At 43.4% G+C, this 72089-nt stretch overlaps 1 protein-coding gene across 1 annotated transcript; it reads right to left on the bottom strand.

Moving 5' to 3' along the window:
- Nucleotides 1-27214: 27214 nt before the first annotated feature.
- On the bottom strand, nt 27215-56402 carry gmnc (geminin coiled-coil domain containing). The gene is made up of 5 exons (XM_060834406.1): nt 56373-56402; nt 33086-33257; nt 31598-31683; nt 28843-28959; nt 27215-27895 (listed from the first exon to the last, which is right to left on the bottom strand). Exons 1-5 carry the CDS (start codon nt 56400-56402, stop codon nt 27215-27217), a joined length of 1086 nt encoding a protein of 361 aa, XP_060690389.1.
- Nucleotides 56403-72089: the final 15687 nt, after the last annotated feature.

Raw genomic sequence — 72089 nt, 5'->3', positions numbered from 1 at the left:
AGAGAGAGCACTCACTAGGTGTATCTGAAGTTGAACAAGAAAGAAAAATGCAGCTCCGACAACATGAAAGAAGCTTGACAACATATTCACAACAAAGCATCCCTCCTGACTGGCTCCCCATCCACATTCACTGCTTCCACAGTAGCTGCAGTGTGGACCATCTAACACATTCACTGCAGCAACTTACCAAGGCTCCTCTGATATTACATTTGTAACTCAGAACATCTGCCACCTAATAGGACAAGAACAGGAGATACAAGGGAACACTGGTACCTGTAAGGTCCCCTCTACGCCACACACCATCCTGACTTAGAAATATATCGCCATTCCTTCAGTATCACCAGGTCAAGATCCTGGAACTCCCCTTCCAGCACTGTGCGTGTACATATATTACAAGGACTGCATCAATTTAAGAAGGCAGCTTATCATCACAATCCCATAAGTAATTAGAGGTGGTCAACGAATACTGATCCCCGTCCATGGAAAGCCACATCTCACAAATAACTAAAATAAGGTTTGGCAGCTTCTTTGGAGAGAAAAACAGAGTGAACAGTTTTGAGTCCAGAATGCCTCTTTCTCAGTTAATCTTATCTGAAGAAACATTAACTCCATTCTTCTCTCTCCATAAACACTACCTGACCTCTTGATATTTTCCAGCAGTTTGTTTTTATTCCAGCATTCACACTTTTCTTTGCACTTGTTAAAATAATTCTCTTGTATGGCTGTTTGTAGGATGGCTCACGCTTCAGTGAGCAATCCAATCCAGTACCAAAGGGTTGCAGTATTGTCACAGGTGCTGTGTTTTGAATGAGGTACTAAACCAAAGGCCTACCTGTTCTTTTAGATGGTCATCAACAATGCCATGATCTGTTGAAGGACTGTAAGGGTTGTTGCCAGGTTCTACTGTGTACCTACTTTGCAATGACTACACTTCAGAAAGCACTTGATTGAAGCAGTTTGGAAAATCCACTGGGTATTATAGGTGCTACATCAATGCAAATTTTCTTGTCTCTTGCCCAGATTTGTACATAATTTACAAATGAATGAATATTTTATATAGGCTAATCTGTCAAAATGGGTGCAAGTTAAAATACGAGACGTAATCAATGGAGTGTGGGGATCAAACACAGTGGATTCTTGCTCGTCTTAACGGATGAAAGGCTAAGTTGTTTCAGTAGATCTGACCCTGCGTCATCAAAAGATAGGCTGTGAATTTTGAACGAGCCAGCCCTGAGCATAACGGGAACAAATCCAAGCCTGAACTGACCAAATTGATAAAACGCGGCAATAACAGGAGACAGTAGACGAGTGAATTTTAGTGTACCTACTCTGCCATAAAACAGCCACATTCCAGCACAGAGACTGTATCAGCAGCCAGCAGGTGCTGAGTTACTGATAAACCCATTCATTAGGAGAACGAAGTTAATCAGCAATAGAGCGGGATTATGGCTTTATTCAGATGTAACTTATTGGGAGCAGTCTGGTGATGACTGCACTTTTATGGCAGAAATGTTCATCCACTGCCGACACACTATTTCCTGTGTAATAACAGAGTACGCTGGCGTTTGTTCGTCAGTTTCATTGTACTTGTACAGTTTGAGTTCCTGATTATGCATAGCATGTTAAATCATGGAGACAGTGCAGATTCACCAAGGATGTGGTTAACTCTAGTTGTAAGAAACTTGAAGATGTTACACGCTGCTTCCATTGAAGTTTGGAATGTCAAAGAGGAGGTCTAAGCATTCTTTAGATAGTAAACAAACTATTTCTTAGGGTGAGGAGGGCATGATGAGGGGCCATCAATGTAAAATTGGCATGACAGAATGGAAAGGAGGGAGTTTAGGAGGACAAATCTCAAGCAGACAACTGTTACTTCAAGTCTAGTACAAGAAAGTGGGACTAGTACAGGTTGTAGTGTATTTTTGGTCCTATAGACTAGAAGGGCCAAAGTGCCTCTTCTGTCCTGTATGATTCTATGATCCTATGAATTGTTGGAACACAGGCCACTGACATTTATTTTTGAAAGGTTTACGGAACTAATGTGTGATATTCTAGTCCAATGAGCTTAACCTCAGAGGCAGGAAACATACGAGAACCTATCTATAATAACAGGTAACGAAACATCATGTCAGAGCGTCTAATTTAAAAACTGGATCTTATATAATAAAAAGTAGCATGGATTATTTTTCAAACGACCAACTTCAATAAATTATTGAATTATTTGAAGGATTCCCATAGGTTTGAATTTTCAAAAGAGAAGGAGATGAATATCTGCAGGGGGAGATTTGTGAAAACACAGGTTACTAAGACTGTTACCCAATAATTAGAAAAGCCCGATACAACTAAACAATAAAAACACTTGTCATTGTCTCATAGGATTATAGGAAATAGGAGCAGGAGTAGGCCATTCAGCCCCTCGAGCACACAGATCCATTTAAGTAGATCAAGGTCAATCATCTGTTTCAACACCATTTAACTTCACTATCCCCATAACCTGGGGAGACATTGGTAAAGTAGTAATGTTACTGGCTAATAACCCAGTGATGAGGCTAATGCTTGGCAAACATGGATTCAATTTCCACTACAGTAACTGGTATATTCCATTGAGGATTCTGGAGTTGAAAGCTGGTCTCAATTAATAGTGACCCTAGTGGCTAAATGGCCTAACACACCACTTAGTTTAAGGGCAATTAGGAAAGGTAACAAATGATCTCTCTACCAATGATACCCACACACCATAAAAAACACTTATTGACATATTTTGTATCTAGAAATTTATTTATCTCTGTCTCAAACATACTCAATGACTCAGCCTCCATATATCTTGGGCAGGGAATCTCACTAAAGAAAATCCTGTTTATTTCAGTTCTAAATGTCCTAATTTTTATTCTGAAACAGTGACCCTGATAATAGACCCCAAGGCCTGGAAAAACATCCTTCCCGTAGTTAGCCTCTTGAGTCTGTTAGAATGACGTGTGTTTCAATATAATTCCCTCTAATTCTTCTAAACTCAAGAGAATATAGGCCCAGTTTTCACAAAGGATTGTCCCAGCATCCCAAGAATCAGTCACCTGAGCCTTTGTTGCATTCTCTCTATGGTAACTTTATCCTTCTTAGGAAAGGAGACTTAAACTGTACACAATACCTTAGGTGTAGTGTCACCAAGGCTCGACTACAGCAAGATCTCTTTACTCTTGTATTCAAAACCACTTGCAATGAATTTGCATACTAGCTTTAAATGACTTATGAATAAGGACAGCCAGGTTCCTTTGGACACCTGCACTTCTCATTCTCTCACCAAATTAAGAGATATGTTGGATGTCTGTTTTTCCTACCAAAGTGGATAACCTAATATTTTTCAACATGATATTCCATCTATCATACTTGCCCACTGACATAGCCTACCTATACTTTCTCTACATCCTCCTCACAACTCACATTTCCACCTGGCTTTTGTGCCATTAAACAAACTTGGAAAAATTGCATTTGGTCCCCATTTCCAAATCAATGTGATAGATTGTGAACTGTTGAGGACCGAGCACTGGTTCAAGTCTGATCAGTGTCTCATCTGATTGTATCAGACGAGTCAGAATAGCATTGGACACTGATGGCCCTTTACATAAAATATTGGCAGTAATTAGGAAACTTCTCCACCAAGAAGGGAGCATGTTCTCTCCCATTGAATAAAATGCGTCTGGCCTTCAATATTAAGCATTCTCTTAAAAAGAGCATTAATGCCACCACTTGGCAGCAACATCCAGGTGAACTTATTGACAATGTCCAAGAATCAGGAGTCTGCCCATGACACTCATTGTGTGTGACAACGCAACGTCAGGATATAGATTCCTATGTCATTCTGGATGTGCAATCAATGAAGCTCAAGATCATTCTGGCAATTTAAAAGAGCAATAACTTGTTTCATTCATCCATGTCAGTGGCAAAGTGAACACTCACTCCAACTGTGGGGGCATTTGCTTGACTTCAATCACTCATCTTATCAAACCAATGGAATGAAATGAAGCAGGTGAATTGGAAATTCTCACAAAAATGCATCCAATATAAAAAAGAATGGAAATTTCTGCATTTATAATTGTTTGGTCGCATTGTGTGGGGAACACTGTTTGGTAGAAAGGTCAATAACCAGAGGACTCAGATGGAAGATTTGAACGCATGAACCAAAAGCAGGAGAAGCCTATCAACATCTTAAGCCTGCTCCACCAGCAAAAAATCAATGGCTGACCATATTCTAACATCAACTCCACACTCACTCATACCCAATATCTTTCATCCAATCCAGCAACAACCACCCCATCCCCACCCCACCCCACTCAATAAGGATCAACCCTCTATCTTAAAAATATTCAAGGACTTGGTTATTCCACCATGTTTTCAGGAAGACAGAGTTCCAAAAACTCACAGACCTCAGAGGCAAACACATTGCCTCATCCATTTTAAGCAACCCCTGATGTTTTAACAGTGACCTAGTTTCCAATTCTCCCACAGAGGAACCATCCTCTCTGCACCTATTCTGTCAAAACCCTTCAGGATTTATATGTTGCAATTTGGTCACCTCATACACTTCTAAATGGAAGGGGATACAATCCTAGCCAGTTCGACCTGTCATCATAAGTCAACCCATTCATTCCAGGTATTAGACGAGTAAGCGTTCTCTGAACTGGTTTCGTGCAGTCACATTTCTCCTTAAATAAGGTGACCAATCTTGTACACAGTGCTCCAGATATTGCCCCACAGGCACCATGTATTACTACAGCACCACCCCCTCATTTTTGTATTTAATATCCCTCCTGATAAATGATGACATTGTGTTAGCTTTCGTAATTACGTGCTGCTTTCCTCCTTATTAACCATGTGATTCATGCTCAATAACACTCTGATCCGTCTGTATCTCAGAGCTCTGCTATCGTTCACCATTTAGGTCATTATCTTCTTTTTATTCCTCCTGTCAAAATGCACAATTTAAAATTTTCCCACATTATACTCCACTTGCAACATCTTTGCCCATTCACTTAACTATCTCTTGTGGCCTCTTTATACCTTTCAAGCTAACAAAGGTAGATGGGAAAGTCATCAACCAATTTGACAACCACACCTTTCATCCAAATCATTTATATAAATTGTAAATAGTCAGGGTCCCAGCATCGAACCCAATGGCACACCATTTGTTACACCTTGCCAATCTGAAAAAGACTATTTATGTTTACTTTCTGCTCAGAGGTATTCGGTCAATCTTCTAACATGATCCCCTACATCAGGGGCTTTTGTCCAGCACATTGATATGGCATTTTATCAAATACCTTCTTGAGAGTGAGGTACTAGTTCACTTCATCCACATCTTGGGTTAACTCTTTGAAGAACTGCTATAGATTTGTCAAACATGACTTCCCTTTCACAAAACATATTGCTTGTGCCTGATACATTGAATTTATCCAAGTGCCCTGCTATAACTTCTTTAATAATAGCTTCCAATAACTCTTTAACAGATGCTAAATCAACTGACCTGACATTTCCTGCAAGACCAAAAGAGACCTCTTTGACCTGCAAGTCTTTGACAAAGAGACCCACTTCTGAGTTCCATGAAGAGTGGATGATGGGGAGATCCAGGTAACACTGATGTTGGCAGTGAGCAGATGATATTAAGATGCTTGGCTTTGCAGGTCAGCTGAAAGGGCTTGTCCAGTTTCTATCAACTGTAGTTTCACTTGTTTTTGAGAGGGATTTCCTTCCTTTTACCTGCAGAGGGCCAGGCATTTTTATCAACCATGACCCTCACAGCATATACCTTCGCTCACTAATACACACAGGCAAGTGTTGAAACTGGCTTTCAGTCCCTGGTCTTACATATTCTTGAAAGGAATAAACACAATCGTGTTTCTTTCCCAGACCATTCTCTTTTCTGCCACCATGTTCAAAGTCTGAGATATGTCGCAGGAGATTATAATTCATTGTACTTCTCCCAATAAATTCTTCACTTTGAGCTTCCTTGTATCCCATTGAGTGTAACATGTCAGGGTCTTTCTTAGTCTGGATTAGTGGTGCTGGAAGAGCACAGCAGTTCAGGCAGCATCCAATTTGATTTCGCTGCTCCTCGGATGCTGCCTGAACTGCTGTGCTCTTCCAGCACCACTAATCCCGAATCTGGTTTCCAGCGTCTGCAATCATTGTTTTTACCCAGGGTCTTTCTTAGGCTGAGGATAAACCACAAAAGCCACCCAGACTGAATTACATTGCTCAGAATTTATGTTCACAGTATTGCTATCTGCCTGTTATTAAGAACAACACACAGTAATTAAAAGTTGAATATGTCTGCCGGTGATCTGTCAGTGACAGCACCCATAAGGGACCATGATGATTGGCCCTCCCCTTTCCCCAGCAAGGATGGTGCGAGTGACAATACAGATAGCTGAACTGCAGTTAGATTGAAGAGGAGGAGAAGGTACCTTGATGTCTATAGAATCTAATGTCTTTAGAATTTATGATTTCTGTCTAAGAGTAATGAGTAAGGACCAGTCATAGTGACTATGGAAACCAAAATGGGTTTCAGAATGCTGCTAAACTGGGCATGACCAATAGGGTGAAAGACTGAAAACAAAGAACTTCTACATAAAGTTTGGACCTCGGGTTAGGACATGCTGTCCCTGCAAAAGATTATCTGATGGGCAAGATATTAATACAACTGTAATAATAACAATAACCGATCTTTTCAAGTGTGGGCATTCTGGTGGAGTGATTGATCTTGACAGAATACTGAGTGGGATTGGGACACAGGCTTACATTTACACAGCTTCTTAACATTTCTTTCAGATGCATAAAAGCACATCACATGTGGTGAATCACTTTGGGTTATAGCGACCTTGTTTTGTAGGCAAGTGCAGTAGTAATTACATGCAAAGAAAGATCCCACAATGAATATAGCATTCATTTGAGGGAGAAATTTCATTTATCACTGTTGCATACTCCTGTTTCCAGCCAATATTGTAATCGATTGTATTTTGTATTCAACTTATTATCACTAAGTTGTCTGAGTTTCATAGTCCCAGGAGGCAGCCATTCCACACACTGAACACATTCTTGCCTTCAATGAGATCATTTACAGCCTGGTCTTCAACCATTTTTGTTACATGGTTCGTTAACCCTCAATGATGTCTTTAAAAATATCATCAATCTACTTTGTCAAATTCATTTGCACGTCTCCACTACCTTTGTGTGAGGCAATTTGATTAGATTTTATTTATTATTGTCACATGTACCTAAGGTCAATGAAAAGTCTTGTTTTGTGTGCAGTTCAGGCAGATCATAACATGCAACAACCATAAGGTGATTGAACATCGTGAGGAACACAAGGTTATGGCTGCAAAGAAGGTGCACAAAAATATCAACCTTAAATTTAAAATTGGAAAGGTCCATTCATGAGGAATGATTTGGAGATGCCGGTGTTGGACTGGGGTGTACAAAGTTAAACACCGGGATATAGTCCAACAGAGTTATATGGAAGCACTAGCTTTCGGAGTGCTGCTTCTTCTTCAGGTGGTTGTGCAGTACAATGTGTCTTACAATCTTGTACTCCATAACCACCCGATGAAGGAGCGGCACTCTGAAAGCTAGTGCTTCCAATTAAATCTGTTGGACTATAGGAGAAAGTGAGGACTGCCGATGCTGGAGATGAGAGCTGAAAATGTGTTGCTGGAAAAGCTCAGCAGGTCAGGCAGCATCCAAGGAGCAGGAGAGTCGATGTTTCGGGCATGAGCCCTTCTTCCTCAAGAAGGACTCATGCCCGAAACATCGACTCTCCTGCCTGTTGGACTATAACCTGGTGTTGTGTGATATGTAACTTAATAGTGAGGAAGAAGCTGTTCTTGAACCTGTTGGTACATGTGTTTAAGCTTTTGTATCTTCTGTCTGACAGAAGAGGTTGGAAGAGATTATAACTGAGGTGGGAGGGGTCTTCCATGATGTTGGCTGCCTTCCCGTGGCATTGAGAAGTGTAGGTGGAGCAAATGGACAGACGGCTGGCTTTTGTGATAGACTGGGCAGTGTTCACAACTCTTTGTAGTTTCTTCTGGTCCTGGTTACTGTACTAAGCTGTGGTGTATCTGGATAGGTTGCTTTCTATGGTGCATCTATAAAAGTTGGTGGGAGTTCTTATGAACATGCCAAATTTTCTGTTGCTGTCACCCCAGAAGTGCCTAGTTCTAGTTTTCAAGTTATGTCCCCTTATCAAGACTTACTCATTGAGTGGAGATAATATTTCTCGATCATCTCCTTTGATCCCAAATATTACACAGTATAGAAAGTGTAGCATAATAGTAAAGAGAACAAATCTGCACAGATTACCCCAAGTGTGATCCCACCAAAGTTTTAACAATTGAAGCAGGATTTCCTTATTTTTATGGTCTAAATCTCTACGATAAAGGCCAACTTGAAAATGCTCTAATTTCCCTCCTGTCCACATACCAATCCTCCACCCATGCTAATATATAATTCCAACTTCAGGAGCCTTTGTTTTATGTAGTAAATTACCGTGTGACTTCTTATCAATACCTGGATACTGGATCCTCATATTCTATTCAACATATCTGAATCTGTTGATCTCAAAATGTCAGGCTCAGATGACATTACCAAACCACCAGCTTAGTTCAGGCTGATGATCGTGCAATTCTGTCTGTGTTCAACCTGGAAGAAGAAATGCAAATCCAGAGTGGAACCTGGTTTGGAAGGTTACAGAAGAGGCCTCAGAGACAAACTGCAAGGCTTGCTGACCTTTCACCTCATGGAGTTTCTCCTTGACATTGACCCTCATCATCTGCACCAGGAGCAGATTTTTTTTTAGAGTTGGGACAATTCCACCTATCTCTCTCTTTCTCTTTTACCTCAAAACACTTTCGATGTGCAGATATTGGACAGGCCTTGTGGCGGACACTGTGGTGCATGTCTATTCCTGACAAAATATAATGAGCACTGATGAAAGTCTGGCAGATTGTTAAGCAGGTATGTTTGCATAATATGGACATAGATTTGGTGAAAGGGCAGGAAGCAGTGAGTGGGGGGCAAGGGGCTTTTTTACAGGTTGGCAACCCATGACCAGTGAGGTTCTGGGAGATCAGTACTGGGCCCACAACTGTTTATAATATGTATTAATATTGTGGAGGAAGGACGTGAATGTAGTGTAATTGAATTTGCAGACAGTATTAAAATAGAAGGAAAGGCAGGTTGGAAGTAGGATACAGACAGGTTACAGGAAGATATTTACAAGCTGACTAAGTGGGCAAAAAGTTGGCAAATGGAGTATAATGTTGACAGATATGAAAAGGGACCTAAGAGGCAACGTTTTTATGCAGAGGGTAGTGCTTGTATGGAATGAGCTGCCAGAGGAAGTGGTGGAGGCTGGTATAATTACAACATTTAAAAGGCATCTGAATGGCTATATAAATAGGAAGGGTTTAGAGGCATATGGGCCAAATGCTGGCAAATGGGACTAGATTAATTTGGGATATCTGGTCGGCATGGACGAGTTGGATTGGAGGGTCATTCTCAAAAAACTTAAATGCAGTTACCAGATAAGATTTTCCTTTTGTAAAACGATGTTGTCCAATCAAATCTATTTTCCAAAGTTATTGCTAAAAGGTCCTTTAAGGGAGGGGGTAACTTTGTTGTAATGTGATTGAACATGTCGTCCAGAGTCTCGGCCTAATAATTTGGGGGCATGAGTCCTGGCAGAACTTCAATTCAATTCATAACAAATAATATCTGGAATTAATTGCTAGTCTCAGTAATGATGAGCATAAAGTTATCCAATCAGTAATGTCCTTTAGGAAAGGAAATCTGCTGTCCACAGCTAGCCTGGCCTCCAAATGACACCAGAACCATAGCAATCTGGTTGATTCTGAATGGCCGTCAGTAATGGCCCTAGTAAAACCCTCTACTCAGAATGGGAAACAAATGCTGGCCTTGCTAGCAATGCCTGTATTCCAAGAAATAAATTAGAAAAACATCACGTAGTCCAAAGGGGCTGCACTGACGGTCATATTTCAAACAACCCTCCACTCGCCAAGATTTTCGTTGAACTGGAGAGTGAAGATATTTATGGATGATATTTTGGTGGAGGGTCTTCTACTGTCCATCATGATTTGAAAGGTAGCATCTCCAACAGTGCAGCCCTTGTTTAGACTAAACACTGGCAACATCTGCCTGAATTGGTGCTCAACACACAATCTTCTGATTCAGTGACAAACGTGTGCTATCTGCTGAGACACAGTAGACACTGTTTTATAACAAGAAACTTTCCAAAATGATGGAAGGAGTAATCGATACTGTTATCAAGTGGCACTTGTTCAGGATCAGCCTGTTCACTGTGCTCCATTTGAGGTCCATCAGGCCCACTCACCTCCTAGCCTTCGAGAAAAGAGCTGAATCCAGAGCTAAGGGTGATGGTCTTGACATCAAGGCAGAACATGAGTGTCAAGGGGTCAGAGGAAAACTAGAATACCAGAAATTTGGAGCTGGTTGAAGTCTTACTCAGTGCAAAGAATGAAGGTAGTGGGAAGTCAATCATCTCAGGCCCAGGACATCATTGCAGAAGCTCCTCAGTTTAGTGTCCTAAGCGCAACCATCTTCAGCTGCTTCAATAACCTTCCCGTTATCAAACAGTCAGAACTGGGCTAGGAATGATTGCACAATGTTGTGATTCTGTAAACTTCAAAATTTTATTAACTGTTCTGGAATTGAAAGAATTTGCTATAATTCTTTCTAGACTAAATTGATGATAATTGTTTTGATCTCAGTGGTTAGATTGCTCTGTCCAGCTCAATGCAATTACACCTTCCTTGATACGGATGGCTAGACGAATGAATGCTGGTGAGTAGATATTGCCAGTGTTTCTTATGCCCATAAGGTTACCAAAGTTAGCTACCCATTAAGCTTGTGAGAAGATCTGTAGCTTGGGTGCTCGTTGTTGTGGTTCTATTCACCGAGCTGGGAATTTGTGTTGCAGACGTTTCGTCCCCTGTCTAGGTGACATCCTCAGTGCTTGGGAGCCTCCTGTGAAGCACTTCTGTGATCTTTCCTCCGGCATTTATAGTGGTTTGTCTCTGCCGCTTCCGGTTGTCAGTTCCAGCTGTCCGTTGCAGTGGTCGGTATATTGGGTCCAGGTCGATGTGCTTATTGATTGAATCTGTGGATGAGTGCCATGCCTCTAGGAATACCCCGGCTGTTCTCTGTTTGGCTTGTCCGATAATAGTAGTGTTGTCCCAATTGAACTCATGTTGCTTGTCATCTGCATGTGTGGCTACTAAGGATAGCTGGTCGTGTCGTTTCGTGGCTAGTTGGTGTTCATGGATGTGAATCGTTAGCTGTCTTCCTGTTTGTCCTATGTAGTGTTTTGTGCAGTCCTTGCATGGGATTTGTACACTACATTGGTTTTGCTCATGCTGGGTATCGGGTCCTTCATTCTGGCGAGTTGTTGTCTGAGAGTGGCTGTTGGTTTGTGTGCTGTTATGAGTTCTAGTGGTCGCAGTAGTCTGGCTGTCAGTTCGGAAATGCTCTTGATGTATGGTAGTGTGGCCAGTCCTTTGGGTTGTGGCATGTCCTTGTTTCGTTGTCTTTCCCTTAGGCATCAGTTGATGAAATTGTGGGGGTATCCGTTTTTGGCAAACATATTCTTTAGATGTTCTTCTTCCTCTTTTTGCAGTTCTGGTGTATTGCAGTGTGTTGTGGCCCTTTTGAACAGTGTCTTGATGCAACTTCTTTTGTGTGTGTTTCACAGTACAGGACTTGGTCTGTGTGTGTGGCTTTCCTGTATACCTTTGTGGTGAATTCTCCGTTCGGTGTTCTTTGTACCATCACGTCCAGGAATGGGAGCTGGTTGTCCTTTTCTTCCTCTCTAGTGAATCGGATTCCTGTGAGTGTGGCGTTGATGATCCGGTGTGTGTTTTCTATTTCTGTGTTTTTAATAATTACAAAGGTGTCATCCACATATCTGACCCAGAGTGGTGAATCATCAACGCCACAGTCACAGGAATCCAATTCACTAGAGAGGAAGAAAAGGACTCCTATTCCTAGATATGATGGTACAGAGAACACCAAACGGGGAATTCACCACTAAAGTATACAGGAAAGCCACACACACAGACCAAGTCCTAAACTACAAAAGCAAACACCCCTACACACACAAAAGAAGTTGCATCAAGACACTGTTCAAAAGGGCCACAACACACTGCAGTACATCAGAACTGCAAAAAGAGGAAGAAGAACACCTATACAATGTATTCGCCAAAAACGGATACCCCGGAAGACAGCTAACGATCCACATCCATGAACACCAACTAGCCACGAAACGACATGACCAGCTATCCTTAGTAGCCACACACGCAGATGACAAGCAACATGAGTTCAACTGGGTCAACACTACTATTATCGGACAAGCCAAAGAGAGAACAGCCAGAGTATTAAACCACCAAGGGAAGAAAGAATGATAAAATGTGAAGAGATAATGAGAGGTAATGGTTAGAGAGTTCATTCCCGCTGTCTTGCATCAGATTCCTTCCCAACATCAGTTTCCAGTTCTGTGACAATCAGCTCTGTAACCCTGTCATTTAGAATTAAGTAACACTTATTCAGCAATAATCCACTGTGCCCTTCACCCCCCAAGATGCTTCCCCCACTCCTAAATACACAGGTAGGCAACACGGACTATGCACTTAGACAACTATGCCTAAATGCTGGAAATGAGTGGATTTTAACAATCATACTCACATTTCATTAATATTTTTTATTTTCAAATGTTTACGGAATGTTTTTCGACATAATGAGTGGTTACAATCCAGAATCGACTGTCTATACAAGAGTTGGAAGCAGATTTTATATAATAACTATCAGATTGTCTTTCGATAAATACTAAAAAGGAAAGGATCTGTAAGGATATGGGAAAAGAGAGATAGAGCATTAATTCAGATGTTTACAGCAAAGCAGGAGGTCATTAAGCCCATCGAGTCCATGTTAGTCAACAACAACCTGACTCCACTAATCCCATTACCCAGTTCTCGACCCACAGCCCTGGAGACTGTGGAAAAGCAAATGAAGACCTAAACACTGCTTTAAAGGTTACAAGAGTTTCTGACTCAAACTCCCTTTCAGACAGTCAGTTCCAAACACTTACCACACTCTGAGTGAAAACATCTCTCCTCAAATTTCTTTTAGCCTTCTCCTGCTTACCTTAAAACAATGCAGCCTGGTTACTGGCTTCACTGCTAATGGAAAAAGTATATTCTTACCCACCCTATCTATGCCCCTCATTATGTTATTGACCTTTACCAGGTCTCCTCTCCGTCTTTGTTGCTCCAAAGAAAACAATACCATTCTATCCAATCTTCTCCATAGGTCAGATGCTCCAACCAGGCAACGTCATTTAAACATCCTCAGCAGCTTTTTTTTTATGCATTTGCAGCCTCTGTATAGTGACCAGAACTGCATAGTTCCCCAACTGCAGCCTAGCCAGTGTTTTAACCAGTTCCTGCATGTTTTCTACGCTCTTAAGATCTATGGCTCAGCTCTTAAAGACAAGTATCCCTTTTAACCTTTTAACGAACTAACCCATCTGCCCTGCTGTCTTAAAGAATCTGTCGATATGCACACCGTGGCTGATCTTTAGTACTTTCCAAGATCCTAACATTCATTGTGTCATTGCTTGCCTTGTTAGCCCTCTCCATCACTTTACACTTTTCTGGGTTAAATTCCATTTTTCTCCTGCTCTGCCCATATGACCTCTCTGTTGATATCCTCCTGTCATCAACAACTATTCTCCTCACTATTTACCAATGCACAATTTTTTTGTCATTGGGAACTTCCTAATAATGCCCCCTACACTGAAATCTAAATCACTGATGTGGACCATGATCACAAGGACCCCATTAGAAACAGGCTTGCAGTCACAGAAACATTCCTTTATCTTTACCCTACACTTCCTGCTGCTCAGTCAATTTTGGATCTAACATGCCACTTTGCATTGGATCCTATGGGCTCTTATATTTGATCTGTCTGCTATAAGGAACCTTACTAAAAGCCGTTATAACTTCCACGTAGACCTCATCAAATGCATTAGCCGAATCGACAAAATGAGGCCACATGGACAGCTCTCTCAATGAGCCGGCACAGGCATGATGGGCTGAATGACCTCCTTCTGTCCTGTACGATTCTATAAACATCTGCAGATATCAATGTGAACAAACTTTGTAAAGCATGATACATAAAATGTCAGCAAAAATACGTAAACATTTATTCAACATGAATTAAAGCGAATTGGATGTAATTTATTTGGGACAAATTTATTTGTAACTGTTATAATGAATGTAGCAAAAATCCAGAAAATTGTAAATATATGCTGAGCATCATGCTCTATAAAAATTAAATGCTAGAACAGTAGATTCAAAATGATAAAAATATGGAAAAGTATATCAAATGGCACAAAACATACGTACAGATAAAATAAGAAGAATCGGTGCTGGGTTCATTGTCTTCCGTCATTTATATAAATGATTTGGATGTGAACATAGGAGGTTTAGTGAGTAAGTTTACAGATGACACCAAAAGTGGAGGTGTAGTGGACAGCGAAGAGGGTTACCTCAGAGCTCAACAGGATCTTGATCAGATGAGCCAATGAGTGCAGAAGTAGCAGATGGAGTTTAATTTAGATAAATGTGAGATGCTGCATTTCAGAAAGGCAAATCAGGGCAGGACTTATACACTTAATGGTAAGGTCCTGGGGAGTGTTGCTGAACAAAGAGACCTTGACGTGCAGGTTCATAGTTCATTGAAAGTGGAGTCGCAGATAGTTAGGATAATGAAGAAGGCATTTAGTATGTTTTACTTATTGGTCAGAGTATTGAGTGCAGGAGCCGAGAGGTCATGTTGTGGCTGTACAGGACATTGGTTAGGCCACTTTTGGAATATTGCGTGCAATTGTGGTCTCCCTGCTAGCGGGAGGATGTTGTGAAACACGAAAAGATTTACAAGAATTATGCCAGGATTGGAGGGTTTGAGGCTGGCAAATGGGACTGGATCAGTTTAGGATATCTGGTTGGCATAGAAGGGTCTGTTTCTGTGCTGTACCTCTCTATGACTCTATGACTCTGTAAAATAAAACAATTACGTGAAAATCATTCTTTATCCAAGCCAAATGACATTTCGGTATTTCATTTAAAGTAGCCTCTTTTTAAAAAACTTTTCCCTTGTTCTGATTTGTTTGCACTCATTATGAAAGGAAGCAGCCATGCAGCAACAAAATAGCCATTTGAAAAGATCAACTTAACATAAAAATATACCAACGGCACAGACATCTGACATTAAAGACTGGAGCAGAGAAAATTAGCTAAAACAGAAACAAACAGGAATATGTCTAAATGGTGGAATTTCCAAATTTGGAGGGAAAGAAATCTTAATCTCTGAACCCTCTGTATCACTCTTGTAATAGAAAGGGGTCAATAATTGCCTTGGATAAAAACATTTAGACAGCAGAGATCTATTGACAATGTGGTCCTGAAGGGTATTGCTGAGCAAAGTGACCTTGAGATAGTTCCTTGAAAATGGAGTCCCAGGCAGCCAGACAGGATAACGAAGAAGGTGTTTGTTAGGCTTTCCGTAACTGCTCAGTGCATTGAGTATTGGAGTTGGGAGTTCATGCCGTGGTTGTACAGGACATTGATTAGGCCCTTTTGGAATATTGTTTGCAATTCTGGTCTCCCAATCATTGGAGGGATTTTGTGAAACTTGAAAGTGTTCGGAAAAGATTTGCAAGGATATTGCCAGGGTTGGAGGGCTTGAGCTATAGGGAGAGGCTGAATAGGCTGGGGCTATTTTCCCTGGAATGTCAGAGGCTGAGGTGTGACCATATAGAAGCTTTTAAAAAATCATGAGATATGGATAGGCTAAATAGACAAGGTCTTTCCCCTGGTGTGAGGTAAACCAAAAGTAGAAGACATAGGCTTAGGGTGAGAGGAGGAAGATTTTAAATGGACCTATGAGACAACTTTTTCACACAGAGGGTGGTGTGTGTATGGAAGAAGTAGAGGCTGGTACAATTTCAATATTTAAAAGGCATTTGAATGGGTGTATGACTAGGAAGGGTTGAGGGGGTTATGAGCCAAGTGCAGGCAAGTGGAACTCGATTAGTTTGGGGTATCTAGTCTACATGGACATGTTGGACCAAAGTGTCTGTTTCCATGCTGGACATCTCTATCTCTCTATGACATGCAAACTAGTTCAGCTTGACTGTCAACCAATCTCCGCATTGTTCCCTGTTTAGTTGTCACTCCATGCTCAGAAATGACAGCTCAGTCAGTAGAACTGTGTGCCTGGTATTTCATTTGGAGCTGTGTATCCTGAAGTTTTGATGTTGGGATTGGTGCATTAAATATCCTCCCACGCATGGGAAAATCAGTAGCCAGTATAAATTTTGTGAGTTCCTTTTACGCAATGGATCTGGAATCTCCACAATCTGCCTTTGTGAAATGAGGATAAAATGCGCACTACCATCATGTGAGAATGGAGTGCAATGGTATCCCATTCTGAAATCTGATATACAGCTTATTCCATCAATGACCATGCCCTCCCTTCACCTCCTCATCTTTCTTGTCAGAAATAGCCATTGCCTGACACTTGTGTTACTTACCATTTGTCAGCTCAAACCTAAATAACATCCAGGTCTTGCTGCATTTGGAAGTGAACTGCTTCCATATCTGATTGGTTGCAAATGAACCTGAACATTGTGCAATCTTCAGCAAACATCCCTAGTTTTGATCTTATGATGGAGGGAAGGTCATTGATGAAGCAGCTGAAGATGGTTGTTGGGTCAAGGACATTTTCCTAAGGAACTCCTGCTGAGATATTGTGGTGTTGAGGTGACTGACCTCCAACAACCACAGCCATCATGGGGGTGGCAAGGTGGCTCAGTGGTTAGCACTGCTGTCTCACAATGCCAGGGACCCGAGTTTGATTCCTGCCTTGGGCAACTGTCTGTGTGGAGTTTGCACGTTCTCCCCGTGTCTGCGTGGGTTTCCTCCGGGTGCTCCGGTTTCCTCCCACAGTCCAAAGATGTGCAGGTCAGGTGAATTGGCTGTGCTAAATTGCCCATAGTCCAGGAATGTGTAGGTTAGGTGCATTAGTCAGGAGAAATGTAGAGTAATAGGGTAGGGAATGAGTCTGGGCGGGTTACTCTTCAGAGGGTCAGTGTGGACTTGTTGGGCTGAATGGCCTGTTTCCATACTGTAGGGATTTTATGACTAAGAAGTGAATTTAGTTTGCCTTCCTGAGTGCAATAACCCTCAATCTCTTTATTGAACAAATATCTAACCTTCTGAGGAAGGGTCTCTGGACCTGAAATGTTAACACAGATTTCTCTCCACAGATGTTGCTAGAGCTTTCCAGCAATTACTTTTTCTGACCCTCAATCTCAGTTTTGGCATTTTCAATTGATCCCATAGCCTCAATGAGAATCGGAGGGAGAATGTCTTCCAAGAGCAGGAGCTTGCTGACACAAGCTCTGGACAGCCTCGCTGTAATTTTAAAGTTATGTTCCTTTGTTCAGGACTCCCCTCACCAAACAATTTCACTCTGTATCTGCTGAATAAATCCATTAATCATCTAAAATGCCTTGATCAGATCAACCCCTAATCTTCTAAATATAAGATTGATCAATGCAAATTGTTCTCCTAATGTAGTCCTTTCAGGTCCGTTGTTGTCCCACACCTCTTCTAAGACCAAGCTTGAGCTTTAGTGGCAAGAACTTAAAGTAAAAAGTGAGGTCTGCAGATGCTGGAGATCAGAGCTGAAAATGTTTTGCTGGTTAAAGCGCAGCAGGTCAGGCAGCATCCAAGGAACAGGAAATTTGACGTTTCGGGCAAAAGCCCTTCATCAGGAATCCTGATGAAGGGCTTTTGTCCGAAACATCGAAACTCCTGTTCCTTAGATGCTGCCTGACCTGCTGCGCTTTAACCAGCAACACATTTTCAGCTCTGGCAAGAACTTAACCCTGTCACTCTTACTGTGGGCTGGTAATTCCTAATTCTTTCTATTCCAATCCCCTTTGGATAAAGACCAGTATTCCATTAGCATTTTTGATTTTTTTTTCGCACCTGTCCCCTAATTTTTAGTGAATTCGTTTACTCCAAAATCTCTCTGCTCATCCACTGCACCAGGCTGGTTTCCAGTTACTCCAATCTCATTCGTTTTAACTATTCCCTTTCTCAGTTTTGGGCCTCCTTGTTGTGCCTTGGTAACCAGAACTAAAGGTAGCTTTTCAATGTGATTTAATGTGTGTTTGTAGTAGAAATAAAATAAAAGAGTTTGCCAATATTTGTCAGGAAAACAATATCCCCTTTGATATGAAATATCAATATTAAGTGTAGCAACTGGAGGGAGGCAGGGGTCACTGGAATCAAAACACCACTTGCAGAAGAATTAGTGTTCCTTTCAACCCTTTAAACACTGTCCTTATCTTTCTTTAAAAAGTCAAATTACACAAATTAATAGCAAGGAACAAAAAGTAAACACTTCAGACTGAACTTCATTATATGTTACTGTGACAACCAACGAGTGATTACAAGGTGTGCCTTATTTACTTTGAAGCCCAGCTTCTGAATCTAGGTTTTTATGGTTGGGTAAGACCTGGACCAGACTTACAGCAATTCATCAGTGATATCTATCTTTCGAGGCAGGGTCAATGTTCAGATTTCTGCCCCCATACCTGACAACAGAGGCTTTGACCTTTCTTCTTAGTTTTCTGTGTATTCTGCTTTAGTGGTCACAGAATCTGTCTGGCGCTGTATGTGCAATGGGTTAAGCTGTCCAATGCCAAGAATTAGCCCAAAGCACAGAAATTCCCAAAATCTCATGCATATCTTGACACTGACTGTGCTTTCTTAGACAATTGAGATTTGACTGTTGTATGATTGGGCATCTTAAGTGGAAGAATAAAGAAGGAACTTAGGAACATCTTTTGTTTTAATTGTTATCGCTAAGCAGCAGTAGATGGAGGTCACAAGCCCCTTCCACATCTCCATTTTAGTTTGAACTACAATAGACAGTTTACAACATAACCATCCTTTAACATCTTACATTCCTAACAAAATGGTGAAGGTGGCTGTTGTAATGAATAAACTAAGTTTAATATTTGAGCAGTCAGTGACAGAGAGTAAATCAATGAAGCATTGCTCTTCAGACAATGAGGAGGAGCATGAGGAAATATTTCCATGCACAGAGGCTTCTTAGAAATGAAAATCCATTGCGCGAAGAGCAGCTGAGGGGTCATTGCACGTTTTACACAAAATTTGGATCAACATTTGATCAAAGGCAAACTGTGCCACATGAAGAGCACAAGGCAGTGGCATTAGTTTGCATCACTCTTGCAAGACTTTGGCAGAATGCAGTGCTTTAATGTTCTGTAGTTCTCCAATATAAATGGGGCTATTGTGAGTGAGCAGCAACTTCCTGTGAATTACAGAGCAAGCAAAGTAATTCTCTCTAACTTTTTTTTAACCTAATCAGGAACTGTTCAATTGGATGGTGCAGAGAAAGTTTTACTCAATGTCTCACCATGGGATGTACCTGTGCTGTTAGATTCTAATGGTGACAATCCAGACAGCTAGACAATGTACTTAGCTCCATGCTATACCTGTTCTGGGAGTGTTTGATGGGGACAATATCAAGGGAGCTTTGCTCTGCATCTAACCCCATGCTGTATCTTTCCTGGGAATGTTTGATGGATAAAGTGGAGAGGGATAGTTAATCTGAATCTCACTAACACTTTAACTCCCTCAGATATGCAACAGCATAGAAGCAACCTTACTCTGTATCTAACCCAGTGTACTATTGGATCTGAAAGTCTTCAACGGGGTCAGTATTAATCTGTCTCTAGCCAATAGTATTCCTGCCCTGGGAATGATTCAATGGAACAGTGTAGAGGGAACAGCACTCTGTATTTATACCTAGACAGTATCGTTCTGAGAGTACTTTATGGGAACAATGTAAAGAGAGCTTTACCCTGTATTAAAACCTATGCCTTCCTCTTCTGGGAGTACTTGATGGGGACAGTGTGGAGGGAGCTATTATCTATATCAAACCTTGTGCTATCCTCTCCTGAGAGTGTTCAATGGGAATGGCATAGAGGTAACTTTACTTCCAGTTTAAATGAGCAATTTAACACCAAACTGTACCTTTCCTAAAAGCGTTTAATGTGGACAGTGTAGAGGGTAGTTTATTTCAGTTTGAAAGAGTAGATGAAGCTTGGTTCTCTGCCTAATCTTTGCTTTCCTGTCCTGGGAATGTTCAGCCCACCCATTTCCATTCCTCTTCCTCCCTCATCACAGCCCTGGTCCTTCAGGCAAGGATTGAAGAGTGGCTGGCAATTTTTGAATTAAAAACCATCAATTAAAGATGCACATAATTTGCAGAGATGTGTACCAATGTTGCATTGTGTCATGTTACTGTCAGTAAGACCACATAAACTATTGTTGCATAATTGAACCTTTCAGCAGGTTAGATTAAACTTTAATCTAACAATGTCAAGAATTGTTATGGCCCTGAAACCTGTTTATGTGCTCAAGATGAAACTCGCAGTAGGATGTCTCCAAAATCTCACCTTTGGGGTATCCAACTGTGCCCCCAAATATCCACAACTTTTTTATGGGAGAGAGTTCCAGACACAACAGTGACAGCATTTCAAAATGCAAGACATGCCAACACTGGCAAGTGGCAAGTAACATTCACGCCACATAAGTGTCAGGCAAAAACCATCTCCAACAAGAACAAAAGTAGCCATTTCCCCTTCAAATTCCATGGCATTACCTTCACTGACCTCCCCCACTGTCAAGATCCTGGGGATGTTGGGAAACCCTCCCTCTATACTTATCCAGAATGGAATTGGATAACCCATATAAATACAGTGGCAATGAAAGCAGGTTAGGCGCTAGGAACCATGCAGTGTATAAGTCATTGCCTGACACCCCAAAGCATCTCCAGCATCTACAAGGCACACGTAGGAGGTGACGGGACACTCCCCACTTGTCTGGATGAGTGCAGCTCCAACAACACTCACGAAGCTCGACACCATCCAGGACAAAGCAGCAGCACACATCCACAAACACCCAATCCCTTCACCAAAGAAGCACAGTGACAGCAGTGTATCCCATCTGTGGGACACACTCAGAAATTTACTCAGGCTTCTTAGACAGCACCTTCCATGCCCATGACCTCTGCCATCTAGAATAACAAGGGCAGCAAATACATGAGAACACCACTACTCCAAACCAATCACCATCCTGACTTGTAAATATATAATTGTTGCCTCACTGTCACTGGGCCAAAATACAGAAGTGCCCTTCCAAACAGCATTGTTGGTGCAGCTCCCTCTTCTCACTCCACTGGTTCGGGGTGGCTTCCCAACAACCTCTCAAGGGCAATTAGAGACAAGCAATAAATGCCAGTCCATGCAGCAACACCCACATTCTGTGACTGATTTTTTTTTAGAAAGGCACTTCGTTTGTGTAAAGACTTCTGGGAAATATTGAGTCTAAGCTACAATGTCATAATCAGTTAACTAGTGATTGGGAAGCTCTACCACTTGTGGATCGTGGAAGAAATGCTGGAGAACGGTATTGAGAAACAATTCAACCCCGTTCTAATCAAAGGCAAAGGACGTTTGAAGGGCTGAATGGACTCCTCCTGATCCCTTTCCTTGTCTTTCCTGCTTTAACTCTATTTTGAAAAGTAGATGCAAAAACCCAAAGGCAAAACAAAATTAGTTGTTTTAATTGTCTTACGTTTCAGACAGAACAGAACAAAGTTGTACAAAAAATATTTACAATTGATTAGAGTTTAGAGCTTCACAAACATTGGCACAGACAGTAAAAACAAACAGCTGAGTTAATTCTTACAATTATATACAGTTGTTAATTACTTGGTTAGAAGACAGGGTGAAATCTCCTACATTTGCAGCCTTCTCCAATGAGATTCCCAGTTTATATTTAAAGACTAACATGGGTTGTGGCAGTGCTTCTGAGGTTTATTGGGGAACTGATGGAACTAAAATGCTCCAATCTGAGCTCTATCCCTCATGACAGTCGTTAGCTGTCTGTGGAGGTAAATTCAAGACTTGTGTGTTTCTTGTATTGAAGAACGCATGTCAAAAGCAAATATACAGAATGCAAGAGAACCACAATGGATGAAAGGTGAGGTGAATCAGAAAGTCATGATCAGCTGGCAATATGTCTTGACACCACTCAACTATTTATTTGGAGAAACCTGCCTTGCTCTTGCTTTCTCTTCACTATCCACTGAAGCATGCTGGAGGCATGGATTGGTCTCGACAGTGACATCGTTTAGAGAACCATATTCGGCCAAAGTCGATTGCACAGGTTCAAGCACAAAGAATAGAAACCTGGTGGACGCTCTGCAGCATGGTCTGTGCCCACTGAACTGTATTGGGACCAAAGGGGCAGCAGCTTCAGGACAGGTCGATCAAAAATAAACGAGAGAAGACAGAGTGAGAAAAATCAAAGTGGACTGGTAAGATGTGACAGAGAAAAAGATAGATATAAACCTCCTTCTCTTTGGTCCTGAATCCTTACCAGAGGACAAACCTGGGCAGTGCAGATATTGGGCATTTGTCAATGTCTCACTTAGTTGACCATTTGTCATGTATGGGCATACACAGTGTTGATAAACTGTTAGACCATACAAATCATCGCAGCTGACTATCTCCCTGTCGCTCCAAACATAGACATTCTTCCAGCAGACACCACTATAACTAAAGGCGATTCCTGATTGAACTCTCCCTCCATAACAGGTTGAGAGATAACCATCAGTCTTTCCCAGCCCAGGCCTGACTGTCTTCAGTTATGAGAGGCCAGGATTACCCTGATATTGGGATTCAGTGACTTACAGATTTGGGGAGCTGACAGCTTCTCTTCAGTCACTGATGGGAATGAAACATAAACCCATTTTTGGGTCAGCCAGGGCTCAGTGGATAGCATCTCTGTCTCTGAGTCAGTAAATTGTGGTTTCAAATCCCACCCTCTGGAATTTGGACACAAAAGCTGGACTGATACTTATATTCCAACACTGAGGGAATTTGGCATTGTCAGAGAGAACATTTTAGACTTCTTGCCACCAGTTGCATCTAAGAAAGGTGCAAGAGATCCCATTGCACTATTGTTGAAGAGTGTTTTCATAGTACCCTGGCTAATATTTATCCCTGAAACAAAGCCACTGAAAACTCCTATTCTGGTCATTCTCTTTGAGAAACTTGCTACACGCAAATTCACTACAACATTAAAACAGTGACTACATTTCAAAAGAACTCCATTGGTTTGTGAAGCACTTTGGGATATCCTGAAATTGCGAAAGGTGCTATATAAATGCAAGTGTTTCTCTAGCTGACCAGCATTGAGTAAATGTTTTGAGTCTAACTTTACCTTGCCAGTCTGACTATTAGAGAACAATAACTTTCCTCAAAGGCCAGTCACTTTGAAAGATTACTTTAGACCACGGTAGTGTTCAATAATGAAGAGGCCGCTGGTGGTTGCCTTTGGAACTGTCTCAGAGCATGAACCTGAATGGAACTAATTCAGCACTGCCATCTCCTGCTTCAAATGCCAGACAAGCAAGGGCTGGCAAAATACATTTAACATTAGTAAAGTTAATTAGCTAGAAGTCTCACTTATGGGGACATTTCCCCACAACACAAAACTAAGTGTACCAGGGCACATTATTTTATCAACTCTTTATCTTCCCTCTTCTATTCCTGAAGGTTTTGAACAGATTGCTGGGTACTGTTCCACTTTGACTCCTCACTGGGGTCCTGTTCAGTTCCTCAGGTAGTAGCTGTTTGTCATGGGTGGGCTAGGAGAGCATGCATCAGCTGTATATGTTGGCAGTAGAGGGCATCAGAGCAGCACATGTCTCTCGTCTCATATAATAACAGTGCAACCAGTTCTCAACATTGCTGTGGCAAGAATGACAATGACTCCCGAAATCGCTGCAGTGCTCCAATTGTCATTTGTACTGGCATTGGACATGTATCATACAAGAGAATTTTACTTTTAAACCAGGTGTGGCTTTTGCCTATTGCTGTATCTGTTGGATTTTCGAACCTATTATTCCTTGAGAGTAACAAGCCTGTTTCAAACAACCTAATTTATGGGTATGTGCCCAAACAATTCCTTCTAAATCCAAGTGCCTTGTGCATCCACCTGTAACACAGAATAAATTTTATACATTTCTACTGTCAACAAAAATGATTTGCAAGTGACAATCACATCAAATTGTACAGCATGAAAGATGGCCTAAGGCCCATCAGATATGAGTTGTCTCTCTGAAACAGCTATCCAGTTAGTCATACTCTCCTGCTCTTGCCGCACAGTTCTACATCATTTTTCCCTCTGTTGGGTTTAAACAGTCAAGCTGATCCTGAACACGATTTTAAAATGGATGGACAGAAGATCAACTCATCCCTGTGCCTCTAAAAGCTTTTAGGAGCACAAAGTGCAAGTTTGAGAAATTCACTCTTGATATTTGTCATATTTTTGTTTTATGCTGTGCATAAATTCGCTGCTCTGCTCCTTACAACTATCACTTGTCCTCAAGATGTTTCTCAATGGCTGTGAGAGAACTTGGTCCATGAAAGCCCACTAACATGACTTTTTTTTTCTTTTCCTGAAAGGACCTGATCATATCATGAGAGGTTTTCTCTTGACTGCAACTAGACTGTCGACAGTACTGATGAAACTGACAATTTCTGTCTTTCATGAGCAGATCTTCCAGCATAAAGAGCACAGGAATAAATACAGACTGAAATGACTGTGAAAAACCAATAACACAAAGCAGCAGCTGATTTTACACAGTGGCCAATTTTCTTTCCAATGTGTGTAAAATCAGTTATTAATTTATATTGACTATTTTTAATACAGACGAAGATCATTTCAAACCTCTCGATGTTCAAATGTTTAGCCATCGCAGTTTCGACCCTGAACAATCATTAATTTATATGGAGCACAGATTCTCAGGAAACTGTTAAACTGTTTTGTTTAGGACCAATAATTTGTTTCAAATGTTAATTATGCACAATTAGCTAATCAGTAGCACTCAAATAACAGGGACATAGGACAGATGGATGCAATATTGAGCTTCAGTATAATGGGAATTCCTGTTTTAAAACAAAAGCTACAAAATAAACAAACATATTACTGGGGTTCATTTCTTGAAGAACAGAATTCAAGGGATGTGACATTATATTAAATTTGTATAAAACCTTGGTCAAACCACGTTTGGAATACTGAGTGTAGTTATGGTCTCAAAGTTCCATAAAAATGTATAAAGGCCTTACAGAAAGTGCAAAAAATGTTTAAAAGGATGATAACAGAATTGAGAGTTTGGAATGACTGGGAAAGAATCAATAAGCTGGAGTTTCTCTTTCTCCAGAAAAGATAAGGCTGAGGAATTACTTATTAGAGTATTTTTTTTTTCTTTTAAATCTATGAAGCAATTTGAGAGGGCAGACATAGTAAAAATCTTTCTATTAGTGGCACGGACCACAACTAGGGGTTATCAGAGTATTCTCGATGAACTAATCAAGTCAACTGTACAGGAGCAACCCCTACCCAGAGGGAACTCATGATCACAGGGAGTGACTGAGGCAAATGTTATAGATATGTTTGAGCCAAAGCTGGATAAACACATGAAGGACAAAGGAACAGAAGGATATATGAACACATGAGCATATAAATTAGGAGCAGTAAGAGGCCACTTGCCTTCTTGAAGCTGTTCCACAATTCAATAAAATCATGGCTGATCTGATTGCATCACATTCACACCTTTCACTTTGTTGCATAACAAAGATCTATCTACCTCAGCTTTAAAAGTATTCAAGGACTCTAGTTTCACTGACTTGTGAGTTCAAAAGACTCATGACACTGAGAAAAAAAAACTCTTCATCTCTCTTTTAAATGGACATCTACTTCTTTTGAGACAGTGACCACTTGTTCTCGATGTGCTGATGGGATGAAATGGTGTCAGATTGGATGAGGCTAATGTAGAGTATGAACCTGTTGGACTAAATGGCCTGAATGAGTGCCCCAAATTCTATGTAATACAACACAAAATACATTGTCACCAGTCACACAACTTCCAGAATAGCAACTATCTGTGTTAGGGTCCAAAACAGCTTTAAAAATAAAAGGTCTCAATCAAAATTGTCACTATTAATTTTTGGAAAGATTACCATTGTTGAAAACTGTTGCACTTGTTTCAGAATATAGATCTAAATTTTAACAATCACTGATGACTGTGATCAGAGTAACTTCAAGCAATTTTCATCCCTTAGTTTTCAATACTTTCTCGTTAAGATTTTTCTGCCTTATTGATCACTGGACTCTGCTGAGAAAAGTAACATAGGTTAGACAGTAATGGTTTATCACACAGAGGCAGCTCAGACTGCACTTTGTCGGTGTTTGTACCAACGGAGGCAAACATTTGAGACCTGCGTTCTGTTTTGCATGAACAGATAAAGTGGAACACAAACAACTGAGGCAAGCTTGACCATAACATCGTCCAACAAATAATTCCAACCCACACAATCTTTGAGGTATTGGTTCCCTTGAAGGAAATGCATCAGTTACTTGAATGGCCTTGAACTATGGTCACATCTGCCCTTTCAGATCAAGGGTCAAGGGTCATCATTTGAGAGAACTCCCAACTTCTCCTCTTCAATCTCCTGGCTAACAGTTAATGGACAACCTTCTGAAAAATATTATCTAAGACAGGACAGTTCAACTGGTCACTGATCCACACTGACGTGTCTGGAATCTCCCTCATCCATTTGCTCTCATCGGACTCCAGTGGCAACTCACAGTGTGAAGACGAGCTGACAATGTTATAAAACGCTAAGTGCTTCCTTTATCATCATCTCAAATGAATCACAAAATGTTCTCAGAAGAAGGAAAAAAAGATCGTGTCTCTAATCTCACTCAGAACAATGGAAAGTATGCACTATCCTACTTGTAAGGTTGATAGTCATGTTCTCAGATTTATAAAAAAGACAAATTCAAGACTGGTTGGTAATTTGTGCAAAGCTGTTGATATTCTTCATGACTATTTCAAGTGCAGGGAACTTGTGTGTTTTGTAAACAGTGTGTAGCAGTGGCAGCTGAATTGGTCAATCTGCCTGGCTGGGAACCCAGGTAAACCTCCAACCTCCCTCCCCATCACGTTGTACAAAGGCCTGGCCTTGGCCGAAGGTGTGCGTCTTCACGTTGCGGTGGGGATTGAGCGAGGTGGAGAAGGCCACATCTGTTTTATTCGGGGCTGCCTTGCTCGCATGAAAGGCCGGTTCAGTCGGCTGGTAAAGTGCGTGGATCGGGCGAGGTGGTGCTGAATAATGGGGGCGGGGAGAGAGCTCGTTTGTGCAGCAAGTCTCCAGTGGGCAGGGACTGGCAAGGAAGTTCCCTGGGGCTGCAGGATCCTGGCTGTAGTCTGCTGGCATTGCATAGTCAGTGTTGTACTCGGTCACCTTCAGTTGATCGCTGCTGTAATCAACCAACGTCTCAGAAATAATGGCACTGTAGTTAGCTGAAGAACTGTCATCAATAGTGTTGGCATCTTTTAATCCTAAAGTCTTGAGCACCCAGGTTTCGACATAGGGATTATGATGATCATCTTGGGCGTTATAGCAGCTACTTTTATTTTTACAAATTGGGTTTCCTCGTCCTCTCTTTGGGAGGCTCTCTGCTGCTGGTTTCTCTGCAAAGTAATCTCCAGCCTCGTCCTGCTTCTGAAACAGGCGCTTCTTACATTTGGAAATCCCACCATTCTTTTGTCCATTTTGAATCAATAATTTCTGTTAAAATGAAAACAAGGTGAGTTTTTGTTTGCTGCTTTGGAAATCTTATATTAATGCAGAGAAAGAGGACTTTTAGAATGTTCAAGTCTAGTGGTGTTTTGCCAGCAAAGAAGAACTTTTGATTGTTATAATTTGGGAAATGGGGAACATAACTTATATCCAACAAGGTTCCACAGACAGCAATAGGGAAATGACCAGATAATCGGTGAAAGGAAGGTTGATTCTAGCAAGAATATTGGTTAGGGAACCATGCTCTTCTGTAAAATTCCTCTTGTGTTTTTTTTACATCTAGTCAACAGGACAGATGGGGCTTTTATTTAACAACCCATCCACAAGGCAGCACCATGGACAGCTCAGCACATACTGCCAAATTAACAGTTTCAATGTCCTCAAGTGGTACTTGAACCCACAACCCTCTGGCCTCAAGTCAAGAGTGCTGAATAGTGAGACACAGCTGACACCAAAGTACATTCATTGCCAATAATAATAGTCAGGTATGTTTGGTACAGTCATAACCCAATCCCTAATGGATCTGAACCCACAACATTAAACTACTCCAAATAGGCTTATTAGATTCGTCAATCAGATGACTAAGATGCCAAGATCGGTAAGGCTATACTTCCACATCAACAGAATAGTGCCAATTTCCTTATGTTACAATAACTACATTATATATAGACTAATGTTGAGAGCTTTATCTGTATCTAACCCTGTGATGTAACTGCCCTGGGGAGTGTTTGATGGGATAGTGTAGAGAAGATTTTACATTCAATCTGTGCTGTTGGTAATCTGGGAATACCTTCACAAACACTAAGTCCCAGTGCTGATAAGTTATAGTTGAACAAAAATAAATCACCAAAAATTAACATCTTCTTATATTTAGGGATATCTGATATAGTACTCATAGGTCCTACCGGCATGGATGCATTTTGACAACTACATACCCTGGCCTTGTCCTCCAAGGATTTAACGTAAGTGGAGTTCAGGTATTCTCTCAGCTTGCTGTTTTCCTCATGGAGCCTAGCAAGTTCTTCCTCCTTTTGTTCAAGTGTGTCCTGGAGCTGTGGAAATAATTATTGGAGATTTTGTATTGCAAACAACTTGGCTGTTGCAAAGTGCTTAAAATGTGCCCTAGCTCCCTCTTGAAAGTGGGTCATTTAAGATAAATGATAGCAATTTGGCCAAGGACCTTACCTTTGGGAACTCTGTCTGCAATTTCTTGGAGGTGTGATAATTGTTCTTCGATATCCTCAATCATCATCGTGTACACTAGATATGATTTCAGTTGCTATAGACTTTCCACTGTAAAGACTAGTTTTCCCTAATGGCAGACACATGCTAATAAGGAGAATAAGATGGGTTGTTCTCAGAACAATAAGGTTAAGATTTATTTAAGGTACTGAAAATTTTGAGGGGCTAATATGATTAAATGGAGATATTGTTTTCACTGCCCAGAGAGTCGGTTATGAGAGAACACAGCTGTCTTTACAAAGGAAGTTTGAAGTTTGGAAATGTCTTGCATAAACAGCAATTGACGGGTTGCTCAACTGTTCTTATAAAACCGACACTGAGAGATTTCCATAAAAGCAAAATACTGCAGAAGGTGAACATCTGAAAGAAAAGCAAAGTGCTAGAGAAACTCAGCAGCTTTAGCAGCACTTGTGTAGAGTGAAACTTGCTTTGAGTCCGATATGACTTTTCTTCAGATAGAACAGAACTGATTTGATTTTGCTATCCAAATATATTAGATTAGATTACTTACAGTGTGGAAATAGGCCCTTCAGCCCAACAAGTCCACACCGACCCGCCAAAGCGTATGCCACCCAGACCCATACTCCTACATTTACCCCTTCACCTAACACTACGGGCAATTTAGCATGGCCAATTCACCTAACCCGCACATTTTTGGACTGTGGGAGGAAACCAGAGCACCTGGAGGAAACCTACGCAGACACGGAGAGAATGTGCTAACTCCACACAGGGAGTTTTATTAAGGGATATGAGGCATAGAACCCGTTATTCATTCATGGGATGTGGGTGTCCCTGGCTGCGCCAACATTTATTACCCAGATGAGTTCCATTTTTTAAAATCCAAATTTCATCATCTGCCAGTTTTGGTATTTGAACCCATCACTATAGAACATGAACCAGAGTTTCTGAATGAGTTGGTCCAGTGACGTTAACACTTTGATGGGTGTATAGATTTGGTGATCATATTGATGTCAAGACAAATAGGTTTGAGGTATTGAGTAACAGAATAGGTTTGAGGTATTGAATGGCTTCCCCCATTACTAAGTTCCAAAGACAATTGACAAAGGAAATCAGAGATAGAAGAGATTTTCTTTTCTCTGTGAGAGGCACCAAATGGATTGAGATTAAATGGGTTGATCCACCACTGAGCCTGCACAGTTGCTCTAGGGTGCATAGCCTCCAGCTGTGATGTATTAGTGTATGCAACCTGCATAAAAATGTTAAAGGGATTGGTTTGCTCGCTGAGCTGGAAGGCTCATTTTCAGACATTTCATCATCGTAATATCTTCAGTGAGTAAAAAGTGAGGTCTGCAGATGCTGGAGATCAGAGCTGAAAATGTGTTGCTGGTTAAAGCGCAGCAGGTCAGGCAGCATCCAAGGAACAGGAAATTCGACGTTTCGGGCACAAGCCCTTCATCAGGATCACCATTCCTGATGAAGGGCTTGTGCCCAAAACGTCGAATTTCCTGTTCCTTGGATGCTGCCTGACCTGCTGCGCTTTAACCAGCAACACATTTTCAGCAATATCTTCAGTGAGCCTCCGAATGAAGCACTGCTTACTGAAGCTGTTACCTAGTATGGTAACAAAACGTCTGAAAATGAAGCTTCCAGGTCAGCGAGCAAACCTCAACCTGAGCTACAAATCTTCTCAAAACTCGCTAATGTTAAAGGGAATATGAAAACTCAAATTTAAAGCTCTGAGGAATGGAGGGATGCTGTGTTTATGAAGTATCCAATTGGTTAGTTGGATCAGTCCAATCATGCCAACCCTTACCCTGATACACAGAACCAGTCAGAAGTTGGAGGCCATTTAGCCCATCATGTGTGTTCTAATTCTTTGCAAATAAACTCACTCAGTCCAAGTCCTTCACCCTTTCCCTGTAGTCTTGGGATGGCATTTTCTTTCAGATAATCATTCAATTCTCTTTTGAAAGACACAGTAGGCTAAGTTATTTAAAATTTTAGAGGAGAAAGTGAGGACTGCAGATGCTGGAGATCAGAGCTGAAATTGTGTTGCTGGAAAAGCGCAGCAGGTCAGGCAGCATCCAAGGAACAGGAGAATAGACGTTTCGGGCATAAGCCCTTCTCAGGAAGAAGGGCTTATGCCCGAAACGTCGATTCTCCTGTTCCTTGGATGCTGCCTGACCTGCTGCGCTTTTCCAGCAACACATTTTCAGTATTTAAAATTTTAGCAAAGATTGTAGAAATGTGTATCTATTTCTTGGCTTAGTAAATGGGGCTGAGATGCAGATCAGCCATTATCTAATTGAATGGTGGAACAAGCTGGGGAGTGAAGAATGGCCTCCTCCTGATTCTATGTTCTTGGCCCAGCATAACACAAGGAAATTAAGTTATTGATTCTCATTGCCCAATAGTTATTAGATTTTTAAGCATCGGTCAAGAAGATTAGTGGAATCTTTAAGGATTACAATCAAAGCAACAAATTACCTGTTTATTTTTATGAAGCTGAGATGATAGGTGGCCTGTCCACATGAAGTCATCTTGGACACTCGAGTCATATTCCAGGAAGTAGTCTATTGAGAAGTTGAAGCAAGTCATTGAGTCATGCCAATCATGGAGCTACACAGATTCTCCCACATTACTAGTACCAGTCTTTCCAGACTCCCCACGTCGCTGGGCGCCCAGGTGCACAGATTCCCCCCCATGTTGCTGGGCATCCGGGTGTGCACAGACCCACCCTGCCCCCAACCCACCCCCACGTCGCTGGGCGCCCAGGTGCACAGATTCCCCCCCATGTTGCTGGGCACCCGGGTGTGCACAGACCCACCCTGCCCCCACCCCCACCCATGACGCTGGGTGCCCTGGTGCTCAGACTCCCCCACGTTGCTGGGTGCAGACTCACAAATGTCACTGTCGCCCATGTGCATAGAACCCCCCCAACCCCTCTTGACGCTGGGTGCCCAGGTGCACAGACTCCCCCATGTCACTGTCGCCCACATGCCCAGACTCCCCCATGATGCTGGGCACCCAGGTAAACAGACTCTCCCACATCACTAGGTGCCCGGGTGCACAGACTCCCCCATGTCGCTGGGTGGTGAATCTGTGGACCTCATTGTCACAGAAGGCTGTGGAGTCCAAGTCATTGAGTGTCTTTGAGAGATCAATGGGTTTGGATTATTAAGGGGATCAACGGATGCCAGGGAAGGCTTAGGTTGAGAAACACATCAACCATGATGGAATGGTGGAGCAGTCTGGATAAGCCGAACGAGCTAGTTCTGCGTCTTGTGGTCTTATGGGCTAAACCGTCTTTGCCATTTCATTGGGTAGCCGTGTATGCAAACTCTCCCTCATTGCTATGAGCTAATCTGTACAAAGGAGGATGTCCACTTTCCATTTTAATGATTTTTTTTCCCGTTGGTTGTAACAAATTGGCTGTTTCAGCGCTATTTGATTTGTAAATGGAATACAAAGTGAGGGACGTGGATTGGAATGTGGAAGCCATTGACCCCAGTTTCCCCCAGCCACAGCTCCAGCCTCTCCATGCCACCCCCGCCTCCCCCTTTTGCTGATTTACTGGGGTACCCGTTTTTCGGGAGCTCAGGAGCGGGGCAATGAGTCCAGGCCAACTCGGGGTTGTACACGTGCCTCACGCCGCTTCCTGGTTTAATGTTTAGCTGGGCTCATCTCTGGAGGCGGGTTTCAGGGGAAGCGAGCCAAAGGTCGAGGTAACAGTGTGGGTGTGTAAAACAAACCATCCAGCAACAATAAGAGCCGAGCTGCAGCGGCGGGAGCTCAGCAAAAACGGCAGGGACGGCATGGCTGTTGGACTTTATTTACTCAGTTGCCAGAAACGCTCCGTTACTGCACCAGGAGCAAGAGGTGGGGGGTGGGGTCAGCTCGGGGTGTCCAGGCCAGGCTACACCCCACCCCAAGACTGGAGCTGCTCTCCTAGCCAAAGCCTACTACGTCTCTTACCTTGTGGCTGGGTTTCTCTCTGGCTGCTTCTGCTGTTGTCCAGGATACCGCCCGGCCACTGAGAGTACCAGGTTTCCATGGAAATGTCAACACTGGCTGACGTCGCCAGTGAAGAAGAGTACTCATAGTGCTGGTCTACAAAGCACTGGTCCTGGCAGGAGAGAATAGTGTTCTGGAGGTGGAGGAGAGATGGAAGGGGGAGAGGGAGATGGAGGGTGTGAGAGAGACAGAGTGTGTGTGCGAGAGAGAGAGAGAGACAGTGGGGAAAGCGACAGGGTGGATGAGAGAGAGGATGACAGACAGAAAGAGACAGTGGGGAGAAGGAGAGAGACGGTGTGAGAGTGTGGAGAGGCAGGGAGGGTGAGAGAGAGACAGAGTGTGTGTGCGAGAGAGAGAGAGACAGTGGGGAAAGCGACAGGGTGGATGAGAGAGAGAGGATGACAGACAGAAAGAGACAGTGGGGAGGAGAGCGACGGTGTGAGAGAGTGTGGAGAGGCAGGGAGGGTGAGAGAGAGAGTAGGGAGAGGGGGAGCGATAGGAAGGGCGTGCGAAAGATACACAGGGAGTGAGGGGAGACAGGTAGGGTGTGAGAGAGATGTTGGGGATGGCGGAGAGACAGGGAGAGAGTGGAAGGGTGTGAGAGAGAAAACGAGGGAGAGAAAGGTGGGACAGGGAGAGAAGAGAGACAGGTGTGTCGAGGAGGGGAACAGAGAGACGAGAAAAAGGGGAGAAAGAAAGTTCAGAGAGCGAAGGATAAGCGGAGGAGGGAGCGGGAAATGGGCAGGGATTAAGGGGGTAACGGTGGGCAGAGAGGGGAGCAGGGGGACCAAAGAGAGGGATCAGAGAAGGGTGGGGGTCGGGGTGAGGGGGTAGGGCGTCAAAGGGTGAGGGGAGCAGAGAGGGAAGGTAAAAAGGGGAGAGGTGTCAGAGATATGGGAGGAGACAGAGGGAGGAGAGTTCGAGAAAGACAGAAAAAAGTGGACAAAGGACAAAGAGAAGGGGTACAGGGAGGGAGGGTGTAGGGGCGAAAGAAAAGGCGAGAAAGGGGGAAAGAAGAGGAAGAGTGGGGAGGAATGGAGAGAAAGAGCAGAACGTGAGAGACAAAAGGCAAAAGGTAGAGAGGCGAGGGGGAGGGGCAGGGGAGGAGAGAGAAAGGGGAGCAGAGAAAGAGAGGGGGAGAGGGAGTGGAGGGAGTAAAGAGAAAGAAATGGTCACACACACACAATTGGGAAAATAATAAGCGAGCGACAATGAGATCTGCAGTGATTTTTCGCGGGTTGGAAGGCCGCCATTCTCAGTATTGGCATGTCTCTGCCGAACTCTCTCATTTGTCGGAATCTGCCTATTTGTTTTCGCGTCTCATTTCGCTGAACTATTTCAAACTCTCGTGCTTGTGCTGATTTCTAGGTGGATTTTGGCTTTCGGTTCTGACTTGTTCTCGTTTCCCGAACACATGAAGTACTGCGGGACCTCTCTCTCTGGCTCGCTCCGATATTCATCCTATCTTTTCCTCACACTCGCCAGCTCCCGGAGGGGGGGGGGGGCGGACAGCCCCCACTCACACGAGCCGCCCCAGCGCCCCGTCTCCCGTTCACAACCCATTAGCAACTTGGGCGTTATTTTTAAAACAAAAACAAGCTGAGGAACGGGATTCCCGTGGTTTCTGGTTCGGCGCGCTCGCTCAAGAGTGAAACAATGCCACCCAACTAAAGCAGAGAGAGAGAGAGAGACAGAGAGGAAAAACATCTAAAAAGAAAATAAAAACAACTAAAAAAAACACAAATGCTGGTACTGGAACAAACAAAAAGGGGATAGTCAGAAAAAGGAGTGAGAAAGGGAAAAGATAAAAGAGAGCGAGGGAGACAGAAAAAGACTGGAAAGAGAGAGGGGCGGGGCAAGAGGAGTAACAAGAATCAGACAGAAAGAGTGAAAGGCAGAGGTGGGGAGAGAGAGAGAGAGAACGAGACGCAGGATGGAGAGATGGAGGAGAGATACACAGATGCAAATTGAAAGGGAGGGGCAAAGACGGATCGAAAGAGAGAGGGAGAAAGAATGGGTAAAGAGGAGAGATAGAATCACGCCAAAGAGTAAAGCGGGACACACCCACTGGGGTGAGGGAGGAGGGGGGGCGGGGGCGGGGGTGCTGTACAGAAAGAGGGAGTGAGACAGAACTGAACCTAATGATTAGGGAAACATAATCCCAATTCCTCAAACGTTAGTTTCGAGGTTCTAAACACAGTCAAAAGGAAAAGTTGTACTCAGTCATTTACCCACACACTCTAAACAATACTGCAACACCAATCAGATTACAGAAGAAGGAAATATTCTATTCAAAGTGCACAACCCAGAAACCACACACCAAAACCTCTCCTACTTCCCCTCCACTGCGTTTAATGTGGGACAGAAGTTCTGGAGAACGTTTTAAACTCTCCTTTCCCGTTTGTCTGTTTCTTTTGGGATATTTTAGACTCTAAAATTGCACAGCTAACTAAAATCAGTGGGATCAGCCTAACTAAACTCCTCTTGTCTCGGAGGAGTTCGGCAGCACGGCCTCAGAGTTTTGCAACATTGTCAAACCCCATCAGCCTGCTTTACCCTGAACTGTAAATCTCAGGCTCAATCCTGTACTACGTTGAAGACTGCAGCAGGGTCATCCACTCGCAGGTAATGTTTTGGTGCAGACTCCCAGAGATCTGAAGCTGCTCTGAAATACAAAGACCCTCACACAGATCGCCCCCCTCCCCTGTAATCGAGTCTGCGTGCACTCAACAGAGAGCTACAGTGCCCAGACTAAAGTGAAACCTCACACCCTTTCGGCTTATGGGAGGAAATGATTCAGAAAGTGGCGGCTGACTCTGTTTTATGATAGTGTGTGTTGCTGTTCCACCCTTGCAAGTTCCTTCTGCCTCTCTCGGCGAACTCGCTTCACAACTGCGTTCTCTCCCAGAGGAAGGGATCCTTGACTTGGGTCAGAGTGAACGCAGCTCCTTAGCAGTCAGTTGCGAAGAGCTAGAGAAGTGACATTCGAGAGAGCTGGACGGGCAGCTTTCCCGACTTTGCAGGGCTCACATTCACCACTTGTCAGGTGCATTTGGTTTTCTGAGCTGGTTAGACTGCTGGTCAGTCTAAAAAGCAGCCTCCTAATTGAGTTTAAAACGCTGCATAAAGCAAAAAAAGTTTTACTCTGCTCCCCCTTTCTCTCCCCCTTCCACCCACTGGGTCCTCAGATGTTCAGATTCACTTACCATCTTGAAGAGCGTGTGTCAGAGAGAGAGGGGGAAGAGACACACGGGCAGGCACGTTCTCTTTAAAACTCCACAGCCCTTTAAACCGACCTGAGAGTGTTGGTCCCACTATGGCTCTGAGCTCTGAACTGAACCAGTGACGCCTCGTGGACCAGCTCAACGAGCGATCTGATTTGGTGCAAAGCTGGCAACCTTGTGACGTGAGTGAGCAGCAAACCTGCTGAAATAAAAGTCAAGCAAGCAAGGCAGGGGTGGGGGAAGAGAGAAAAAAATCCTCTTCAGCCTGTCCTCTGGTCCTTTCGATCCCTCCAGGGCGACACTGAGTTTTCTATCTCGTCTGCACTGTTCTGCACTTGCGGGAGTAACTCGGGGCTCTCGAGTGCAAGAGACTTCAAGACGGGCAATCCGTAGATTATAGCATGTCCCCAGAACCCACCAAAGACATTCTGACTTGTAACAGTACCGAGTGGAGTTGATGAAGTGGCTAAAAACTCGCTTCCCTGGTTAAACATACTCCATCGACACGCAGGCTTGTGTATTTGCACCTGATCGTTCAAACAGCAGAAACTGAAAGTTTGTAATTTTGCATTGGACCTCCTACGCGTTCTGTACAAGTGGGAGTGGTTCTCAATTAGAGAAGAATCGCAGAGACCTTATTAATAACTCAGCGCCTGTTGTCTGAGCACAACTGCGCAGGTAACCTGACCCTTCCTCTGCGAGACCTGTGGGAGGTGCAGAACACCCTAGGATTAAAAATAAATACACCGACATATGGAAAGTTGTCATTTCATTCTACCCTGGAGAGCATGTCATTGAGTTAACCCATTAGGCAGCTTACATTAACAGAATGAAGCATTTCTTCCCCGATTATCAGCATCACAACACAATTGAACCTTTCTGTTACGTGCCCCATGGTTAATTACTTGCCCAGATAATGACAATTATATTCATCTCCCTTCGGAGGACTGCACTGAGACAGCTTAAGCGACCTCATCACTCTATACTAGCTGAGTTAAACACAATGAAATAAATACATTCTCATTGAAAGACTGAGAACATCATAATTGTGTTGGAACGAAATGTTAGTTGCACTTTATTTTACAAATATTGATTTGTTTGCTGGTTAGCACTATATATGTAATAATACGCATGTTTATCAGCCAATTATCATTTCATTCAGATAACAATCCCGAGATATTAAAATCAAGCAGATAAATAATAAATGGTTCAGGAAAATATTTCACCTCAAATATAACTTTTTTTTTGCAATACAGGATTTAACTTGCCTTTAATTGATACCATAACAATTGATATACAAAGAAATCAAAATATTAACATTTATTATACCAATAAATAAGGTTGATTAAGGTTTGTATTATACATGTATCTTGATCAATAATTTATTTTAATGCATTTGTTGTTGTTTTTGCAGAAGTTTTGTGCAAGTATTAGGCTCTGCTGCTGACTTTCAGAGTTACTGTGGAGAGATCTAGCCAATGGATGGATGCTGAGTGCCTGACTCTCTGGTACCTGGAACCCTGTCTGAGACCTCAACTCACGTCGGGCTCGGGATGAAATCCTTCAAAATAAGTCAACAAAACCACGGTTTCATCGCCCAAAAACAAAGGTGGGCAGAAAGGAACAACACAGGGATCGATCTAGCGCCTTTCCCCATCCAGGGGCGCCTTCCCTTTTGCACAATTTCAGCAAATTCCCCCCAATATCGGCCTAAAACTCTTCGAGACTGCCGCCATGTTGAAGAGTTGAAAGGTTAAAGCCTGGTTGGGGCTTGACGTCATCACTTTGCGTCCACTTCCACTCCAAACTTTTTTTAAGGAAAAACTTTCCCAAAGTTTACAGAAATTCACATTGCCCATCCCCCACCTTCATCCTGATGTCCAAATAGATTCCAATCGAATTCTGCAATTATAGAAAATCTTTATCAAGCTCAGTGGCTGCAATTTCTGCCCCAAAGTGTCTGCAGACGGATCACAGCCCCAACTGGTCCAAGTTCCATCTGATTAGATCTACTATTAGTTTCCAGCTATTAAATTAACATTAAAGCTGATACCATTTGACCATTTTCCGTTCACTTCAAATCTTCTTTCGATATTTGTGTAACAAAATACAGACAAAGATGTTTTCTAAACCCAATAAACAACTTTCTGTGTTTACAATTATTAAATTCATATAACAAGTGAAAACTATTTTTGTCACATTATTCGTTCGGCTACGGCAATGAATAATTATGACATTATTCTCTTAACATGTAGCTGACACTGTGGCCAATTTTACAACTTTAATTTATGCAATTTCCATTGTTTTCCTGATACGAAATTTTTGATCAAGAGAATCAAGTCAATAAAAATGATGAAAATATGAAAAAGAATTGCAGGGGCCTTGGAACTTTAATTAGATTTTTAGCAGCCATTCTTCCAGTGTTGGCGTTTGTTATCTTTCGAATATAAATTCACTGTAAAAAGGACAGGTGTTGTAGCTCAAAATATTTACATCTATTCAAATAAAACAGACGAAATCGTTAATTTTTGTGATTGTTTTGTTTATTCGAAACACTGCCCTCTAATGGCTGTGAGATTTTGACCTTAAAGTTTGACCTCATGAGGGACCTGTCACAGATGGAGTGAGAAATACTCGAAACATATTGATGTAGGGATAGGGAGAGCATGGAGGATACTGAGGAAGGAGCTGGTGTGAATGCAGGAGAGGTATTGAGGCTAGTTGGATGTCACTAGCACTTTGCATATTTAACACTTAACAGCTCCTCACATATTGGAATGAAATTTCTGCTCCTGGAAACACTGACACAACTTTCTTGAGGGAATAAGAAATTCATCCCAAAGCATAAAAATGACGCGGCTTAGTGAGTTCCAGTCACTCAAAACTCGCCGTTTTTAAATTACACATTCGATACAAATTCCCAAGTATTTAAGTTTGGAGGGACACTGAGAGATTGGACAATTCAGTCAGGTTTGCCGGTGAACTTTCGGATACAAATTGTAACACCGCAATGACAAGCCACTGGGGAATAAACACTTTCTCACATTTACCGAACACCGGGTCTTTTAACGAATAAACTCAAAACCAGCTCCGATTAACGAGAAATCCAACGAAAGATTGATGTCAATGTTCGAAGGTAGCAGAATAAGGGGAGGAAAGGGCGGGAGTAAGGAGGGGGGATTTAAAAAATACAGAGCGGGCATAGAAACGATGAGCCGAATGGCCTCCCACACTGGCAGAGCGTTTAACGCTTTACATTTTGCAAGTTTTCCGCTTCGGCCTGAATCCGCTGCCGATAGAAGTCGATTTTCTGAACGAAAGGTATCGAAAATACTGTAATGTTGTCTGGTTGAGAAAGAGAGAGATCCTCTGTGGGAGAGTGTTGCCAGCAACTGGAGATCTTACAATAAACTGGACCCTCCGAAATTAAAAAAAAAATGGGAAAACATTTTAAAAAGAGGAAAAATATTTTTCCCCCCCATTAGGAATATTGCCCCGGCCAAAGACAGCGCTGCGATTCTTCCGATCCAACTTGTCATTTGATGTCCCACGATGAAAAGTGAACCTTTATTGATGGGAAGCGACAGCGGTTCGGGTTTTCTAACGCTGATGGGTTCTTCTTTCGGACCAACATAACAAAGTTCTGGCTCCTGAATTTGGGAATGGGTCTGGGAGAGTGACACCGAACAATGTCCCGGGCTTGACTGATGCCGGAGGGTCGGGGAGTTCCCTCTGATGCCCCGGCCGCTAGTTATCCCCCCAGGGAAAAAAAACCCGACACATCGAAAAATAAAGCGGAGAATGTGATCTTTGCACCAGGTTCGCTGTTTGTGGGATCGTGCTATGCATTTTGCCTGCCCTGCGTTTGCGACAGACTTCCGAAGTCCTGTTTTTGGCAGGGAAGCGCTGTCACTGATCACTGACCTCGACCTCCATTGATGTAGCCGCACAGTCGATGCCAAAGAGCATCAGAAATTGGAACAAGTATCGGGCACTCGTCTACTCTGCTATGAGATTATGGCGGATCATTCATCACTCTATTTACCCTCTATGCACATATATTTTCCATTTATATTTGATCCTGGTGGCAGGGAAGTATCCTGTACAGAGGAATAGGAGTAGGCCATTCAGCCCATCAAGCCTATACTTCGACTTCCTATATTCAGACAGTGCCTTTTACTTACAAAATCCCCACAATCCATAAACTATCAGGAATCAGCATAGTCGATAAAGTAGAAGGGGTGAAGTGAGGTTGGAATCCGGAGAGAAATTGGAAATAGTCATACAACATGGAAGCAGACCTCTCCGTCCAACCAGTCTATGCTGAACATAATCCCAAACTGAACTAGTCCCACCGCCCTGGTCCTGACTCATATCCATCCAAACCTTTCCTATTCATGTACTTGTCCAAGTGCTTTTTTTTAAACATTGTAATTGTACCCCCATCCACCACTTTCCCAGGAAGTTCATCCCACACATGAGCCACCCTCTGCGCAACAAAAAGCCAATGTCTTTGTAAAATCTCTCTCCTCTCACTTTTAAAATGTGCCCTCTGCTCTTGGAATTCTGCATCCTAGGAAAAAGACAACTACTATTAACTCTATTGATACTCCTCATTATTTTGTAAACTTCTATGTGGTCACCTCTTAACCTCCTACACTCCAGTGGAAAAAGCCCCAACCTATCCAGCCTTCCTTTATAACTCAAATCTTTTGTATCTGGCAACATCCCGGCAAATTTCTTCTGAACCCTTCCCAGCTTAATAATGTCCTTCCTATAACTGGGTGACCAGAACTGGACGCAGTACTCCAGAAGAGGCCTCACTAATGCACCGTACAATGTCAGCATGACTTCCCAACCCCTGTTCTCAATGACTGAGGAAGTTCCAGAGTTAAGAGTGATAGCAAAAAAAAATGCTGGATAAAATCATCAGCACAGGCAGTAGATCTGAAGAGAAGCAGAGATAGCATTTCAGGTCACTCATCTTACAATAGAATTTGCTGAAAATGTGTTGCTGGAAAAGCGCAGAAGGTCAGGCAGCATCCAAGGAACAGGAGATTCGACGTTTTGGGTATAAGCCCTTCTTCAGGAAGGGCTCCTGAAGAAGGGCTTATGCCCGAAACGTCGATTCTCCTGTTCCTTGGATGCTGCCTGACCTGCTGCGCTTTTCCAGCAACACATTTTCAGCTCTGATCTCCAGCATCTGCAGACCTCACTTTCTCCTTACAACAGAATTCCACAACTTGAATCCCCTGGGGTAGAAGATTGGCAATGAAATGTTGACAGAGCTGAAGTACTCAAGCAGTTAGGGAGAGAATGAGGCCTCTTAAGTATCCATGAGGTCATCTTTATGTTGAACTTCAGGAGATGGGAGAGAGATACTAATTGAATATTTCAGGTCAGTTTTTACTGTTGGGAATGAAATAGAGGCTAGTGATCTCAGGGAAATAAATATTAATGTTTTGAAAACAGTTCACATTATAGAAGAGGGAGTGCTGGAAGTCTTAGAAAACATAAAATGTAGATAAATCTCCAGGATCTGATCAAGTATATCCCAGGACGTACACAGATGTAGTGGGAACTTAGGGAAGAAACTGCAGGGCCCCTAACAGAGATATTTGTGTCATCGATAACTACATGTGAGGTGCCTGAGGACTGGAGGTTGGCTAATGTTGTACCTTTATTTAAGAAAGGCTGTGCGGAGAAGCCTGGGTACTATTGACGTGTGAGGCGAAAGTGAGGACTGCAGAGGCTGGAGATTAGAGTCAGGAGTGTGGTGCTGGAAAAGCACAGCAGGTCAGGCAGCAAAAGCCCTTCTGCCTGAAGCATCAAATTTCCTGCTCCTTGGATGCTGCCTGGCCTGCTGTGCTTTTCCTGCACCACATTCTTGATATTGTTGACCTGTGAGTCTGGCATAGATGGTGGGTAAGTTGTTGGAGGGGATCCTGAAAGATAGGATTTGTATGTATTTGGAGAGTCAAAGACTGATTAGGGATAGTCGGCATGGCTTTGTGCGAGAGAAATACTGTCTCTTAAATGTGATTGAGTTTTTTGAGCAAGTAACTAAAATGATTGGAGGGCAGAGCAGTAGATGTAGTTTACATGGATTTTAGTAAAACTATTGACAAGTTTCCACACAGTAGACTGGTTGATAAAGTTAGATAATTTGGGATTCAGGAAGAGCTTGCCAATTGCTTGGTGGTAAGAGACAGAGGGTGGCGATGAAGGATTATTTTTGGGACTGGAGGACTGTGACGAGCAGTATTCCCACAGGGATTGGTACTGGTTCCACTTTTTATTTGCTCATTTATTATTTATTCAAACAATTTGAATGAGAATTTACAAGGCATGGTTAGCAAGTTTGGAGATGACACCAAAATTGGAGATATAGTGGACAGTGAAGAGGGTTGTCTAAGGTTATAAAGAGATCTTGATCATTTGGGTCAAAGGGCTGAGGAGTGGCAGATGGAGTTTAATGTGGATAAATGTGAGATATTGCATTTTGGTAAAACATACAGGGACAGGACTTATATAAGTAATGGTAGGTCATTGGATCGTGTTGTAGAACAGAGCAACCTCGGGGTATGTAATTCTTTGAAATTTGTGTCACATGAGACAGGGTGGTCAAGAAGGTATTTAGCACATTTACCTCCATTGCTCAGATGTTTGAGCACAGGAGTTGGGATATCATGTTAAGGTTGTACAGGCCATTGATATGCCATATTCTGGAGTACTGTGTCAGTTCTGGTCACCCTATCATAGGAAGAATATTATTAAATTGGAGAGGCTTCAGAAAAGATCTACCAGGATGTTGCCTGGAATGGACGGTTTGAGTTATAAATAGAGGATGGATCAGTTGGGACTTTTTTCACTAGGGCATAAGAGGTTGAGGGATGACTTTATAGAAGTTTATAAAATCATGAGGGACATAGATAAGGTGAATGGCAAGTGTCTTTTCCCTAAGGTACGGCACCTCAAAACAAGCGGGTGTATTTTTAAGGTGAGAGGACAAAGATTTAAAAAGGACATGAAGGGCAACTTTTTTTACACGGAGAGTGGTTTGTATGTGGAATGAACTGTTAGCAGGAGTGGTGCATGCTGGTACAGTTACAATGTTTAAAAGACATTTGGATAAGTACATGAATTGGAAACCTTTGAAGGAATGTAGGCCAAATGCAGATGAGTGGGACTGTTTTGGGAACAAGGTCAGCGTGGATTAGGTGAAATGTAGGGTCTGTTTCAACACTGTATGACTGTATAAGTACATTGTGTGTTTGACAGAACTATGAGGAATCCTATTTGGAGTTATAAGACAACTCCAGTATTGACCAATACTTACCCATCACTTTCACTTTGCAAGGACACAGCTGATTTCCTTTCTGCTCAGAGCCATTCCAAGCATTTACCTTATTGCTATTTCGGCAGTTCGGAATCTGTCTGTGACAGAGGACTTTGAAATGTATTTCGGATACTATAGAATCATCTCCCACCAGCATGCATCATTTTTTAAGCCACTGGTCTTCCAGATCAAGCTCCTCAGACTGCTCTGGAGTTTGTTGGAGAGGTAGAATGTGGGAGATTGTGTGGGAATAAGAGAGATTGTATGACCAATTAGCTCAGCACTCTGCTCTGCTACATCAGAGAACTGGGATATAGGTCTTCAAGGGTTTAGAACTTCACATAAACTAGCTGAAGTGTCAATGTGGCTCAGTATGTTGTTGGTTCAAATACTACTCTAGGCTCTCAGATCTTGATAGTGGCAGTATAAAGGGCAATACTCTTTTCTGTATGCGCTGATAAACCAAACCTCTGCCTGACCCCTCAGCTGGATACAAAAGATCCCCATGGTAAAATTCTGAAGAACAGCAGGGGTCCTTTTCCATAATAATTTATCAATAAGAATTTATTTACATACAAAAAGGAAAGGAGAGGTCAAAGTGAACTTTGGAAAATGAATCTGGGGAGATAGTTATGGGGAACAAAGTAATGGCAAATAAAATGGCAGCACGGGGCATAGTGGTTAGCACTGCTGCCTCACAGCACCAGAGACCCAGGTTCAATTCCCACCTCAGGCGACTCTCTGTGTGGAGTTTGCACATTCTCCCTGTGTCTGTGTGGGTTTGCTCTGGTTTCCTCCCACAATCCAAAAATGTGCAGGTTAGGTGAATTGGCCAGGCTAAATTGCCTGCAGTGTTAGGTGAAGGGGTAAATGTGGTGGAATGGGTCAGTGTGGACTTGTTGGCCCAAAGGGCCTGTTTCCACACTGTAAGTAATCTAAATAAAACAGATACTTTGCGTCAGTCTTTATGGTGTAAGATACTGTGAACATTCTGTCAATAGCTGAAAATGTGTTGCTGGTTAAAGCACAGCAGGTCAGGCAGCATCCAAGGAACAGGAAATTCGACGTTTCGGGCCAGAGCCCTTCATCAGGAATGAGGAGAGTGTGCCAGGCAGGCTAAGATAAAAGGTAGGGAGGAGGGACTTGGGGGAGGGGCGATGGAGATGTGATAGGTGGAAGGAGGTCAAGTTGAGGGTGATAGGCCAGAGTGGGGTGGGGGCGGAGAGGTCAGGAAGAAGATTGCAGGTTAGGAGGGCGGTGCTGAGATCGAGGAAATCGACTGAGACAAGGTGGGGGAGGGGAAATGAGGAAACTCAGATTTCTCCAGTTTCCTCATTTCCCCTCCCCCCACCTTGTCTCAGTCGATTTCCTCGATCTCAGCACCGCCCTCCTAACCTGCAATCTTCTTCCTGACCTCTCCGCCCCCACCCCACTCCGGCCTATCACCCTCACCTTGACCTCCTTCCACCTATCACATCTCCATCGCCCCTCCCCCAAGTCCCTCCTCCCTACCTTTTATCTTAGCCTGCCTGGCACACTCTCCTCATTCCTGATGAAGGGCTCTGGCCCGAAACGTCGAATTTCCTGTTCCTTGGATGCTGCCTGACCTGCTGCGCTTTAACCAGCAACACATTTTCAGCTCTGATCTCCAGCATCTGCAGACCTCACATTTTACTCCCACATTCTGTCAATACTAAAGAACGTGGGAAAAGACTAAGTGACATCAGCAGAGAAGTAGCACTAGACAAACTAATGGGGTTAAAGACAAGCTCCCCCCCTTCTCAACCCCCACCCCCACCCACCCCCCAATGGCTTGCAGACTAGAATTCTAAACTAAGTAGCTACAGAGATAGCGGATGCATTGGTTATAAATTTCCAAAATAAAACTCTTAGATTCTGAAGACATACTGGAGAATGAAAAACTTTGCCAATGTGACACCCCTGATCAAAAAGGAAGAGAGGCAAAAAGCGGTAACTATAGGCCAATTAGCCTAACATCAATTGTTGGAAAAACTACTGGAATCAATTGTGAAGGAACTAATAGCAGAACATGCGAAAAATCTTAATCTAATCAAGCAGAGTCAGAATGGCTTCATGAAAGGGAAATTGAGTCAAGTTTTTTCCAAGGAAGTCTCAACTGGAGTGGATCGAGGGAATCAGTCAATGTGTTGTATTTGGACTTCCAGAAGGCATTAGACAAAACACCTCACAAAAAGTTCAGTCATAAGATAAGAGTCCACAATGTTGGAGGTAGTATATTGACAGGGATAGAAACAACAAGTGGGAGTAAGGGGTTCTTTTAATGTTGGCGACCTATGACCAGTGTGGTTCCACAAGGATCAGTGCTGAGATCACAACTGTTTACAATGTGTGCCAATGAATTGGAGAAAGAAAGTGAGTGTATTGTAGCCCCTACTTGTAACTAACACAAAAATAGCTGGAAAGGCAAGTTGTGAGAGGGATACAAACAGGTTAGAGATTGCTATTAATAGATTAAGTCAGTGTGCAAAATATTGGTAAATGAAATATAATAGGGGAAAATGTGAAGTTGTTCATTTTGGAAGGGAGAACCAAAGAAATAAGCATTATTTGTTTGGAATCAACTACAAAAAGCTGCAGCACAAAGGGACTTGGGAGGACCATGTACAATAAACACAAAAAGCTGTCACACAGATGTCACTGTTAATTAAGAAGGCTCATGCAATGTTGGTGCTTATTTCTAGGGGGTTGGAGTATAGGAGTAGGGAAATCTTACTGCAACTGTACAAGGTACTGGAATACCGCAGAGTACCATAGAGACCACATCTGGAGAATCGTGAGTTGTTTTGGTTCCCTTATCTAAGGAACAATATTGTTTCATTGGAAGCAGTACAAAGAAGATTCACTAGGATGATCTCTGGTATGGAAGGATCATCTTATTAGCAAAAGTGGACTCTGCTCCATGAGGTTAGAAGAATGAAAGGGAATCTCATTGAAACACATCAGATTCCAAAGAGGCTTGACAGGGTAAATGCTGAGAGAATGTTTCCCCTCACAGGAGAGTCAAGGACCAGAGCTCATCGTCTCAGAATCAAGATGCAATCATTTAAGGCTGCGACGAGAAGGAATTTATTCTGTCAGTGGGTTATGAGTCTTTGGAACTCCTTGCTTTCAAGAGCAGTGTGCAGAGTCCTTGTGTATATTTAAAGCTGAGACAGATAGATTCTGGATCAGTGGTACTGGAAGAGCACGGCAGTTCAGGCAGCATCCAAGGAGCAGCGAAATCGATGTTTCAGGCAAAAGCCCTTCATCAGGAATAAAGGAATAAATTCTTGATCAGTAGGGGAATCAAGAGTTATAGTAAAAGGCCAAATCATTTATTCTTGTTCCTATTCCCTGGTCTAATAGGAATAAAGAAACAGAGAATTTGGAGCAGAATTAGTTCAATCTTATTCCGCCTGCACCACCACTCATAGCTGATCTGGTTGTGATCTCAACTCCACTTTCCTGTCTACCCTCTTAACCCTTAACTCCCTCTCCATAAAAAATCCCTCTCACTCAATGTTGAATATATCAAATGACCCAGCCTTCACTGCGCTTACAGGAAGAGAATTCCACAGACTAACAAAGGCACAACAAATATCTTCATTTCTGTAATAAATGGGCAAACACTTGTTTAAAACATTAAATTCTTTAAACCAATTAAACCAATCCATTTAATGGTTTCACAAGACTCAGAGTGAATGGCTGAGATGTCACCAGGGATGGTGCTTTCAGGGCAAGAGGTCAGTTTATGAACAATGCCATGATTGAAATGGCCCTAGACACAAACTGAGTTGTTCCTTTGTTCCAGTTGTGGAGCAAGTGGTCCCATCTTCCCTGCCTTTCATCAAATGATTAAGGTTTGTCCAGATTTTCCATGGAAGATTGAAACCTGGTACAGAACCCCACTGGTTCTCACCTACCACCCCACCAACCTCCGCATACAACGTATCATCCGTCGCCATTTCCGCCACCTCCAAACGGACCCCACCACCAAGGATATATTTCCCTCCCCTCCCCTATCAGCGTTCCGCAAGGACCACTCCCTTCGTGACTCCCTCGTCAGATCCACACCCCCCACCAACCCAACCTCCACCCCCGGCACCTTCCCCTGCAACCGCAGGAAATGTAAAACTTGCGCCCACACCTCCACACTCACTTCCCTCCAAGGCCCCAAGGGATCCTTCCATATCCGCCACAAGTTCACCTGTACCTCCACACACATCATCTATTGCATCCGCTGCACCCGATGTGGCCTCCTCTATATTGGTGAGACAGGCCGCTTACTTGCGGAACGCTTCAGAGAACACCTCCGGGCCGCCCGAACCAACCAACCCAATCACCCCGTGGCTCAACACTTTAACTCTCCCTCCCACTCCACCGAGGACATGCAGGTCCTTGGACTCCTCCACCGGCAGAACACAACTACACGACGGCTGGAGGAGGAGCGCCTCATCTTCCGCCTGGGAACCCTCCAACCACAAGGTATGAATTCAGATTTCTCCATTTTCTTCATTTCCCCTCCCCCCACCTTGTCTCAGTCGGTTCCCTCAACTCAGCACCGCCCTCCTAACCTGCAATCCTCTTCCTGACCTCTCCGCCCCCACCCCACTCCGGCCTATCACTCTCACCTTGACCTCCTTCCACCTATCCCACCTCCATCGCCCCTCCCCCTAGTCCCTCCTCCCTACCTTTTATCTTAGCCTGCTTGGCTCTCTCTCTCTTATTCCTGATGAAGGGCTTATGCTCGAAACGTCGAATTCTCTATTCCTGAGATGCTGCCTGGCCTGCTGTGCTTTGACCAGCAACACATTTGCAACTCCATCACCTCGGCTCATGATGAAGTTAGTTTCTGGATTAGTGGTGCTGGAAGAGCACAACAGTTCAGGCAGCATCCAAGGAGCAGCAAAATCGACGTTTCGGGCAAAAGCCCTTCTTCAGGAATAAAGACAGAGAGCCTGAAGCGTGGAGAGGACTCTCTGTCTTTATTCCTGATGAAGGGCTTTTGCCCGAAACGTCGATTTTGTTGCTCCTTGGATGCTGCCTGAACTGCTGTGCTCTTCCAGCACCACTAATCCAGAATCTGGTTTCCAGCATCTGCAGTCATTATTTTTACCTCGATGAAGTTAGTGATGTTTGTAGTCAATCATCAGTAGATGTGGTTTTTATCAGCTTGTATTACCTCATTGTGACAGTGCCCATCATGTCTACACTGGCTCTCCAAATAATCAGTATGACTTAATGCCATTCTCCTGCCCTTCCTCATAATTCTGTTCATTGTTTCTATTTAAATTAACATCTCCTGAATGCCTCAATTGAGCCTGCATCCACCATATTTCCAGGCAATGTATTCCAGACACGAACAACTCACGACATGAAAAAAAAATTCTTCTCATGTTGCATTTTGCAAATCACTTTAAATCTGATGGTTTTCATTCTTGAATCTTTCATGAACAATGTCTGCTGGTCTATTCTGACCAAACACCTCATGTTTCTGAAACACCAATCAAATCTTCTCTTAGTTTTCTCCTTTCTGAGAAGAGTCCTAACCTCTGCAATGTATCTTCATAATTGAAGTTTATCACCCCGGAAACATTCTTGTAAACTGTTTCTGCATTTCCTTCACTGTGTTCACATCCTTCCAAAAATGTCGTGCCAAGAACTGGACATAGCTGTCAAGCTGAGGACTAACCAGTGTCTTAAACAAGCTTAGCATTCCTCCTAGATTTTGTACTGTATGCTTCTATTACCGAAGCCTAGAATACTGTATGCTTTGTTAACCACACTCTACATATGTCCTGCCACCTTCAATGACTTATGCACATGTACACCCAGGAATCGGTAAAAAAGGTGCATTTAAACTATATGCATCAGTTTTATTTGAGGTCCTGTGTGAGAACTTCAGTGACTATCAGACATGATTCATTGAGGAGGAGGATGTGCAGGTGGTAGATGGCAAGCTTCCAGTACTCCCAGTCCATGCAGCAAGTCTAGCAGAATGGAATCCAATCCTGGGACAGAATGCTCGACAATCTGAGTTATGGAATCAGATTGCAGAAACCCCTTCACTCTGCGTGTCTCATCCATGCTCTAACCATTAATCCATGCATTAAGCAATTACTCCCACAAAGGCATTAAACAGATGACAGAAAAGATTTATCGGAATTGTTCCAGAGTTGAAGTTCTTTGGTCACATAGATCGACAGGAGACACTGGGGCTGAAGGGTTGAGAGGAGATTTAATTGAGGTGGTCAAAATCATGAGGGGGTCTGTTCCCAAACTGTTCCCATTACCAGAAGGGTCAAGTATCAGAGACCCCAATTTAAAGTGAATGGACTTTGAAAGCTCTCTTTACATAGTGAGTGGTTAGGATCTAAAATGGTCTGCCTGTAAGTGTGGTGGAGATACGTTCAGTTGAGGCTTTCAAAAGGGGATTAGATGATCATTTGAAAAGTAAAAGTTTGCAGAGGCAGGGAATTCTATGCTCTGGCACTTCCTAATCAACCTAACGTTTTTCCATGTGACTACCAATTCTATCTGAATAATTGCTTCTAGAAGCTTCCCTACCACTGAAGAGAAACTGATTTTCTGCTTCCACACTGGTCCCATCCTTTCAGCCCAGACCTGAAGCTTTGGAGTTCCCTCCCTAAACCTTCTTTCAGATACTCCTTAAAGGTTCGTTGACTCGGTTTTAGATCATTTGCTGCTACATACGGAAGTCAAAATCCTAAAATTCCATCCCTAACAGCCCTGAAGGTATCCCTACATCACATGACTGCCAGCAATCAAGAAGGCAGTTTCCCACCATTTTCTCCAGGGAAGTTAGGGACCGACAATAAACTCTGACTTAGCCAACAATGCCCGGACTGAATGAATGAACAACAAGCTGCATTTCTTGCCCACAGCTGCACACTCAGAAAGAGCTCAGAAGTGCTGAGTCATGCAGTGAGAGATAGGAATGGGGAGGGGGTGTTGGGGCAGAAAGCAGTGGCAGTGTGGGACAGTGGGGCTTGGAGGCACAAATGAACATGACTGCCAGGAGAGGGCTCTGTTCAGGTGGCGTGATGTCCTCACCATCATCTGCACATGTGGTTGGCAGCCATCTTGGTAATGGCACCACACACGGTTCTTAAAAACTAAATTGGTTCAATGCTTATTTTTGTCTGATAATTAATTCTGTGCTGTAGATCACTTTGCGATATTAAAGGAGTTTGTTTTTATTCAATTGTAGGATGTGGGCATCGCTGGCTGGCTACTAATAATTGTCTGTTCCGTGTTACCCTTGAGAAAGTGAGAGTGAACTGCCTTTTTAAAAACTGCTACTAACCATGTATTGTGAGTTGACCCACAAACGCTTTTTGGAGGGAATTCTAGGATTTTGATTCAGCAAAATTGAAGGAGAGGCAATATATTTTAAAGTCAGGATGGTGAGTCAGTTGGAAAAAACTTGCAGTTGGTGGCGTTCCCATGTATCTATGGCCTTTGTCCTTCTAGATGGAAGTGGCTGTGAGTTTGGAAGGTGCTGTCTAAGGAGCTTTGATGAATTTTGCAGTGCATCGTGTAGATTGTTTACCCTGCTGCTACTGAACGTCAGTGGTGGAGAGAATGGATGCTTATTGGGTGTGATGCCAATCAAGTGGGCTGCTTTGTCATGGATGGTGTCAAGCTTCTAGAATGTTGTTAAAGGTGCACACATTCAGGTAAATATTGGAGTATTTCATCACACTCCTGACTTGTGCCTTCTAAATGGTGCTGAAAATGTGTTGCTGGTTAAAGCACAGCAGGTTAGGCAGCATCCAAGGAACAGGAAATTCGACGTTTCAGGCCAGAGCCATTCCTGATGAAGGGCTCTGGCCCAAAACGTCAAATTTCCTGTTCCTTGGATGCTGCCTAACCTGCTGTGCTTTAACCAGCAACACATTTTCAGCTCTGATCTCCAGCATCTGCAGACCTCACTTTTTACCCTTCTAAATGGTGGACAGGCTTTGGAGTGTCTGGAGGTGAATTACTTGCCGCAGTATTCCTAGCCTCTGACTCGCTCCCATAGCCATTATGTTTGTATGGTGAGTACAGTTGAGTTTCTGAGCAATGATAACCCCAATGTTGATAGTGTGGGATTCAGTGTTGGTTACACCTGTGAATGTCAAGGGGCGGTGCTTAGGTTATCTCTTATGAGAAACGATCATAGCCTTTATGTGGTGTGAATGTTACTTGCCACTAGTTAGCCCAAACCTGGATATTGTCCAGATCTTTTTGTATTTGAACACAGACTACTTCACTATGTCAGGAATCGCAAATGGTGCTGAACATTGAGCAATCATTGGTGAACATCCCCACTTCTGACCTTATGATTGAGAGAAGGTCATTGATGAAACAGCCTGAGGAATCCAGCAGAGATGTCTTGGAGCTGAGGTGACTGACCTCCGACAACTCCAACGATCTTCCTATGTGATATATGAAAGCAAGTTGTTGTTGTGATAAACCCCACTTTTCCATGAAATTACCTAAGCGCATGTACCCACAGTGTCAGCCTGGGCCTGTGGATAACTAACCCAGTGACATGATTAGAGTGGTGCTGGTAAAGCATAGCAGATCAGGCAGCATCCAAGGAGGAGGAAAATCGATGTTTTGGGCAGGAGCCCTTCATCAGGAATGAGGCTGGAAGCCTTGGGGGGGTTGAGAAATAAATGGGAGGGGGAGGGACTGGGAAGAAGGTAGTTGAGAGTGCAATAGGTGGATGGGGCTGGGGATGAAGATGATAGGTCAGAGAGGAGGGTGGAGCAGATAGGTGGGAAGGAAGATGGACAGGTGGGACAGGTCAGGAGGATGGTGCTGAGCTGAAAGGTTGGAACTAGGGTAAGGTGGGGAGGAGGGGAAATGAGGAAACTGGTGAAATCCACATTGATGTCCTGGGGTTGAAGTGTTCCGAGGTGGAAGGCGAGGTGTTCTTCCTCCAGGCGTCGGGTGTTGAGGCAGTGGTGGTGGAGGAGGCCCAGGACCTGCATGTCATCGGCAGAGTGGGAGGGGGAGTTGAAATGTTCGGCCACGGGGCAGTAGGGTTGATTAGTGCGGGTGTCACGGAGATGTTCCTTGAAGTGCTCTGCAAGGAGGCGTCCAGTAGAGGAGACCACATCGGGAGCAACAGGTACAATAAATGATAACAGTGGATGTGCAGGTGAAACTTGATGGATATGGAAGGCTCCTTTGGGGCCTTGGATGGAGGTGAGGGGGGAATGTGTGGGTGCAGGTTTTGCAATTCCTGTGGTGGCAGGATAAGGTGCCAGAATGGGAGGGTGGGTTGTTGGGTGACGTGGACTTGACCAGGTAGTCACGGAAGGAATGGTCTTTGCGGAAAGTGGATAGGGGTGGGGAGGGAAATATATCCCTGGTGGTGGGGCCCATTTGTAGATGGCGGAAATGTCGGCAGATGATGCAGTTTATGCAGAGATTGGTGGGGTGGAAAGTGAGGATCGGGGGGTACTGTCCTTGTTATGGTTGGTGGGGTGGGGTTTGAGGGCAGAGGTGCAGGACATGGATGAGATGCATTGGAGAGCATCTTCAACCACATGGGAGGGGAAATGATGGTCTTTAAAGAAGGAGGCCACCTGTTGTGTTCTGTGGTGGAACTGGTCTTCCTGGGAACAGATGGCAGAGGCGGAGGAATTGGGAATACGGGATGGCATTTTTGCAGGAGGTGGGGTGGGAAGCGATGTAATCCAGATAGCTGTGGGAGTCAGTGGGCTTGTAAAAAATGTTGGTGTTGAGTCAGTCATCATTGATGGAGATGGAGAGGTCAGGAAGGGGAGGGAGGTATGAGAGATGGTCCATTTAAGGTAGGGTTGGAATGTGTTGGTGAAATTGATGAACTGCTCAACCTCCTTGTGGGAGTATGAGGTAGTGCTGATGCAGTCATCAATGTAGTGGAGGAAGAGGTGGGGAGTGGTGCCGGTGTAACTATGGAAGATAGACTGTTCTATGTAGCGGACAAAGAGACAGGCATAGCTGGGGCCCATACAGGTACACATGGCTACCCCTTTCATCTGGGTGAAGTGGGAGGATTTGGAAGAGAAATTGTTGAGGGTGAGGACCAGTTCAGCCAAACGAATGAGAGTGTCAGTGGAAGGGCACTTATGGCGACAATGAGAGAGGAAGAAACAGAGGGCTTGGAGGCCCTGGTCATGGCAGATGGTGGTGAAGAGGGACTGGATGGCTCTTAGATTCTTGACCAGTCTGCCAAGTGAGACATTATCAAAAGCCTCACTGAAGCCCATGGAGACTTCATCAACTGCATTGCCCTCATTTGAGCATCTGGTCAGCTCCTTGAAAAATTCAATCACGATTTTTAGAAATAATTCCCCCTGACAAAGGCATGCTGGATATTCTTGATTGATCCTCAACGACAGATTAATTCTGTCCTTCAGAATTTTTTTCTAATAGTTTTCCTACCACAGGTGTTAGACTCACTGGGCCTGTAGTTTCCTAGTTTATCCCTACCAACCTTCTGGAATAATGCCATCACATTGGCCTTCCTCCAATCCACTGGCATCCGTCATGTGACTGGAGAGGATTTGAAAATGTAATGTCAGAGCTGCTGCAACCTACACTCCTGCCTCCCACAGCAGCCTTCAATATATCTTATCTATTTATGCTAATGCATATATTAATAGACAATCAACATTAAAAGATTGCACAAGACTTATGTTCATTCCTCATCTATCTCAAACTCCTGGAAACTCCTCACAATATCAAGAGTGTGGTGCTGCAAAAGCACAGTAGGTCAGGAAGCAACCGAGAAGCAGGAGAATCAACATTTCAGGCATTAGCCCTTCATCAGGAATTCCTGATAAAGGGCTTATGGCCAAAATGTCGATTCTCCTGCTCCTCGGATGCTGCCTGACCTGCTGTGCTTTTCCAGCACCACACTCTCGACTCTGATCTCCCGCATCTGCAGTCCTCACTTTCTCCCATCCTAACAACATCGAAGGTGAGCATCGAGACCCCAATTGAGAATGTTCGTTTTCTGGCCAGGATGAGGGTACTCATTCATATCCTATGCCAACAATAATACCTGCTTCATTAAGGCAGTAAGATTTCCCAAGCCCCTTCGCAACTGTACTTGATGAGATTGCAGAAGAGATGCTAAAAAAACTTGATCCAAAAGGTAGGTTTGATGGAATATTTTGAAGGAGGGGCAGGTAGAGAATGACAGAGGAAGAAAAGGTCAGAGCCTCAAGTCCAGGCAGCAGATGGCATAATCGCCAATGACAGAATGTAGGAAGTGGGTGATGAGCAGGATTGGAAGAAAACTAAGATCGTGGAGGATTGTGGTGCAGGGGAGACAGGTACAGAGGAATCTCCGCAGGGATTTGAACACCAAGATAAGAATTTTGCAGGATTAGAAGGCAGGGTGGGTAACAAGCATAGTTGTAATGGGTGAAAGGACAAGTTTGGTAGAGTTTCAGATTAGCTCAAGTTTACATATAATTGCAAACGAATGTTACATGGCAGAATTAACATGTGATCAAGACAAGGGCAAGGAGGACAGCAGCAGTAGAGAGGGTGGGTCATAATTCTTGCAATCTGATCATTTTAATAAGGTGTTTGAACACTTTCAAATATATGTTCATGGTTGGCAGCATTAAACTCTTCATAAAACATCGTTGGCATTATTTTGACCTTAATCTCGATTCCATCAGCCAAGATTCCTTCTGCAAGGTGATATGGTTCCTTTGAAGGGATTACAATAGTTGATGACAAAGGCCTGTTAGGTGACACTGTGGGCACCGTGCCTTGAGTGGGCGGTTAAATGGAGAGGGACGTGCTGGATGGTGAATGGATGGAGATGCTCCAAGTTGGGAAGAACTGAAAGTGACTTAAGTTCCCAAAACAACTCACCGCAAATGCATGAGGTCACCTAGGATTTTTGGAGCAGTTAAAGAGCCCTAGATCCTTCTCGCTACAAGTGAGAGAGATAAGAGTAGATCACGTAGAATAAAAGCTTCTTTGAAATGAATTAATGGGGCCTTTCTGGTAGGAAAGACATCCAAACATAACGTGGCCATTCAGCCCCACAAGCCTGTACTGCCGTCCTAGAGATCACGGCTAATCTACATCTCACCTCCAGTTAGCCCAGCCTCTGCTTTGTGACCTTTAGCATTTTTGGCTAATAATAATCTCTCAGTCTTAGTTTTGAAATTTGCAGTTTATCCATCCACACACCCCACCTCCACAGTTTTCTGCAGGATGAGGGTGGTGAGGGTGGGGGTGGGGGGGGGGAGGATGTTGGGGTGGGGGGAGTGGTGGGGAAGAAGTTCTAGATCACTCCTGAATGACTGTCTCAAATTTGAAGCTTCACTCTTTGCTCTGAATTAATCCCAAACCACACCCCTCAACCACAGGAATGAGTTTCTTTTTACAACTCTTTAAACATATAAACAGTTTGGTTAATTGAAGAAACAAAGAAGAAAACAGTCAATTCATCAATGTGAGGATGATGGCAGAAAAGTGAGTGAGAAGAAAATGCTTAGGGATACACCGATCCAACCTAAAATCAAATTCTCATTTGATTTCAAATGTCTTTATGTTTTCACCTCTTCCTATCTCTGTAATCTCATCCAAACCTTCCAATAGCTCCGTGTTCCTCCAGTTCTGGTCTCCTACTTACCTTCAGTTTCCTTTGCTCATTGGCAGCCATGTCTTAGGACTGCTTGTCCCTACACTGTGGGGGTACTTAACCGTTGGGGCTTTGAGCAGATCCAAAGCATGACCTACATCTATTCCTAGTGAGGGCTGCTTCCGCAAGAACGGTACTGTAACTGGGGAAAGGTCCCAACCCCCACCGACATGTCCCCAAAGTGCTGTAGCTGTTCAAATAACTCATGCAGAGAAGTTTTATTTTTAATTCATTCATGGGAGGTAGGCCTCACTCGCTAGGCCAGCAGTTTTTTCTCTATCCTTAATACCCTCGAGGGCAGCTAAGAGTCAAGTGTATTGCCATGCATGCACTTCCCTGAAGGACATTAGCAAGCCAGTGGGGTTGCCCTGACAATTGGCAATGATTTTGTGTTCTCAGTAGACTCTTATTTTCAGATTATTATTGAAGTCAAATTCCACCATCTGCCAAAGGTGTCCTGTGCCCATTCTATCTGATCTCAGTTATCACCCAATGAAGTGGAAAGCCATTGGGTCCAATTTCCACCCCACATAAAACAGTCCCACAGGAATTATTCCAGCACTGCATTGCTGTCTATCGTATTCATTAAAAAATGTGATAATTGTCATGACAGTGCACAGAGGAACATAGTATCAGGCCAGCAACATGGGAAGCATTGAGAAGCACACTTGGTGATGTTCCAGTATCTTGTGTCTAAAAGTGTGAACATTTTGAATTCATAGCGATCAGATGACATAACATCATGTTGTATCAAAGTATCTAAGTAGGTCAGTAGCTGTCAACACTGAATATCATATTGCGCTATTGTGTCACCATTAATTATCATATCAGAAATGCCACATGCATGAAATTAAATTCATGCATTTATACTTTCCTTGGTGATTACCAAAAACAATGGTCAAGGAATTACGAGAATTGTTGTTAAAAATCCAAATGGGATTCTCCAAAAGGGAGAGGATTAATTAACCACTTTCACTATCTCGGTGAGATGCAGTTCACACCATGAAGGGTCACTTTGCTTAATGAGCATGTGGGACTGGTGTGCAGTCATGCACTGGAAACCCACACGTTTGGCGTTTTCTATCTGCTCTGAACCATTAATCCCACATTTCCGATATTTTGGCACTGACAGATGGCCCAGCCTAATTGACAGACTCAGCTTTCATTCAAACAGGAAGCATAAGCCACATACCCAGGAACATCCATCCCCTACACCAGGGACAATGGTTGGTTGGGGGTGGGGGATGGGTGGGGGAGGGGGGCAGAGGGAGATCTGGTCATGGAATGGTTCAACGCCAAACAGAAAATTGAATCACAATCCAAGGAAGCAACTAAACACAATCCCTCAAGCGGGCATATTTACCTTAGATGCTCTCAAACTTCTTGGGATGTTGTTGAAACTGCACTCACCCAGGCAAATGGGGAGTATTCCATCTCATTCCTGACTTGTGCCTTTCAGTTGGTGGGTAGGGTTTGCCAGATTAGGAGATCAGATACACACTACAGAATTCCCAGACTTTGAGACAGCCAAAGTATTGGCGTGGTTAGTCCAGTTCAGTGTCTGATCAATGGCAATACCCAGGATGGTGATAGTGGAGGGTTCAGTGACGGTAATGTCACTGAAGATCAAACAGTAATGGTTGGATTCTCTTTTGTTCAAGATGGTCATTGCCTGGCACTTGTACAGTGTGAATGTTTCTTGCGACTTACCACCCTGAGCCTGAATGTTATCCTGATCTTGTAGCAAATAGACACAGACTGCTCCAATATCTGAGGAAGCATGAATGGTACAAAATGTAATATAGTTGTCAGTGAGTATACCCATTTCAAACCTTTTAGGAACATCATGGACGAGTGAGCTGAAGATGTTTGGGCCTCCAACACCTTCATTGATGTCCCAGGATGGAGACAACTGACTTCCAATAACCACAACCAACTTCATTTCTGCCAGGAACAGCTCAAACCAGCAGGCATTCTCTATGATTCTAGATTTACTGAGGCTTTTTGACACCACGCTCAGTCAAATAAGGCTTGACGTTAATGTCAGTCCCTCTCACCTTATCTCTGGAATTCAGGTTTTTTTTGTGCCTCTCAGATGGTGGATCAAGGCCACAATGAGGTCAGAAATTGAGGAGCCCTACTGAACACACAAATTAAATGTCAGTGAGCAGGCTGGAGCTGAGCACTGCTTGATAACACTGTTGATGATAACTTACATCACTTTTCAATGATGTTTGAGAGTAGACTGATGGGGCAGGAATTGGCTGGCTTGGATTTGTCCTAGTATTTTTAGACAGTGCGTATCAGGTGTTGTAGCTTTACTCGAACAGCTTGGCTAGCAGTTTACCAAGTTCTGGAGCACAAGTCTTCAGGACAGTTACCAGAACATTGTCAGGGTCCATAGCCTTTGCTGCATCCTGTATCTTCAGCTATTTCTTGGTATCACATGGACTGAATGGAATTGGCTGAAGACTGATAACTGAGATGCTAGGGATTATCAACTCTGCACATTGCTGAAGTGGTTGAAACTGCATTAGCCTTGTTGATTGCTCTGATGGAATAGCTTCCCCCATTATTGAGAATGAGGATACTTGTGGAGCTTTCTCTGCCTGTTGGCTGTTTAATTGTCCATCACTGGCTGTGGTAGGACTTTGTCAAAACCTAACAACCCACTGCAGTAAAAGAAATTCCAAATCTCTCCTCTGGTTCGTTTGCCAACTATCTTAAATCTTTATCCTCTAATTACCAACAGGGAGTGAGGTTTCTTCTTACTTGGTCTCATAAAGCCACTCAGAATTTCGAACAACTCTATTAAATCTCCTTCCCATTAACCTTCTTTGTTCTATGCAGAACCATCCCAGTTTTTAAAATTCTTCATGTAATTGAAGTCACTCATATTGACCACTAGATGGAGTTCTGCATAACAGATAAGTGTTCCAGGTTCTGTGGGTCCATCTTGCCTCCAATGCAATTGTCCATTGTAATAAACTTTAGACTTTGCAAATTCAGCTTCCTAAGATGTGACAGCTTAGTTTTTGACTAGTTACCCATTTTTGAAGCTGTTTTTTTTTAAGTTGTTTTACCTGCTGTACCAACAGCTTCATTGGTTGCTGCTTAATGAGTTGTTAGCATTGATGAATTGACCCTTCAGGACACCTTGCTGTCTGAAATGTGACATCAAACATGTGACAGCACTTCAGTCTGAGACTTACTGGAAGTGCCCCCTCTGCAGAAGATGACTGTAGAGGGAGGAAGTTCTTTCAGGTAGAAAAGGTGATGATTGAGAAGGCTTGAATTGAGACACATGAACGTCTGAGTAGGCCATTAAATCTGCTTCATTCCTTAAAAGCATGGCCAAACCATTACTCCTAATTCCTGCCTATCCCCAATGAGCCTACTTTGCTTTTCAAGAATCTACTCCCCTTGTCTTAAAATATTCAAAAATTCTACTTTCTTTTCAGGAAGAAGGTCCAAAGACCCATCACCTCATCTATTTTTAAATGATGTGGAGATGCGGGTGTTGGACTGGGGTGGACAAAAACCAGAAGTCACACAAAACCAGGTTCTAGTCCCAACAGGTTTGTTTGAAATCACAAGCTTTTGGAACACTGCTCCTTCATCAGCTGACGTGGAGGGAAGCACACAGGCACAGAATTTATAGGGGGAAAGATCACTGCAAGATAATTCTAGGTAATTGTGAGTTTCAAAAGATAGTACAAATGGTGTGAGTGGAGTGTGAACAGGCTGAACAACAAGTGATCAAAAGCGTCAAACAATGTGAATAAAGTGTCAGCAGCTGAATAACAACTGACAGGATGACCGCCGATCCAATTAAGTGAGGCACAGAGATAATTGCAAAAAAGAATTAAACATAAGATAAACCGAATGGCTGGAATAACTTGATATGTTTAAAAGTTGCATGATGAGGGTCTAACCAAAATAATAAGTAATCCAAAACTTTTCAAACTAATTAAAGTAGAGATATCATAACAAATTATCAAGGTGATGGTGTTAAAACAGAACAATAAGGAAGATTTCACAAACACAGAAATTGTGTGGGGTTACATGTAGTGCGACATGAACCCAAGATCACAGTTGAGGCCATCTTCATGGGTATGGAACTTAGCTATCAGTTTCTCCTCAGCGATTCTGCATTGTGTATCGCGAAGGCTGCCTTGGAGGACACTTCCCCAAAGATCGGAGACGGAATGTCCTTGACTGATGGAGTCTTCCCTGATTGGGAGGGAACATTCCTGTCTGGCAATTGTTGTATTCCACTTCACTTCACCTGATGAAAGAGCAGCGCTCTGAAAGCTTGTGATTTCAAATAAACATGTTGGATTATAACCTGGTGTCGTGTGACTTCTGACTTTATAAATGGCCAACTCCTGATTTTTAAGCAGTGACACCTAATTCTAGATTGTTCCATGAGAGGAAATATCCTTTCCATATCCACCCTGCTTAAGATATTGTCAAAGGGAAGAGTTAGAAACCAGAAGCTCTTGTACACATTGTCGGAATGACATGGTTAGGGAAAGGATTAAGGTTTTGCTGAGTGAATACAGAGGTTAAGTAGAAGGTTAAACACAGAACCTCAAAAGTAGCAATGTCTGGTTTACTCCTGGTGCCAGGTTCTAATGAGGGAATGATTTAAAAGATAGGGGCTGTTAAATTTTGCCCGAAACATTGATTTTCCTGCTACTCCAATGCTGCCTGACCTGCTGTGCTTTTTCCAACACCACTCTAATCTAGACTCTGATCTCCAGCATCTGTAGTCCTCACGTTTTCCCAGTTAAATCAATCGCGAAGGAGATGGCGGAGTGTGCAAGGATTCCAATCATTGGGATCTCTTGTGGGATAGAAAAGACCTGTACAAAACAAATAGGTTTCACCTGAACTAGAAAGGGACCCCTATCCTGGTGGTTCTATTTCAGAAGCCTGTAAGCTATCAGAGGGAGAGAGTGGTAGGGGTGGGGAGGAGGGGGGTTTCCTAAGTAGCAGTGAAAATAGAAAGACAGACGGGGATGGTTCTCATCAGAATCAGAAAGACCAAATTCATTAGAAAAGATAGACCAGAGCAAATCAGAGAACAAGATAACTCTAAAGAATTAAACTGCATTTATTTCAATGCAAGGGGGTCTTACAGCTAAGGTAGATGAGTTCAGGGCATCTATGGAAACATGGGCCTCAGACTTTGTAGCTACTACAGAAACTTGGCTGAGGGACGGACTAGACTGGCAGCCCAATTTTTCCGGTTTTAGGTGCTTCAGGAAGGATGGAAAGGGAGGCAAGTGAGGAGGGGCTGTGGTGGTTTTGATTAAGGAAAACACTACTGCTGTAATTAGGATATTTCTGAAAGATCATCCAATGAAAATCCTTGATGGGATTATAATGTAGCCCCCCCCCCCCCCCAGGAGCCAGAGGGAAACTGAGGAGCAAATTTGTAGAAAGATCTCAGACATGTATTATAATAGGGTTATAAAAGTAGGGGATTTTCACTATCAAAACATTGAATGGGACTGTCATAGTGTTAAAGCTTTGGATGGTGAAGAATTTGTTAAATGTGTTTAAGGAATTTTTCTTTCTCAAAATGTAAATGTTCCTACTAGAGAAGGAGCAAAACTTGATCTTCTCTTGGGAAATAAGGCAGGGCAGGTGACTGAGGTGTTAGTAGGGGTACACGTTGGAACTAATGATCAGAATCCAATAGTTTTAAAATAAAGAGAGAGATCAGGAAGGCAACAGGGAATATGAGATAACCACGGCAGATAAGGCTCATGACAACCTGAAGAGATTCTACAAGTACATTAAGAGCAAAAAAGCAACTAGAGAGAGAGAAGGACCCCTTAAAGATAAATAAGGTCATCAATGTGTTGAATTGCAGGAGATTGAGAGATACATAATGAATATTTTGGGTCAGTTTTTACTGTGGACAAAGAAATAGAGGTTAGAGAATGCAGGGAAATAAATTTTAAAATAGTTCGTATTGCAGAAGAGGAAGTGCTGGAGTTCTTAGAAAACATAAAGGTATCCGGGACCTGATCAAGTGCATCCTAGGAGGTTGTGGGAAGCTAGGAAGGAAATGGTGGGGTCCCTAGCACAAATATTTGTATCATCTATAATCATGGGTGAGGTGCCAGAGGACTGGAGGGTGGCTAATGTTGCGCCTCTATTTAAGAAAAGCTGTAAGGAGAAGCCTGGGAACTATAGATTTCTGAGTCTGACATCAGTGCTGGGTAAGGTTTTGGAGGTGATTCTGAAAGATAGGATTTAGGTGCACTTGGAAAGGCAAGAAATTATTAGGGATAGGCAACATGTTTTTTTTTGTGAGGGAAACAGTGTCTCACAAACTTGATTGAGTTTTTTGAGAAAGTAACCAAGAAGATTGATGAGGGCAGAGCAGTAAATATTATTTACTTAGACTTCAGTAGAGCCTTTAACAAGGTTCTGCATGATGGACTAATTAGTAAAGTTAGATCACATGGGATTCAGGGCAAGTTTGCCAGCTGAACACAAAATTGGCTTGACGGTACAAGACAGAGGGCGGTGGTGGTTTACGGACTGAAGGACTGTGACCAGCAGTGTTCCACAGGCATCGCTACTGGGTCCACTCGTGTTGGTCAGTTATACAGATGATTTGGGTGAGAATTTATGAGGCATGATTATGTAAGTTTGCAGATGACGCCAAAATCGGTGGTATAGTTGCCAGTGAAGAAGATTATTTAGGATTGAAAAGAGACCTTGATCAATTGGGTCAATGGGCAAGGAGTAGCAGATGGATTAATTTTGATAAATACAAGTCATTCCATTTTGGTAAAACAAGGGCAGGATATATACAGTTAATGGTAGATCCTTGGGTAGTGGTATACAACAGAGAGACCTAGGGATTTAGGGACATAATTCTTTGAAATTTGCATCACATGTAGACAGGGTTGTTAAGAAGGCATTTGACATGCTTGTCTTCATTGCTCAGATCTTTGAGTGTGGGTGTTGGGATGCCATGTTGCAATTGTACAGGACATTGGTGAGGCCTTTACTGTCTGTTTTGGTCACCCTGTTATAGGAAGGATGTTATTAAGCTGGAGAGGGTTCAGAAAAGATTTACCAGGATGTTGCCAGGAATGGAGGGTTTGAGTTATAGAGATAGGCTGGGACTTCTTTCACTGGAGCACAGGTGTTTGAGGGGAGATGTTATACAGGTTTATGAAATCGTGAGGGATGTAGATAAGGTCAATAGCAAAAGTCTTTTCCCTAAGTTGGGGAGGTTCAAAATGAAGGGAGCATATTTTTAAGATGCAAGGAGAAATATTTTAAAAGGACATAAGTGGCAACTTTTTTTTACACAGAGAGTGATTAGTGTGTGGAATGAACTGCCAGAGGAAATGATTGATGCAGGTACAGTTACAATGTTTAAGAGACATTTGGATAAGTACATGAAAGACTTGGAGGGATATGGTCTGAGCACAGGTGGGTGGGACTGGTTTAGTTTGGGAACATGGTCAGCATAGACGAGCTGAACTGAAGGGTCTGTATCCATGCTGTATGATTCTATGACTGAATGATTTTATGACTAGGCATGTTATTCATGTTGAATCAAGCCGACTTTTACTTTTCTCAACTCCAGCAGGTGTGATCCTAGCCTGGCCAACCTTTCCTCACTAGACAACCTGCTCGTTGTCAGGTAGTAACCAACGAAATCTTCTCTAAACTGCTTCCAACAAAGTTACATTCTGAGTTAAATAAATAAACCAATACTGTACACAGTACTCTAGATTTAGTTTCACAGGTGTGAGTTAAACTAAAGTATAACCTCCCGACTTAATACCCCTTGCAAGAAACAATAACATTTTATAAGCCTTCCTACTTAGACAAAGAGATTATTAAGTAATGGTGAATGGAAATTACCTGCAAAAATGAAAAGATAAGCATGTTTAAAGATTAAGAAATGCAAGATCTGAAAGGGCCATAGAAACAGACCCAAACTTAACTTGCATTGAAATTGCATTTTTGCTTGAAGGGAAACTATTTACAAAAGTACAAAGGAAGAGCAGGTGAGTGTGCAGGATAGAGACTAATTCATAGAATCCCTGTACAGTAGAAGCAGACCATTTGGTCCATCAAGTCCATACCAACACTCTGAAGAGCATCTTGCCCAGTCCTACCTTATCCCTGTGACACTGCATTTCCCATGGCCAATCCACCTAACCTGTACATCTTTAGACTGTGGGAGAGAACCCATACAGAGAATGAGCAAACTCTATTCACCCAGTTAGCCAGGATTAGAATTGGACGCTGGTTTGTGGTGATGTGAGCCAGCCGTGCTAACCACTGTGCCAAATTGTCAGGCTTATTTTTTTAAAAAGAACTATCATAGACACAATGGGCAGAAGGCTCCCCTTGCAGTATATGATCAAAGAGACTAGACAAAGACAATTCACAGACAACATTCATAAAGAAAAAAAAACATGGCTGGCAATTTTGTTTCAGAAGATTTAAAACTTGTCTGCAGCGCTCCAAGTGGCCGCAGCCTTCAACTACACACAGAGGCACAGCAAATCATTCAAAGTCAAGCACAAGCCTTACTAATATCAGAAGATCCGACAAAATATTACAGGCATTTCATGGCAAGCAGTAGAGATATGTTTAACAAGTAGGTATGAAAATTGTCAATCCACCTCCATACCTGGATATCCTGAGGTGATGAGAAATAGAGGCCTCCGTTTAAGAATTTGTTGTCTCCTTTTTGAGATAACTGAGTCAGGGGTTCTAGAATCCCTCCAGTATGGAAGCAGGCCATTCAGCCTATCAAGCTCACACTGACCCCCCCCCCCAAACAGCATCCCACCCAATCCCTGTATTTCCCATGGCTAATCAGCCCAGCCTGCACACTATGGCACGGCCAATTCACCCAACCTACACATCTATGGACTGTGGGAGGAGACCAGAGCACCCGGAGGAAACCCCCGCAGTCACAGGGAGAATTTGCAAACTCCACATGGACAGTCACCTAAGGGTAGTATTGAACCTGGGTCCCTGGTGCTGTGAGGCAGTAGTGTTAACCACTGAGCTATCAACATCATCATGGAGAAGAAAAGAAGGTGATGTTATGTTTCCTGCAGTATTCCTGTCTGGGAGTCCAATGTAGCTAATGTGAGAGCCTGTGGAGCCCATGCAGCTTAGGAAATGTCAGGGTGAAGACCTAAGGAGACTGTGAAATTGTTTAGTGTGTGTAACGAATGGTCAACCTGATTCTACCACTGCACCTCTCCTCTCTCCCCACCAGCAGCATCTGTGCTGAAAGTGAAATTACATCCCACAGTTGGGTTGTTTCTCCCACCATGTGACCTCCCCCACGTTTTGCTCTGTGCCATCACCCTTGTCCTTCCCTAGTCGCAGGCTTAGAGTGCATTTTGCCTCAAATGGAAAGCGGAGAGTTAATGGCTTAATTCTAATCCCTACGTTACAACAGTGACAGCACTTGAAAAGTACTTCACTGGCTGTGAATGTGCTTTGGGATATCCTGAGGTCATTGAAGGTGCTGTATAAATGCAAGTCTTTGTGATTTCTTCATTCTTCAGTACAATGGTTCGGAGTTGGCAGACCGCAGCCTGAATATGGCCCACTCCAGTGTTTCAGACTGCTCACTATACCTTTCAGTACCCAAGTGAATGGGCAGGCATTTACTGCATTCGCTGACATCTCTGACTGCCTGGCACAGGCAGCTGGTGAGGCAATGGTTTATACTTGCCAGTGCCTTTTCATGGAGCCACGGTTCAGCGAGTAGCACTCTTACATCGCAGCAAAAAGGTTGTGGGATCAAGTCCCACTTTAAGGATTTGAGTGCATTATTCAGACAGGTACTCCCAGCGCAGCACTCACGGATATTCAGAGGCTCCGGTGCCAGGCTGGTTCTTTCTCATCCAGCCCCATTCTCAGAGTTTTCAGCCCATGATCAGGCTGACACCTCATGCAGTGTAAAAGGACTGCACTGTCAGAGGGACTGTACTGAGGAGATGTTAGACTGTCAGAGCATCAGCTATCAGAGGGACAGCTACACTGTTGGACGTTTAATGCTGAGGGAGTACTGCACTGTCAGAGCATCAGCACTGAGGGACAGCTACACTGTTGGACGGTTAATGCTGAGGGATGCTACACTGACAGAGGAGTACAGAGGGACCACTGTTCTGTCAGAGGGTCAGTACTGAGGGAGTGCTGCACTGTCAGAGGGTCATCACTGAGGGAGTGCTGCACTGCCAGAGGGTCATCATTGATGGAGTGCTGCACCGACAGAGGGTCAGTACTGAGGGAGTCCTGCACTGTCAGGAGGTCAGTACTGAGGGAGTGCTGCACTGACAGAGGGTCAGTACCGAGGGAGTACAGTGCTGTCTGAGGGTCAGTACTGAGGGAGTGCTGCACTGTCAGGGGTCAGTACTGAGGGAGTGCTGCACTGTCAGAGGGTCAGTACTGAGGGAATGCTGCACTGTCAGGGGGTCAGTACTGTGGGGGTGCCGCATTGACAGAGGGTCAGTACTGAGGGAGTGCTGTGCTGTCTGAGGGTCAGTATTGAGGGAGTGCTGCACTGTCAGGGGGTCAGTACTGAGGGAGTGCTGCACTGACAGAGGGTCAGTACTGAGGGAGTGCTGTGCTGTCTGAGGGTCAGTACTGAGGGAGTACTGTGCTGTTTGAGGGTCATTACTGAGAGAGTGCTGTGCTGTTTGAGGGTCAGTACTGAGGGAGTGCTGCACTGTCAGGGGGTCAGTACTGAGGGAGAGCTGCACTGTCAAAGAGTTAGGACCGAGGGAATGCTGCATTGTCCAAGGGTCAATACTGAGGGAGGGCTACATTTTCAGAGGGTCAGTACAGAGAGAGTGCTGCATTGTCAGAGGTGCTGTCAGATAAGATGATATAGTACTTCACTGTATTAGTGGACATAAAAGATCTCATGGAAGGTCGATAACAGTAATTCTCCTGTGTCCTGGTCTCTCCTCGACTGAAGTCACTAAACTGGATCTAAGCGCAGTGTGCTCCTGCCTGAGGTACTGAGTCTGCATCTGGTCACTCACATACTGAGGAGTCATTGCAATGTGGCAGACAACACAGGGGCACAATCCACAGAGTCATGACAGGATGAATCATATTGGATTCTGTTTCTCTTTCTACAGAGATTGGCAGACCTGCAGCGATCCTCTAGAACTTGCCGTATTTATTGCAGAAACGAAAGAACAGATTCCAAGTATCATGGCTCATGGATGTGGTAAATCCTTCCCTCAACCTGGACCCCAGTGTCTCTGTAATCTCCACCATCTCCTGAAATCCCTTTTAATTCTGGTCCCTTCGGTCAGTCTTAATTCAATCACTCGACTATCAGTAGCTATCCCATTGTATGCTGCTGTCTCTATCCCTTCTCATGAGCAATCTGCAATGGGCAATAAATGCTGGCCCAACCACCAAAGCTCACAGATTGTGAGGTGAGTTTTGTTGGATAACGATGGTACAGAATAATTTCTTTTGTGTACCTTTCATTTCAGAAGTTGACAAAACGGTACACTGTAATGATCTGGAACAGAGGGATAGGGAGGAGGAGGAGTGTGGAGCAATCTGAGCTACACAGTATTCCTGAGGAAGTGGTGTGTGCTGTAACGTTCATATTTTATGACTATTGCTCTACCCTCATCAATCTTCTTGGTTACTTCCTCAGCACCAGGGACCCAGGTTCGAATCCAGCCTCTGGCGACTGTCTGTGTGGCGTTTGCACATTCTCCCTGTGTCTGCGTGGGTTTCCTCCAGGTGCTCCAGTTTCCTCCCACAATCCAAAGATGTGCAGGTTAGGTGAATTGGCCATGCTAAATTGCCCGTAGTGTAGGTTATCAGTAATGGTGATGTATGGGAATGGGTCTGGGTGGGTTACTCTTCAGTGGGTCAGTGTGGACTTGTTGGGCTGAAGGGCCTGTTTCCACACTGTAGGGATTCTAATTCTCAAAAATTCTAAAATCTCAAACAAGTTTGTGAGACAAAACCGTGCTGGCTATCCCTAATCATTCCTGCCTCTCCAAATGCATGTAACTCCTATCCCTCAGAATCACTTCCAACAATTTATCCACCATTGATGTCAGGTTCACGTGTCTTTAGTTCCCAGGCTTCTCCTTACATCCCATCTTCAACACAGGCACAATATTAACCACTCCCCAGTCATTTGGTACCTCACCAAATTATAGATGATACAAATATTTATATGATGCTCACTTCCAGGGAATTATTTACAAAGTCACTCTCAGAATCAGTCAGACAGAATCACACCCAGATTATCCCTCCCGAGAGTCACACACCGAATTATTCCCAAACTCACTCCCAAAATCACACACCGAATCACTGCCAGACAATAACTCCCAGAGAATAATTCACTTACAAAGAATCTCTCTAAGAATCATTTCCATAATCTCTCCCAAAATGACTCCAGAATCACTCCCAGAGAATCTTCCGAGAATCATTTCAAGGTCACTTCCAGATAGCCCAGACAATTGGTGCCAAATCATTTCCAAAATCACTCCCAGAATTACTCCCAGATTCATTCTCAGAATTATTTGCAGAAACATTACCAGTATCTCTCCCAGATTCATGCCAAAGATCATTTCCACAGTCATTCCCAAAATTGGCCTCACAGAATCACCCTGAGAATAACTCTGAAACTTCCCCAGAGAATTACTCCGGCAATAATTCCCAGAATCACTCCCAGTACAACTCCCAGAATCATGCGTAGAGAATCCCAGAATCAGTCAAGAATCACTCCCAGGTTATCCCTCCTGAAGTCACACAAAATTATTCCCAGAATCACTCTCAGTATCACTTCAGAATCACTGCCAATACTAGAGAATCATTGTGAGGCTTATTCCCAGGAAATTGCTACCAAAGTATCATTTCCAGTGAATCACCCCCAGAATCATTCCCTGAATCAATCCCAGACATTCACTGCCATATAATCTCTCCAATAATATCTCCCAGGATCACTTCAGAGAATCCCTCCATAATAATCTTGCTGAAATTCATTCCCAAAATCACTTCAAGAGAATCACTCCCATAATCACTCCCAAAGAATCATTCCCAAAATTGTTTCAAGAGCATCACCTCCAGAAGCACTCTCAGATTCATTCCCATTGAATCACTCTCACCATCATTGTCCGAATCAGTCCCAGTATCATTCCCAGAGTCACTCTCGAAATCACTTTCACAATCGTTGAGGAGACTGTTACTGGACAAATAATCAAGAAACCCAGGCTAATGTACTGAGGAACATTTATTCAAATCCCACCATACAATTAAAAATTAAGAATCTGAAATGAATGTGAGTCTGACCTCTAAAGGGAAGGAAATCTGTGCTCCTTACCAGCTCTGGTCTACATGGGACTCAGATTCACGGAAATGTGGTTGATTCTCAACTGATCTCTGAGCAATCAATGCTGGCCTAGGCAGCAAAGCTCCCAGCCCATGATCAAATTGAAAGAATAATCTTTTATAATCACTCATAGTATAATTACCAGAGACAGACTCTCAGAAAACCACTCTGAAAGAGCCCTCATCCCAGGTACTGATCACTCAATACACACAGAGCTGGAAGTTTTTGCTGCAAACGTTTCGTTCCCTGGCTAGGGAACATCATCAGTGCTGTTGGAGCCTCGTGTGAAGCGCTGCTTTGATGTTTCTTCCGGTATTTATAGCGGTTTGTTCTTGCCGCTTCCGGGTGTCAGTTTCAGCTGCAGTGATTTGTATGTGGGGTCCAGGTCGATGTGTCTGTTGATGGACGTTCTTGCCGTTTCTGGGTGTCAGTTTCAGCTGCAGTGGTTTGTATATGGTGTCCAGGTCAATGTGTCTGTTGATGGAGTTTGGGGATGAATGCCATGCTTCTAGGAATTCTCTGGCTGTTCTCTGTCTGGCTTGTCCTATGATAGTGGTGTTTTCCCAGTCAAATTCATGTTGCTGGTTGTCTGAGTGTATGGCTACTAGAGATAGCTGGTCGTGTCGTTTTGTGGCTAGCTGATGTTCATGGATGTGGATTGTTAGCTGTCTTCCTGTTTGTCCTATATAGTGTTTTGTGCAGTCCTTGCATGGTATTTTGTAAACTACGTTAGTTTGGCAGCTGAAACTGACACCCAGAAGCGGCAAGAACAAACCAATATAAATACCGGAAGAAACATCAAAGCAGCGCTTCACACGAGGCTCCAACTGCAGTGATGATGTTCCCTAGCCAGGGAACGAAACGTTTGCAGCAAAAACTTCCAGCTCGGCGAGCAGAACCACAACAACGGATACCCGAGCTACAAATCTTCAATCAGATTTTATACTCAATACACAATCAACTGCAGATAGAGAATCATTCCCGACAATCAATCCGATTTAATCACTTGTAGATAGGGAATCACATTTCCCCACCTTCCCCATGCAGTCTTCCAGGCCGGATACAAAGGGAATTCAGCTGATGAAGCATAGAGTCCGATGCTTTGGAATTTTCTAACTGCTCTCAATTCTCTGGTAGAAATTTGTGTTGAACTTACAAAAACAACACTTTGCCACAATAATTCAAATCGCCGGGCTCATGCAATTAATTCGGAAGGAAGGATTTCTCCTACCTGCAGTATTTTGGAGAGAGGGGACAGCAAGATGACTAAGCTGCAGATGGGAGTGGATTCATGGCACAGTTAGAGCAACTTACAGCTACCGAATTAGCACAAGTTTGCATCATTGAGATATCAAACTAAAGCCAGAGAGTCGGTCAGCATGGAAACAAACTCTTCAGTCCAACTAGACCACGTCCCCTAATTAAACTCCTGAACATTAAGATATCCTTCAGTGATTGTTGTGAGCACAACAGCAAAGAGGAAAGCCAAACAAACTATAAAAAATTGCGCTGCCAAAATATTCGAATATTAGCAATTGACAATGCAGACAGCCAGTGACTTGCCAGGTTTGTTGGCTGAGATCTTTGATTATTTTCCTCAACACGGCTAATTTCACGCTGCTTTTTTTCAATGAAGGATAAAGTTAATTCGCTCGACAATGCCACAGCTGGACTTAAGTATACCCCTCGTCGCATGTGTTCAGTGAGCTGATCATCGACACCCTTGAGGGTCTTAAAACCTGTCTTCATTCTCCAGTGCCCTGCAGAGTGCAGTTGCTGGTAAGGCCCTTCCTTAATTATGAACATATGCTGCCACCTTGTTTGATTCACTCACAGGCAAGGTGTTCGGAACTAAGGTGGTGTGAGCTAAGGGGCAAACCGGGAGGAGGCAGTTTGCGGAGGGGTGGTGGGGGGGGTGGGGGGATGTTGGGAGGGTGGTTGGAGAGCTAAGGTGGGGCCTAACTTACATTTACAAAGCCTGAGGGCTGCTTACGGGCCTTGGCTTCAGCCCATTGTCAGCAAACAGCATGTTGTTTTGGGAACAGCTTGCTAATGACATTGCCTTTCAGAAGTCGAGATGTTGTGGTTGTGACTGGCACAAGCCGCTGAAGTCGCATGGTCAGGCTGCCCTGAATAATTGGCATCGCTCTTTATTTTCGCAGGAGGGGATCGAGTGAGGTAAAGATACACCTTGATATGTGGCGCACCCGGTGATTGGCCAGCACATGGGCTAGTGAACAGATGTCTCACTTCTTAATAACCGATGTTCAATGGAGAAGGTCTTCTTTCGTTCGATTATCGTGGGGTTAATTGGGAGA

This window comes from Hemiscyllium ocellatum, chromosome 13, assembly GCF_020745735.1.
Source record: "Hemiscyllium ocellatum isolate sHemOce1 chromosome 13, sHemOce1.pat.X.cur, whole genome shotgun sequence".
Taxonomy (NCBI): domain Eukaryota; kingdom Metazoa; phylum Chordata; class Chondrichthyes; order Orectolobiformes; family Hemiscylliidae; genus Hemiscyllium; species Hemiscyllium ocellatum.
This window is presented reverse-complemented; position numbering and strand designations above follow the sequence as displayed.

What these genes read in the sequence shown, in the direction of transcription:
- gmnc (XM_060834406.1), bottom strand. Translation starts at nt 56,402, where the DNA reads ATGGCTGCCAATGAGCAAAGGAAACTGAAG. An exon ending in GAGAGAAACCCAGCCACAAG is followed by an intron (nt 31,684 to 33,085) that starts GTAAGAGACGTA and finishes ACTTCTCAATAG; the next exon opens with ACTACTTCCTGGAATATGAC. An exon ending in CCTTGGAGGACAAGGCCAGG is followed by an intron (nt 27,896 to 28,842) that starts GTATGTAGTTGT and finishes TCATTTTAACAG; the next exon opens with AAATTATTGATTCAAAATGG.